The sequence below is a fragment of the Homo sapiens genome, chromosome 3, assembly GCF_000001405.40.
Source record: "Homo sapiens chromosome 3, GRCh38.p14 Primary Assembly".
In the NCBI taxonomy this organism is placed as follows: domain Eukaryota; kingdom Metazoa; phylum Chordata; class Mammalia; order Primates; family Hominidae; genus Homo; species Homo sapiens.
In genome coordinates, this window is record NC_000003.12 from 29144132 (window position 1) to 29216220 (window position 72089).

Here is a 72089-nt window from a genome sequence, read left to right on the forward strand (position 1 = left end):
TCTGGTTTTCCCCACTTCTTGAGTGACTCCCAGCTAATCTTTGTTGTTCTGTCATAACTAGGTCTTGGTTCCTCACTGGCTGTTGGTCCCTGACTTGGGTCCGGTGCTTATGACATTCCGCTGCCTTGTTCCAGGCTTGCCCTACGTGGCAGCCACCATATCCACTTCTTCTTCTGAACCCTGCTGACTTAGGGGCTTCTGGTGCACTCTCAACACCTAAGGACTGCTTCTGCCTTGCAACCCGGTCTCTTTTAACCTTTTGTGACATTTGAGTCAGTCTTTAGGAACTGCACAAGCAAAGCTGCTGAGAGTCTCTTGCTAAATGTTGTTCTTATCATCTTCTTTGTGCTTTGCAGTAAGTTATGAGCACATTCCCTCTTATCAAGCATTAAGTGAGGTGTTGTGGTAGAAACACTATTACTTCCTTCCTAAGTCGGTGTACTGCATATGTGGAGAAGTTGGCCAAATGCCCCATGCTTGGGCTTTTGGCTAAGCCCTAGCACATGCAACTTATACAAAAGAAGCTGCTAGCTCAGCACCTGACTGGCATCCCTGAAGCCCGTGGGGAAAGTATGTAAATTTGATTCAAAAAGGAACTCTGGATTGCCTACACTAATGCTATAATTCTGACTGTTAATCCTGACAAACAGCGGCCTGTAATTCTTGTTAACTCTCTAGTATCTAACCTGACATATACCATACCATTTCAAAAGATCAATTCCCAGTAAATACAGGATGTTTTCAGTTGACTGTCCACAGTATTTAGCAAAGATGTTTTACACCAGTGCCCAAAAGACAGGTCTTTAATAGCCACCACTTCTGTTTCAAGCTGCAGACAGTAGGGGTAGATAGAAGTACACATCTGAAAGACAGCTGAGTGTTTCTTCCCGACACCAGACGCTTCTCTCCTGGAATAGGGCCAGATCGGAGCTGTCTGGATTCTTTGTGAGCCTGTTCCAAACTAACGTATTTATTATCAAGGAGGAAAGCTTGCCTGATGTTAGATCACTGATGTTTGCTTTGCAGTGTTTTCTTGCAGAAAATTGCAAGAAAGAGCTTGAAACAATTTTGGTGAGGAAACTACAGAGAAATCCACTTTTCTCAAGGGTGAAGTCCTGACAATACCCCTGCAGATTGGGAAAACTGGCTATCACCTTTTTCCTCTTTTTATAAGAAAAGTGATGCTTCCCAAATGATAAATAGTGACAATATATGAGGGTCTAATGGTATTTTGTTAAAGGCTGGAGCATTCTTACTGAATGTTTTAAATATTCTTGGTTATGAGAATAGGGATTTATTTTTAAATGATTATTTGGCCCAGACAATGCTTATAAAATATGTACATTCTGTTGGTACAACATACAAATCTTTTGTGGTGGTTTTGAGAAAACCCCAGACTTCTCAAGTCTGGGAACAGATGGAGCTCTAAACTCAACCGCATCTTACAAAAAGGACATGTGTTACTATCTGCCTGTCTTTTCACTTTATGTGAGATGTTCCACTTTCTAGTGAGCAGTTATCAGACTTCTGTGAGTATACAAACTTTTGAAGTGGATGTGTTACACAGTTGTAAAATTAGAGAATTTTGGACTCAGCTATGTCTTTTAACAGGTATTGGTAATTAAGACCTTTGGAAAGTGATAACCATTTAAATGTGTTTCACAAGATGGGATCTGTAGCATTTTGGTCACAGGTATCGACATGTATACATCTGTAAGAACTTGAACTCAAATGCTTTGAAAACATCAAGATAAAATAGTTCATTTAAATTATAAAATTTCTCATTCCCTCATTCCTGTGTAGCTGACTAAAATCCACTGGATAAGACCTAACTGGTGGTGTATGCAGGGCACTGGAGATGTTGTACATTATTCATAACTTTAGCTGGTATTTATGAACTTCCTACTATTCAATTAGGAAGTTATTTATGCTAAATCTTGACAGAGCAATCTCAAAGTATAGAGTTTAGAATCACCTCCCATTTAAAGAAAAGAATAAATTTCCTTCCTTCCTTCCTTCCATCATTCCTTCCTTTCTTTTCTTTCTTTTTTTTGAGACAGAGTCTTGCTCTGTAGCCCAGGGTGGAGTGCAATGGTGCTATCTCGGTTCACTGCAGCCTCCACCTTCCAAGTTCCAGTGATTCTCCTGACCAGCCTCCTGGGTAGCTGAGATTACAGGCACATGCCACCGCGCCTGGCTAATTTTTGTATTTTTAGTAAAGACAGGGTTTCACCATGTTGGCCAGGCTGGTCGTGAATTCCTGACCTCAGGTGATCCACCTGCCTTGGCCTCCCAAAGTGCTAGGATTACAGGCATGAGCCACCATGCCCAGCCCTTTCTTTTCTTTTGTTATTCAAATTATTTTCACAATAAAGGGCCAAGTTTTATGAAAAGCAGAATTGCCTTCTGTAAAGAACATAAAGTTGTTGTGTTTCAGTTTCTCATATGCCAAGCTGTTACATCAAAGCTAAAGCTTGTCAATGTTGAATAGAAAGTTAAATTATTTAACTTAAAAACACTAATCAATACTAATCAAAAGATTCATTGTAAGCTACTTTAACAAAGATTCATACTACACGTATAATAATTCAACTTATATGTATACTATAAAACTATAAAAACTAAAAAAACATGGATACTATAAAAACTAAAAAAAACTAATCAATACTAATCAAAAGATTCATTGTAAGCTACTTTAACAAAGATTCATACTACACGTATAATAATTCAACTTATATGTATACAATTGACTTAAAATATATTTTCTATAAAAGTATGCTTCTTAGCTAGTCATAAAATATTGACTGGATAAAGGAATCAGTCTTAGAGATGGTACTTTCTACATGGTACTTCTACAAGCAATTAAATACAATATTGTAGGCCGGGCATGGTGGCTCACTCTTGTAATCCTAGGACTTTGGGAGGCTGAGGCGGGTGGATCACCTGAGGTCAGAAGTTTGAGAACAGCCTGGCCAACATGGTAAAACCCTGTTTCTACTAATAATACAAAAAAAAATTAGCTGGGTGTGGTGGCACGTGCCTGTAATCCCAGCTACCTGGGAGGCTGAGGCAGGAGAATCGCTTGCACCTGGGAGGCAAAGGTTGCAGTGAGCCGAGATAGCATCACTGCACTCCAGCCTGGGTGACAGAGTGAGACTCCATCTCAAAAACAAAATAAAAAAAAAACAAAAAAATATTGTAAATCATCATTAACAGAATAAACAAGAATATTTGTTATTGGGCATATTGTAACACTGGGGAAAATAGCGTTTGAAATAGGCAATGTTGACATGCATATTTCGGTATGTTCAAGGCCTTAATGATTACTTTGCATTTCACTTTCTCAAGATGGAAGTCTCTAAGGTCAGGCTTCTTAGTTGTTTGTGTCATTACATCTCTTCATTCCTTTACATTGCCTGTGGAAGGCTCTGAAATGTGAAATGCCACTTAGAATCTGAAATAGCTTTATTTGTTTATTTTTTTAACGTTGAATTTGGGGTACTAGGAGGTAGGTAGGGAAGATCTGGTGGACTCGTATCTTCTAGAACTATCCAAAGAAATATTTCTTTTTTTGTCATGTGGCTTTTCAGAACTTGAACAAATTGTCTGTTTTTGTGTTTTTTTTTTTAATAGAATGGGCCATGACTAAACTCAATTGCCTAGTCAGTAACTAATTTGATATAAGTCTTATGGGAGGTGCCAATTAAGCATAATGTAAAAATTTTCATGTTCAGCAGTGGCAGACTACGAGTTAAAGTGTTGGGTCTTTGGCGCTTTCCCTCTGTGTTATGGAAAAAGGAAAAAGAGATGACTTTAGACTAGTGGTTCTCACAGTATGGTCCCTGGACCAGCAGTAGGGACATCATCTGAGAACTTACCTAGAAATGTAAATTTTAGGGCCCTTCCCTGATTGATTCTAATGATTGACAGACAGGATCTTTAAAATGTCTTCATGCAGGTGGGCCTTTGGGTAACCCTTAAGTCATAGAGCACAGGCAACCATGAGGTTGTTTAGGATTAGAAGAAATCTTGTCAAGTTGTATCTCTGTCTCCCACCTTGTAGGAAAGGACTATACTCCCATGCAGCCAGCCTAGTTGAAAATATGTATTTTAAACTGTTTTTAAAAGATTCCACAGCTTCAAAAATTGATTTGCCCCAAATTTAACAGCCCTTTTCATCTGGAAATTTATTATATGGCTTAATTAAGGCAAACCACTCTATTGTTCTATTTTAAAACAAATTTAATGGAAAACTGCTTAATATCCCCTCCCTTTCCTTTGAACACTTGAAAAACATTTTTATTTTATTTTTTTGATACAGAGTCTTGCTGTGTCACCCAGGCTGGAGTGCAGTGGTAGTGCAATCTTGACTCACTGCAACCTTCGCCTCCCAGGTTCAAGTGATTCTCATACCTCAGCCTCCCTTTTAGCTGGGATTTCAGGTGTGTGTCATTGTGCCTGGCTAATTTTTATGTTTTTAGTAGAGACAAGGTTTTACCATGTTGGTCAAGCTGGTCTGGAACTCCTGGGCTCAAGTGATTTGCCTGCCTTAGCTTCCCAAAGTGCTGGGGTCACAGGCCTGAGCCACCGCGCCTGGCCAGGAAAACTTTTATTTTAAATAGGCTACTTGCCTTTTATACTGCATGCTTATTCATGTAATCCTTTGTTTCTAAGTTTATCTTTTCAAGATTTATTTCCCAGCAAATGTAACTCTATAGAAATTAACCTAGTCTCCAATTGGAAACGTGTTGAAGCAAAGTCCCCCTTTTGCATGAGGTTAGAAAATGACAGTACTTCGGGTATAAAATTAGTTCCTTAATCCTCCCCCAAGGTGTACCATTTTGTGCTTCAACTTGTATGGCCTATAAACCTTGAGGAATTTTATTGTCTTTGAACATTATCCAGCAAATCTCCTCTAATTAATTTAATCCCTACAGACATATACTTGTTGATCAGTACAAATCAAGGCCAAAAATATCAGTCCTGCTTGGAAAGCTGCTTTTGGCAAGAAGACTCTTGATTCTGAGTTGTTTTGAGCTCATGCAGCAAAGGTACTCAGGAAGGCTTTTACCTCACCCTACTCCCATTTCATTAGTGACAACTGGCAGACACGAGAATCTTCATGTATGTGCTCATCCCTCTGGCTTCCTTCTCCCACCTGCTAATGGAAATTGTTAACATTACTTTATTTGCAGAAATAGTCTTAGAATAATTAGAGGGCCAACCATCCTGAGAATCACTTAATACAGCCTATTGGCTTAAATCAATTTTCCTCTAAAGGGTAGTGTGGATGAATGCCTTTTGTTTGTTCGTTTGCTTGTAAGGACTTCCAGCCTTGAAAAACCATTGTCTTTACAGATAACACAGTTCCATGATTAATAACACACTTTGTCAAGAAAGTTTCCCTAATGGGTAAACTCAGTACCTTCCACTGTATCTCAAGATCATTGCCTCTGCCTTGCCTTCTTCATGCCTAAAAGTCCAGCAGTAAGTCATCCTTTAGCTTTTTTGTCCTTTGATGCAATTATCCTGATTTTCTTTCATCATTTTCCATCTATCTGTTTCTGGCTTTCTACATTTCTCTTAATTCTTTCTAAACTCTTCATATAAAACAGATTTATTATTTTGTAGGATCAAGACAGTGCTAACCTGAGTGGGTAGATGGATTACCTAATGATTCTTGGATATATTTTTATTCTTATATCCCAGAGTCACACTACAAAAATCATAGATTACTGTGATTCCTTTATCCATTCTTCAGATACTTACGTGTGGATTTAGATATTTTATCTTTTTCCAGCCTGTTTTATATGTTGGTAGACAAATAGAAAACGTTCTTATTGATTGCTTTTAAAAGTACAGAATTTGAAGCTATAGTGTGTACACACAATGCTTTACTCAGACCAATTATACAATTATATCAGAGGTTGGTAAGCTTTTTCTTTAAAGGAGCAGATAGTAAATAATTTAGGTTTGTAGATCATAAAGTCTTGTTACAATTACTTGACTCTGCTTTTATAGCATGAAAGTAGCCCCAGACAATATATAAGTGAATGACAATGACTGTGTCCCAATAAAACTTTATTTGTAGGTATTATATGCAATTTGAATTCATAAAATTTTTATGTCACAAAATATTATTATTTTGATCTTTTTCTTACTATTTAAAAATGTAAAAACCATTCTTAGCTTGCAGACAGTACAATAACAGGCAGTGGACTGGATTTGGCCCTTGGGCTGTAGTTTGCTGACACCTGAATTATATGAAATGGGGGGTTTTAAACACTGAAAATATTTATTAAGCCTCAGCATATCTTGTCATCCTGAAGTGCTTAGTTTGGTCTCCCCCTCATTCATATTTTCTGCTGTCGTCTTTTACAGATCAGACCCATTTCCACTGTCCTCTAATATCCTTTCTAGTGATATTTTAGTGCCACTACACTACACTTCTAGTAGAATGAATGACGGTATTCAAACAATGTTGACTGAATGAATGCATGAATGGGAAAAGAGGATGTGGAGAAAAGAAGGAAGAAAGACAGCACCTAAAATGGAGACAATTTCATAATTGGTGAAATGGAAAAATAAATACGAATAAGTTATTTGAAAGAAGAGATCATCTATGTGTTCCAATTTCAGTAGTTTTGTATTGTGTCCAAACAGAAAAAATTTTGAATTGGATATAATTCCATTGCTCCTCCTACTTGTCCTTTGGTGTTGCCTCATATTTTTAGTGTGTTTTATTTTTCTGTGTCCAAATCAGAATAAAAAACAATTTTGCCATTTTTTAAAAGATGCCATACAGTACAAAGAAATTACATCCCTATATGTGGATGGTTCATTCAACCAATAATAATCTTGAGGTTATTGGTTCAAATCTACTGTACACCAATTCTTCACAGCAACAGACCTAACTTCAAAATGTGAACAGCAGCCCAGTAAATGCTTACTCTTGATAAGAAGATCTAGGGAAGAGAATATTGGTGAATCAAAATATAACCTTCCCTGTAACTGAAAATGTGCCTGACAGCATATATCCTTTGTACAGTGGATAAATGGTATTATATAAGTGAAGGATAACATATTCAGAAAAATATTTATGATTAATTCAGGGATACAGAATCCATCCTAGTTAATGACAATCTCTTCTGAACACTGAAAATATCATTATTGCACTCATATTTATACTTGTCTGTGCATGGGGGTTTTTACATAAACTTCCCTGGTCTTTTGGCGTTGGGAAAACAATGCTGTTTTGAAAGCTAGAACATGTATCCTTGTGTTTTCTGTGGCATCAGTGCTTTAAGTATATATTAAGCAATACACTGGAAATGTTTTTTTAATAAGAAAGGAAATAGAAAATCCACCACTTCACAGGTATCTACAGTGCTTTATATTCTATAGAATGTGAGTACTTAGCTCTGGAAGGGTTTAGGCTCTTAAAGAATGAGAACAATCCAAATCCATTAGAACAAGTTGATGAACTGCATTTCCATGGGCTTGCCTTGGGTCCAGTTAAATGAGAGACAAGCTAGCTAATAGATCCATCAGGTAAGCTGGCTACGGCCATTGCTTTTATTCCGCATGGAGGCAGAGTTCATTGGGAAGAGGCCAGGTTTACCATTCCAGTGCTTTCCAAATATGCCCTGTGGAACTCCAATTTTATAAAATGCAACCAAATAAAGGGCTCTGTAGTGAAATTAGTTCAGAAGACCCTATGGGGTATGGTCTGCCACTGGAGATACATAGGACACATTAATATATTAAGGGCTCTGAGCAGTCCTGCAATAGATAGCTGACATTGGGAATATATTTCCTGGCCCATTGCTGTCCTCTTGACTTTACAGAGCTAAAATTAAGTAGCACTTAGTAAACCTAATATGTTATTTCAACTCCTGACTTGAACATGGGAAATTTCACAAGAATATAAGATCAAAAGTCAAAGACTGTTTTTCCTCTATAAAATGTTCTTTCTCTATTTAAAGGTGAAAAACTATATATGATTATTTTATATATATATATACAGCGATTATGACCTTATATTCTAAACTTTCAGTTTGTTTTTTTCTAAAGACTTCTGTGGAGTTGGCAGATGAATGAGAAATAAAATACTATCCTTCTAAATTCTTTAAGATATGCCGAAGTATGTCTATTTAACTGGGTTAGCTCTGAGTTAAGATCATTAATCCACAGTCCTGGTGTACAACAGCCAATGGTGGTCTGGTGATGTTAAGGGGTGTTGCTGAAATACTAAAAAGAAAATAAATTTTTGTTTATTTCCATTTATAAGATGAATACATGCCATAGAGCATGTTTAGAAGTGTGTTTTGAAATCAGAGTGTAGCAACTTGCAAAGATTATGGATCATGAGGCTAGCACAAGGTTTCTCAACCTCAGCATAATTGACATTTTAAGAGAGAGGATTCTTTGTTGCAGGGCGCTGTCCTGAGTAAAGCAGGATCCCTGGTTTCCACTAGATGCCAGTAGCATCCCCCCTCGAGTTGTGACAATCACAAATGTCTCCAGACATTGCCAAATGTGCCCTGGAGGTCAAAATCATCCCCAGTTGAGAATCACTGGACCAACAGCTCTGCTGTGGGGCTCCTTTGTTGCCTGGATGCTTCTTCATTCCTTCAAAATTTATGAATTGAGCTTTAACCACTTACCTAGTACCTGATTCATTCATCGGGAAATGACCTGCAAAATATGGCTTTTTCATTATGAGCTTTCTGCTCATATTATTACCATACTATTTTGAAACAAATTCACATTTCGTAGCAGTCTAATTCATTATTATAAAATCCAAATCGTGCCGAAGTTCCCAGTTTCTACTCTTCCTAGAGCAGAGCTTGTAGCAAGAGTTTAGGTCATAACTTCTAATATAGTTATTAAATTACAGAAGAATATATTCTAGAATATTCTATGTATAGACCAATGGAATGAAATTTGAAAAACATTTTTGGAAGGTGTCTGAATAGTTTGTTTACATATGTGATTTTCAAAAGCAAGTATTTACCTAGGTGAGAAAAATATAAATATGATTCACTCTTAATAAAGTTAATTATTTGTCAGGTTAAAGAAAATCACCCCGTAAGCATGCTAAGAGCAGTGACAAATAAGATATTTTCCATATTGAACTTTTCACCCCAGGTTCTTGGGTCCACATTTTTATTTTCTATTGAAGAAGATTCAGATGATTTTTAAAAACTGTAGAAGTGACTAGCAGGAACAAGTTATAAAATTAATGCTGTGCATCCATAAACTTGGAGAGATCATTTTGTGTGCCTGAACTGCTTGAAAGGCACTGTGTTAGCATCATGTTTAAAACTTGACAAATTCATGTCATATTGATAACACTCTATGTAATTTTTAAATTAGCTTTGCTCATATTTTTACATTTCACTTTTTTCCTCTCCTGATTATCTTCACCTTTCCATTTTAGTTCTTATTGTGTAGACCCAAAGACTAAAAGAATGAAACTGTCTGCTCAGAAATAAATCCACTGGGAGAACATTGATTTTTTTTCAAGCCCACATGTGTGTGTGCACACACAATAAGATAAAGAAAAAAGGGAGGGCAGGAAGGGAAGGAAAGGGAAAAGAAGGGAGAGAAAAATGTTAGGGAGTTGCTAAAAATATTTACAACTGGAAATGTGCCTTACAGCACAATCCCTTGTCCCTGTTTTATTAAAATAAAACTAAAAAGGAAAAGACAACACTAAACTTTAATGAGAGAAGTTGTAACAAAAATCCAGGGCATTTGTTTGGGTTAGACACTGGAATAACCTGTGGTGAGGAGCTATTGGTTCTTTGCAGGCTTAGGTAACCGCAGCGTGGAAACCACTTCTTCCTCTTGCAGGGGAAGTTGAGCAAAACCAAGCATAGATGCTCTATGAGTATGAGCTGTCAGAAGTGCTGGCATGTGGAAACCATCACTTGAAATTTGATTAGTCTCCCAAACCATCGAGGTTGGCCCTGAAGATGATATAATGAAAAGCTGAAAGTCTTGAGAAATGGACCAGTGTTTTGTCCTTCTTTCACTGTGGAACCTTGAGTGTCTCCTTTTCCTCACTTAATGTGCTGCAAGGGTGTTATAGGAATTACAAGGATGCTCAACACACATTCCTTATCTTTTAGGAGCTTTTAATACATTAGGCCTTCTAGGAAGAATAGTCAAGAGAGAGTCATCTTTTCTTGAAAACTGTTCATGAGGCACCAGTGAATTTTTATTTTTGGTCTTGTTAATATTCAGGCTGAAAACAAAAAATGGTTAAAAGCATTATTTTAATGTATATCTTTAACTCATTTATTTTGTATTACCTGCTTAGCAAAATTATTAAGACAGGATTATGGTTTATATACCTTTTCTTAGCTCTTACTATATTATTTTGAAATAACCTGAGAAATATATGTGTGTGTATGTATGTATTTAATATATTGAGCTATTGAATATATATTACATATTTTGTAATATCTTCCTTTTCTACTAAAAGATGAACTTATCAAGAGCAGGCTCCATGCTTTATTCATCTTTGGAACCACAGAGCCTAGCATACAGTAGAGCTCAATAAATGCCACACTGAACCAAGCTTGGAAATGTGATATGTGATCTGTTTGTAATTAAAGAAAAGTAAGTTTAGGTTAAATAAGTTTACTTTTTATAAAAAGTTACATTCCCACTGCCTAAGAGATGACTGAGCTAGCTCTTGTCAGATTATCTAAAAAGTTGGCTCTGCAGAGGTGCAAAGGCACACATATTTCTTTGAGCACTTCTTCCTTTCCTAGGGAGAATGTGGTTGGCTTCCCTATTCAGTCCTGTTCCCTTTCATTCTGCCATGCCAGGAAAGATCCATATGTACAGTGAACCCCAGTGTTTCTATTTATTGATTTCCACCTCATCTTATTCCCAAAGGGATCTGAGTTGGAAAACTCCAGTACGAATTGTGTACCTAGTGACCATGTTGGCCTGATTCTTCTGCTCCCTTTGCTTGGTCTTTCCTTAAGAAATTGTGCTCTGACTGGTTTCCAACTCTAGTTGCTAACAACATGTCAGGTAAATAATAAATGAAGCAACATATGTATTTCTTATGTGCCATGGAAGATTTACTCTGAATAAATAATAAAGCATTGAGAGGATAGCGAGACAGGTTCCGAAGGATTGTTTCCATCAAGCTCTCCAATCCATCTGGTATATAACAAACAGATTTAACCTAAGCAATTTCTTTTGTACCCATGAATTATTTTACCCCACCCCCTTTGGGTAGAAGGAATCATGAGAGTAAAATGTGGTTTCTACCAGTAAGTTGTGAAAATGCTGACAAGTGGTAGGATATTCAAGGAGACAGGATAGAAAACACTGTTACTCAGTAACGGTTACGTTGTAATGATGAAAAACCTTGTTCCATTTGTGCCCTTTCCGACAAAGCAGGTTGCAAGAAACTTCACTGAATTTTGAATTCTCTTGAATGGTTTAGTCATCAATTTTACCTTCCTAATATATGTGTGTAGATGTTTTCATTAATACATTTAAGTACAGTGAAGCCACATGTGTCTTAGTGCAAGCAAAGATTTGAACTTTGTATATATCATTGATATCTTTTAAAGCAAGCATCAGCGACTTCTCTTGGAAGTGTCAAATTGTAAATATTTTTGGTTGTGTGGGCCATGCCATCTCTGTTGAAACTACTCAATAATACAAAATGAATGGATATGCTGTGTTTCAATAAACCTTTATTTACAATAACAGGTGGCAGTCTGAACATGGCCCACGGGCCTGTAGTTTAATGATCTTTAACAAAATGCGAAATGGGTAATATGGGAAAGAAGCACCTGTCTATATAACATCCGATCATCTTGTGTAACCACATTTATAATCAAGTTCGACCTAAATATTTAAATTTCTTGCATATTAGATCTTTTTTTCCCCTAGACTGCATATGAATCAGTTGCCATTACCAAATAAGAAAATAATGCGTTTGTCACCATGAAACATTGCCCTCCCCCTTAACATAATTCCTCTTAGTATATCCCTCTCTTTTACTTAACTGCTGGTGATAAACCTCACTTGTGAGAACGGCCAGGGATTTGCTGCCAGAATGACTTAGCATCTTCAAGCCCCTGCCTGCAGCTCTTGAAAAAGCTCCGAAGCTCAGCTGGCTGCCTGGGCTGGCACTCTGTTTCTGTGGGTTAGAGTGGGTATCACATTTCTAATGGATTAGCTGACTATTGGGAATGCAGAAGGGTTTTTAAAGTCTCTTAACTTCTAAATGCAGCACATAAATGGAGTTCTATGAATATTTAATTCGAGTGCAAGACCCGAAGTTCTTTGCAATTAGTTTAACTGTTGCTTTCAGGAGAGAGAGTATTTCCTTTGAGTGTTGTAGGGTTTACAGTACACTCTTTGTTTTCCTCACTTCAGAGCTTTCCATGAGCTGGATCATGATCACTTTTTTACAATGTTCAAAATCCATTCCTTTTTTGGTACATCTAGCACATATCTTCTCCTACTCATTAGTAAAGAGATGGAGTTTTCAGGTACAATATCTCTTACATTTTCATTTAGCAATCTTCCCTCTTATATCTTCCGTTAGGATCTCAGTGGAACTTAAATACTTAGATTTGCCTAATGGCTAGCAGCCTCTGCTACAAAATTTATTTGCTTACCCTTCCAATGAAATAAACATTATAATGGCTATGCCATGGACAGGCTCTCTTTCTCTTTTTATGTGTCTTTCCTCCTTTCTCTCTTCTCTCCTTTCTTCTTTATTTTCTTCTCCCCTTTCCTTACCTTAAAGTGAATATGGTAGCAGTGTCATTCAAATTATTTTATTCACCAAATGTTTTTTAAGCACTTGACATATGCATGAAATCAAGCTGTCATCATTGCTTGCACAGATTATTGCAACAGCTTTTTAAATTGTCTCCATGTCTCCAGTTAGTCCTTCTTCAGTTCCTCTTCTCCAGCCATGCTGGAGTAACATGCAAGTCTAAACTTTTCAAAATGTAAGTCTCACCATGTCAGTGCAATTACATCCTAACATCTGAGGACACAGGACAACACTTTGATTTGCATTTTCAGCCTTTTCTGAGTTTGGCTCTAGCAACATGCAGAACTCATCATGCCTCCTTCTCGCTTGTGCATCAGACAAACCTGATTTATCTCAGTTCCCTAAACATGGCTAATTGTTCCCCATACCACCATATTTGTCCTATATCACCTCTTTACTTATTTATTCCTTTGAAAATGTTATTTTTTCCCAAATTGGGCCACTTTCTCTACCTTACTTGTTTTTAGTAAAATTCTTTTCACTGTACTCTAATATTACTTGATTGTAACAACTAGATGTAATTTCATAAGAAGAAGGTATGTGCCTTTTCATTTTGGAGTTCCAAGCACCCAGCACAATCTTTGGCACATAGAGATGTACAGCAAATGTTGAATAAACATCTAGTCCTCAGTGCTGAGGTACAAAGCTAGAGAAAGAACTTATATTCTGTCCTGTATAAATTAAAGTTTCCTGTGTTTTCACGAAGTTATTGTTAGACTTTGCTGATTTATCATATTGTTTTTCTATCTCATTTGAATCTCATTTTTAAACATATCTTTTTCTCTTGTCTATCTGCTAATGTCTTTCTAGCTCCATTATTAATCTTGTGAATAAATGTTCTAATGTATTCAACATGTAATGTCTTAACAGTTTTCTGTAATTTGTGGCATCACCATCTGCTATCTTGTGGTGGAATCAGGAAAATACTGTGTGTTGTGCTTTGTGGAGAGTGTATATGAATTAAGGCAACACTGTACTTCTCTTTCACAATGTACTTACCACAACAACAGGACAACATAAGACCTTCTGTGACAACATCTGTGGAGAAATAAATCCTTCTGTGTATGAAAGCATCTGTTTCCCTTATACCTCTATATGGTTAGGAGATGTATTTGTCCATGCCTTTGTTTATTTAGCATAAATAAATTTATTTTCCACAGGATAGTTGGAAATGTATAAATATTCCATGTATATAGATATAGATATATATACACACACGCAATACCCTCCACACATTTTATATTTTTAATATTTTATTTTTAAAATTTATTTGTTTCTTAAGATGGAGTCTTGCTCTGTCACTCAGGCTGGAGTGCAGTAGCATGATCATGGCTCACTGCAGCCTCAAACTCTTGAGCTCAAGAGATCCTCCTGCCTCAGCCTCCCAAGTTGCTCAGAAAACAGGCACACACTATCATGACTGACAATTTTAAAAATTTTGTTGTAGAGATAGGGTCTTGCTTTGCTGCCTAGGCTGCTCTCAGGCTCCTGGCTTCCAAGCAGTTCTCCAGTTTGGGCCTCCCAAAGTGCTGTGATTATAGGCATAAACCACCATGCCTGGCTCCCTCCACACATTTAAAATATGAATAGATCCTGAAAATACTTTGCAATGATGACTTATTCAGAGTTTCTGACCATTTCATGCAGTTTGGTAAGACTTTGAAGTCAACAAAATGCATATTTCAACTCTTCACTGTTTTTATTTGAAATTATTTTATTTCACTTAACTTTTGATTTATCTACCTTTAGTCATACAAGAAATTATAATTACATTGAATATATCCCCATCTGCACCTTCATCTCCAATTTGTTCCATCTCTTTAGACACAGTTGTTATCAAATATCAGTTTGGTGTATAAACTTTCAGACATTTTTCTAAGCATTTATATAAATATCGATATATAGAGATATATACATCCTCATAAATGTTTTCATAACATGTACATTTATATATATGTAATTTTATACCTTTAGCATAAATATATATACAATTAGCAAAATATCAGAAAATACAGATTATCTGATTCCCTTTGACAACCACATTATACTCCACAGAATGTATAATGGAGTCATCTATCTGAAAGCAGCCAAACGTCCTCTACCTATGGCTCAAACAATATAGACATTTGTTATATCACTAACACAATAACTGAAGATAATACGTTCAGGGCTGGGTCAGTGGCTTGGCAATGTTATTCAGGGAGCAATATTCTTTTTATCTTTCCTAACCATCCTCACATGTTGGCACTTTCCTTCAGGCTTTTTGACTACTTCGGCTCTAGGCTCTGTTCATACTGCATTTACAAGCAAGAGCAAGGAGGCCAGGGCAAAATAGCTTTTATTTTATTAGAAAGTTCAGTACCTTTCCACAAACTTCCCATTGCATCTTACTCACCAAAATTGGGTCAATTCCACACTAGTTGCAAGGGAGGGTGAGGACATGAACATCCAGCAAAGGGGAAACAAATAGTTTTAATTGGATTAGACCCATAATGACTTATCATTGAGACTTCACATACTGCTGAAACAAAACTGTTCAGCTTATAAGGAAGAAGAAAGGGATGACAAATTGATTGCTAACATATTCTGCCATAGAAGGCAGTTATTTAATTTTCCAAACTCATTGACATTTAGATTATGTATACTCTGTGCTATTAAAAATAATACTTCAGGCCAGGCGCTGTGGCTCACGCCTGTAATCCCAGCACTTTGGGAGGCTGAGGCAGGCGGATCATGAGGTCAAGAGATCGAGACCATTCTGGCCAACATGGTGAACCCCCATCTCTCTCTAAGAGTACAAAATTTAGCTGGGCATGGTGGTGCATGCCTGTAGTTCCAGCTACTCAGGAGGCTGAGGCAGGAGAATCGCTTGAACCCAGGAGACAGGGGTTGCAGTGAGCCCAGATCGCACCACTGCACTCTAGACTGGCAATAGAGGGAGACTCCGTCTCAAAGAAAACAAAAACAAAAAAAAACTTCAATAAAAATTATTGTATGTACTTCCTGGTTCACGTGTGGTATATTTCTCTTATGGAAATACAATGACAAGGAATTGACGTACTGTGGAATACATATGTATGTATGCATGAGTATATGTATGTATCTGTGAGGTAGATATTATGTTCATTAAAGCTTTAATGAAAGCCAACCCTGAGTCTATTTGGATTTAGTGATACTTTTAAAGGTAAAGCTTGACTTCCTTTTCATTTTCCTTTATGAGTCAATGATGGTAAGAATATTTTTTCCAAGTAATATTGTCTAATATACTAGCTTAACGTTAAACATTATTTTCCTTTTTTCTTTCTTGCCTTCTTTTTATTTTCCTTTAAATCATCCCTTTTATCTATAGTTATTTCCCCCTAAAGTTGGCTTCTTGGTGCCTTTTTTCTTTTTTCCTAAAGTTGATTTCTTTCAGCCTTCTTTTTTCTTTCAAAGACTGTAATTTCAAATATTTTTTTCTCTATTTTAGTGGACTTTTAAGAAAACTAACTTTCAACTTCATTAAATTGTACTTTTTTCAAGTATGTGTTCCATAATTTTGTTTTCATTAATTCCTTCTTTATATTTTATTTAGTTGAAAATCAGATTTTTTAGGGGAAGGGAAGAGATCTTCTATGTATTTCCATATTCTTTCCATTGTGACCCCTGAGAATGACTTGTAGGAATTCTTCCTGTTGGTAACCTAAGACATATTTTTAGTCAATAAGTTATTTCCTAAGAGAGAATGTGTATCCTATATTTAGGGAACAAAGTATTATAGATTATGTATATCTGTGTCTTGTTTCTTCTTATATTCAAATCCTCTATAGCAGCACATTTTGGGGGACTGTGTAATCTGTGAGTTTCTTAGAGATAAAATAAAATTTTATAGTTATATAGGTATGCATCTCTCTACTCTAACATTGTTCTTCTTTTTGATTTTAAAAATTCATTTCAATTATATTGTGTGCTTGAGGTTTCTAAGGTTTCATCTTTTGAGTAGATAATTCCCTAATCTGTATGAGATATCCATTTGCCAATTGTAATGGTTTTATCTTTGAATTTCCTATCAGTATATTGGTTCTCTGAGTATGTTTTTTGTTTGTTTGTTTTTGGTTTTGGTTTTGGTTGTAAGTGTCATTCTTGCTACTGGTTTAAAAAAAAATTTAACAATTTATGGTTGGGTTAATTTTTTCCAATTTTTTATTGTGGTAAAATACATATAAAATGTATCATTTTAACCAACTTGAAACAAACAGTTTGGTAGTATAAAATACATTTATATTGTGCAACCATCACCACCATCCATGTCCAGAACTCTTCTCTTGCAAACCTGAAACTCTATACCCATTAAACAATAATCTCCCATTCCTCTCCCCTGTGTTCCTGGTAACTATTATTCTACTTTTTTTCTCTATGTTTTTGACTACTCTGAGTACCTCATATAAGTGGAATCAGATAGTGTTTGTCCTTTCATGATTGGCTTTTTTCTCATCATATGATATCCTCTAGCTTCATCTATATTGTAGCGTATATCTGAACTTTCTTCTTCTTTAAGGCTGAAATGTATTTCATTTATGAATAATGGAATATTATTTTACTTCTCCATTCACCCATTGATAGACCGTTAGGTTGCTTCCACATTTTAGCTATTGTGAATAATGCTGCTATAAACGTGGGTGTGCAAATATCTCTTTAAGACTCTACTTTTGATTATTTTGGATTTAAATCTACAAGTGAGATTGCAAAATCAAATAATTCTATTTTTAATATTTGTGAGGAACTGCCATACTGTTTTACATTATGACCATACAATATTTTTACCAACAGTGTGCAAGTGTTCCAACGTCTCCACATCCTCACCAACACTTGTGGGTTTTTTGTTTTTATTTTTTTAACAGTTGCCATCCCAAAGCTTGTGAAGTGGCATCTCATTGTAGCTTTTACTTACATTGTGGTTAGGGGTTCAATTTTGTTCATGAGATCTCCTATGAGCCCTTCAGTAGATGCCATATTTGTTTCCCAACACCTGCTCTAGAGATATAGGTGAGTCTTATTTCTGGGAAAGATATGTTTCAACTTAATATCTATGGACAGCAAGAGAAGAGAGCAGGGACGCTGAAACGTGTAACAAGACAATAGCCAATCTTCTGGGAAGGGGCCCTCCCATTTTTACTGAGTGTCACTAAGCGCTAGGGATTCTGCCTCCTTTTTTTTTTTTTTTTTTTTGAAGAAAGCATCCACTGTCCCCAAGTGCAAAGTTTCCTTCATTTATTTACTAAATACTCAGTAAGAGCCTATTATGTTGTAGACTCTGTTTTAGGAGGTAAGAATACCAGAGTGAACAAAACTAATATAGACTATGCCTTCATGGAGCATGCATTTCAGTAAGGGGAGACAGATAATAAATAAAGAAGCAGGTCGAAGATATGCCTAGTAGAGATAAGTGCTTTGGAAAAAAAAAAGGTTTTATTTATTTTCTATTTTGGTGTAATAAATTGTCACCTATCTAGAAATTGCCACTTAGAAGCTCAAAAATAACACAAATTTTCTATCTCAGAGTTTCTTGTGGTCAGGAATCCTACCTGGTATAGCTGGATTCTCTATTTAGGATCTCACATGGCCAAAATCAGGGTGTCATTCAAGACTGCTATCTCATCAGAGGCTTGAGGACCTCCTCCAAGCTTATTGAGCTTATTGGCTGAATTCAGTTTCTCATGTTTGTAGGAATAAGATCCCTGTTTCTTTACTGACTATCTACCAGGGGGCTGTTGTCAGCTCTTAGAATCTGCCCCCCATTTTCTGCCATGTGGTCCTCTCCACAACATGGCAATTGCTTCTCTAAGACCAGCAGAAAAATCTCCCTGCTGCTTTGAAGTTCTGACTTCGCCTATCTCTGACCTATAAATGGAGAGTCAAAGGATTCAAATGATTAGTTCACAGGAAATCTCCCTTTCTTAAACTCAACTATGCCTTTTAGCATAATCTAATCAGGGAAGTAAAATCCATCATATTCACATTCCTGTGAGTTATGCAGGACATGGACACAAAGGGGTGGGGATCACAGACGCCATGTTAGAATTCTGTCTTCCCCATAGGATGAGGGGATAGATAGTAAAGAAGTGAGATAAGCCTGTTGCCCTTTATGTGGGGTGATATGGGGCAGCTCTCTGGCATGTGACCTTTAAATACAGCTGTGAGATTTTTGGAGGGAGAGTTTTTTCCAGGATTAAAGAATAGTAAGTGCCATGTCTGAAGCAAGAGCGGGATGAATATGTGTTTGAGACACCAAGCGGTACTGTGTGGCTGAGGTAGAGTGATTAACAGGGAGAACAGAGGGAGATTCATGCAAGAGACTCAGATAAGGTTGGACCTTGAAAGCCATCATAACAACTTTGGTTTTTACTCATATCTGTTGCTTTTTTGTGTATATAATCACAATTTTAAATGCTGACTTTAAAAAATCCATATTCTAAAAAAAAAAAAAGCTTTATAAAGTTGAGTTGGGATGCATTTACAAAAACATACATGGACACAAAACCTATAGTTCTTTCTAAAAATTTTAGAACAGTTGTAGGCTTATAGAAGACTTGAGCAAGTAGAACTGAGAGTTGCCATTTAACTCGCTCCTTCTTCCAGTGCTTTCCCCTGTTATTAACATCTTGTGTTAGTGCGGTATATTTGTTATAGTTGATGAGACAATATCAATGCATTATTAACTAAAGTTCATAGCTTACATTAGGGTTCATACTTCGTGCTATACAATTCTATGGGTCTTGAGAAATGCACAATGTTATGTATCCACCCTTAAAGTATCATACAGAATAGTTTCACTGCGCTAAAAATCTGTTGAGTTTAACTATTCATCTGTCTTCTCTTCCTCTCCCCTGAGCTCAAGGCAACCATTTATCCTTTACTGTCTCTATAGTTGTGCCTTTTCCAGAATGTTATATAGGTTGATATAGAACACAGCCTTTTCAAATTGGCTTCATTCACTTACCAATGTGCATTTAATGTTTCTTCATGTCTTTCCATGACTTGTTGGCTCATTTATCTTTTTTATACATTTTTTAAAAATTAAATCTTTATTTTAGATTTAGACAGTACATGTGCAGGATTGTTACAACAATGTTTTGCATGGTGCTGAGGTTTGGGGTATGATTGAACCCCTCACCCAGGTAGCGAGCATTATACCCAACAGGTAGTTTTTCAACCCTTGCCCTTGCACCTCCCTTTTTTCTCTTGTGGTCCCAGTGTCTGTCGTTCCCATCTTTATGTCCATGTGTACCCAATGTTTAGTTCTCGTTTATGAGAATGTGCAGCATTTAAAAAACCGATAGTTCTTGCTGATACCTTACAATGGCTGGGATTCCCAGTTGATGGTGGAAATAGTCATGATATGGGGATGGGGAATTAGGAAGTTTACCAGCTCAATGCTTTAATGTAATTTACCCAAATTGTATCTCTTCCTACTGTGAAGCTTCTGGAGGAAATAAAGATGTCAAGACATGCATACACATACACACACATAATATTTATCTTAGTTAAGTTTTCTGTCAGACTAAATATATACCACTTTTTAATTTAAAGGCTAAATTTCAACTTACACAAATAAACTTGTATTCCCTGCCTAATCTGAACCATGAGTTACTGAGGATTCTTTGATTTTTTTTTTTAAATTTTGTGGGTTATATCCTACAAAGTTGGGACTTCTGATTTGACAGGAAATGTGAGATTAGCTTCTTTAATTGGGCCACATACATTTTCTCTTATGACTGTGAAATCCATTTTGTGGTATCTACTTAGGCATCCCAAAAGAGAAAAAATAAAAATCTTTAGAATCAATTTAACAAATCAAAGCTTCTTCCTGAAAGGGTAACTGATGTGTAGGCCGCAAAACATCTTGCAAAATTGGCAGTTTTCTGACTATGGAGATAGAGATAATCCCTATCCACTTTTTGTACTCACACAGTAACTTTAAAAGTAATGTGCTGAATGTCTAGGCATTTCTCAGCCACTTTACTTGGATGGCTCAATGCTGCTCCAAGAACCGACAATTCCTCTTTCTCTTAGTTTCTTTTCTGCCAAGTTCCCTCCTTGCTGACGGAGACACCATCTGCTGCATGTGCAGTGACTGAGGCATCACTGAAATTCTGCTGTCAGTTTTATTCCAACATTCAAACAATTGCTAGTTTATTTTTGAAGCAGATTTCCACTCTAAAGCTCCTCATTTAAGCTTCAGTCATCCCATAACAGTTATCAGTCATGTTGCTATTTGCAACCTCAAGGCAGATGTTCTAGAAGCAGCCTTTCATTGACTTGCCTTCCATCAGCCATTAGTGTGTTTGTGGAAGGTGGATGCCCTTCATGCCGGATACTTTCCTCATTATGTCAGTAGAAACTATAGAGGTTGGGAGTGAGTCTGGATTGGTGGTGTGGGGGTCAAGAATTAGAAAACTGTGGCTATTCAACCAGTTAGCACAGAACGCCACCAGAAAAGCCACTGCAAAGGGCTTCTCAGAATGTCACTGTACAATCACAGATAATGTCTTGTTCCCCCATATGATAAATCCCCAAGTGGAAGCAGGGCTCTTGAGGGCCCTTTCCCATAACTAAAAAAACCTCATCTTTCTCACTGTCTCATTTGTTCCAAGTGTCTTTCTGGACTCTTCTAACTACTTCTGCTTCTGACATTTATCCACTGAGTAGAAGGCAATTTGGCAAAGGGGCTGAAGAGCATGTGCACTGAGGTTAGAGATACTTACTTTTGAAACTGAGTTTCCCTATTTGCTGGTCCAAGCCCCAGAGTCCTTAATATAGACTTTATGCACATTGTTGTGAAAATGAATTATATAATGTTTGCAAAGTGCTGAGGGATGATAAGCGCTCTGTTTCTCTCTCACACATTTTCACTCTTGCTCTTTCTCTTGTTCACTCTGTATGTTTCCATATATGTATGTATATGTATATGTGTCATACAATGATCTATCATACACACACAAACACACACATACACACACACACACAAAGAGATAGCTAGAGAGAGTCATACATCCCTGAACAACAAGGATACATTTTTAGAAATGGGTTGCTAGGCTATTTCGTCCATGAACATCGTAGAGGGCACTTACACAAACCTAGATGGTATAGTCTACTACATGCCTAGGATGTATGGAATAGCCTATTGCTTTTAGGTTGTAAACCTGTACAGTATGTTACTGTATTGAACATTGTCAGTTGTAACACAATGGTGCAATGGTATTTGTGTATCTAAACATATTTAAATATAGGCAAAGTGCGGTAAAAATATGATATAAAAGGCAAAAAAATGGCACATCTGTACAGGGCATGTACCATGAATGCAGCTTGCAAGACTGGCAGTTGTTCTTAGTGAGTCAGCGAGTGAGTGATTAGTGAATATCAAGGCCTGGGACATTACTGTATACTACTGTATACTTTATAAACACTGGACACTTAGGCTTCACTAAATTTATTTAAAAATATTTTTATTCAATAATACAGTACCTTTAGCTTGGATATTTTTACTTTATAAACTTTTAATTTTTTTAACTTTTTTGTAATAACGCTTAAAAACATTGTATAGCTGTAGAAAAAATATTTTCTTTCTTTATATCCTTATTCTACATACTTTTTTCAAATTTAATTTTTTTTTTTTTTTTTTTTGAGACAGAGTCTCACTCTGTCCTCCAGGCTAGAGTGCAGTAGCACAATCTCAGCTCACTGCAACCTCTGTCTCCCGGGTTCAAGAGATTCTCCTGCCTCAGCCACCCCCAAGTAGCTAGGACTACAGGTGCAGGCCACCATGCCCAGTTAATTTTTGTATTTTTAGTAGAGATATGGTTTCACCATGTTGGTTAGGCTAGTCTCGAACTCCTGACATCAAGTGATTGACCCGCCTCGGCCTCTGAAAGTGCTGGGATTACAGGCATGAGCCACCGCACCCTGCCTATTTTTAAAATTTTTTTATTATTTTTTTTTACTTAAAAGCTTTTCGTTAGAAACAAAGGCACAAACGCACGAATTAGCCTAGGCTAACACAGGGTCAGGATGATCAACGTGGAGGTCTTCCACCTCCACATCTCCCGACTGGAAGGTCTTCAGGGGCAATAATGTGCATGGAGCTGTTATCTCCTATAGCAACTATGATTTCTTTTGGAATACATCCTGAAAGACCTGCTTCAAGCTGTTTTACGGCTATTTTTATAAGTAGAAGAAGTACACTCTTAAGTAATGACAAAAAGTCATTACTTTTTGTTGCATAGTAAATACATAAATCAGTAACATAGTTGCTTACTATCATTACCAAGTATTATGTACTATACACAATTGCATGTGAAATATTTTTATACAACTGGCAGTGCAGTAGGTTTGCTTATACCAGCATCACCACAAACACATGAGTAATGCATTGCTCTATGAAGTTATGATGGCTACAACATTCTGTGGGACCACTGTATATATATGATCTGTGGTTAACTGAAACTATATTATGTGGCTCATGACTGTGTAACGCAATACAACTGTGAGATATATACAATGAATTTTGTATCTGTATTGTCAAAAATAAACTTCTTCAACCTATAGTTCTCTAACTTTATACCTATTCCTCTTTGTTTCTGTAAGATATTTCTTTTTTTTTTTTTTTTTTTGTTTTGAGATGGAGTCTCGCTCTGTGGCCCAGGCTGGAGTGCAGTGGCACGATTTCGGCTCACTGCAAGCTCCACCTCCCGGGTTCACGCCATTCTCCTGCCTCAGCCTCCCGAGCAGCTGGGACTACAGGTGCCCGCCACCACGCCTGGCTAATTTTTTGTATTTTTAGTAAAGACGGGGTTTCACCATGTTAGCCAGGATGGTCTCGATCTCCTGACCTCATGATCCACCCACCTTGGCTTCCCAAAGTGCTGGGATTACAGGCGTGAGCCACCGCGCTTGGCCTCTGTAAGATATTTCTAACTGGGATATTCTGTAGTTACATGGAGCAAACTACTGGTAGATATAGAAGGAAGAAAGCAATTTCCCTTTTCCCCATTACTCTCATCAGTATCACTATTCATACTGTTTTAAACACCTTCTATTTTCATGATCCTTTCCTGTAAATTTCAACTTCAATTACCTTCTGCAGTAGGCATAAAGAAATTTATGAATTGATTCAAAGCGTTTTCTTTCCCCAACTTCTCTTTCCATAACATTATGCTTGTTGGTGGAGAAAGTACAATGATAAATTTAAAAAGTTGACAGTTTAGAACGGAATTTGGCAAACTCCAGCAAGTCAAATCCATCCAGCCCACTGCCTGCTTTTGTAAATAAAGTTTTATTGGCACCCAGCCACTCCCCTTTTTTTTTTTTTCAGATTGTCTATGGCTGCTTTTATGCTACAATGGCAGAGTTGAATAGTTGCTACTGAGATTGTGTAGCTCATATAACCTAAAATATTTACCATCTGACCCTTTGTAGTAAAACAAATTGCCAAGCCCCAGTCTAAAAGATTCTGAATTGTCTGTGTATGTAAGAGATAGGGTAAGATACAAGTGCATGCATAAACACATTTTAATGCTTTTGAACTTAGATATATCTGCCACAAAAAAACCCACAAAAATATGTAAATTCCAAATTATGTGATGATAAAGACAAAGGAACAATAAAATCTGCTGAAGGACTACAAATTGGGTAATAGTTCACAGACTAGCTCACATGTCAGTAGAACATCTGAAATTAGTAAAATTTGGTAACAACAGGTGAGCACAGCAAGTTCTTTCAATAAATATTTAGTGAGTGTCTATTGACATATTCCAATAGATGGAGAATTTACTTAGAGTGAGTATCCCTCACCTTCTTGTGCCTTCTGCAAGATCTAGTGCAGTACTGCTCACATGGTAAGTTGACAATAAATGCCTGTTATTCAATTGCTGATGAAGTAGTTTGTAACAAAGGCATGATAACATTCCACAGCATAAATCATACAATGCTGAAGACACATAACTTCTGGCAAGATTCCTTAGAGAGGATGCAGGAGGGGGTTATTGCAACTAAAGTTTTGTGATGGATAGGATAGTTCTTGGGTGATGATTATCATTTGTTACTACGATTTAGTGGTTACTCTATCCTTAGTTCTCTGATACTCAAAACAGTTTTTTAGTCTGTAATGATTTTCATGACTGGTAGAGAGTATATTCTGTGCTTGAGAATGAAAACTCCCAATAATCTGTGCCCTTTGAAGTAGAGATTCAATAAGTGGTACTAATATTAGAATGAACTTGCCAAGGGCAAACTACTCATGGTACTTTGCCATACTTTGCAGCATGGAAACAGTAATTTTATAGAATTTTCCACTAATAAGCCACTCCTTATGTCTTTGGCCGATGGGAATTAATTTTTTGGATACGGGGCCTAATTGAATTAGCTCATCACCTTAAGCTTATACTAATAAATTTGGTGATAGCCTTAAGCTCCCTGCCTTCTCAACTCAGTCCATTTGCATGGTCTTAGTCACTGATGACTTCTAAATCTCCAGGACAGAGCTTTCTACTGAACTCAAGATCCACAGAAATATCAAATATATCACTATTTTTCTGTTTATTAAAATGTCTGCCTTTCTTGCTAATTATTAATATCTATAAAAGCAGAGTCTGTGTCTTTCTTTCTCATGGTTGTACTCCCAGCTTCTACACAGTATCTGGCCCGCTGCCAGCCCCATTAAATGTTTAATGAATGAATAGGTTTTTTTGTGGACCATCGTGTACCAGACATGGTATTAGGTGCAGAGATAAGATTATTAACTCCTGCCCTAGCATCACTTATGGTCTAGCATTGACATTTCTCTTAAAACAGATAAACTAGCTTACCTCTTGATGTTAAACTATTAAAAGACTTGTAAGAATCGTTTTCAATGTATCGTCATTTTTATAGGCTAATTTCATTTTGGGGAATCAGCCCATTTCAGTCGCAGTTACTCTGGGGCTGTGGGACTGTCCTCCAGGGATGTTCTGTATGACTTTATCTTCCACACACTCACGCAGGAGCACTAGTGTGCTTGGGTTCATTGAATGTGCACTGAGCCAGAAATGAGCTGTAGAGTAACTTTTAGGAGGGAAAAGGAAAATGAGTATTAGAATCAATTACTCAAATGTAAAGAAATTAGCCTATGCTACTTTTTTTTTCATTTAGAAAGAGAGGAAGGAAGGAACAAAGAAAGAAATGGAGGATGGAAGAGAGTGATGGAAGGAAGGAGGGAGGGAGGAAAATTGAGAGAGAGGAAGGGGGGGAAGGGAAGGAAGTAGAAAAGGAGAGGAGACAAGGCTTTCACAAATTTCTGTCCGTAAACAAGGTTATATGTTTATATTGTTTTAAGAATAAAAAATAATAGTAGCTTTTAAATTCAATAATAGTTATTAACATCATGTAATGAGTACAAGAAACTCTATTATATGCTTTATTAACTTATTTAATCCCAATGACAATCTTAGAAGGTGGGTTCTATTATTAGTCCAATTCTACAGATAAAGAAAGGGAGGCACAGGAAGGGTACAGGAGTTTATCAAAATTAGAGAGCTGGGGGTAAGCAGCATTATGCTGATCACAGCAGTCAGCCCCCAGAACCTGCGCTCTGAACAACTTTTCTCTACTGTTCTCTTTTTCAACATGCTTTTATGGAATATTATCTATGTACCAGATACTTTCACATACCTCATTTTATTTTAACTTCCACAGTAACCCAATGAGCCAGGGATTTTCAGATGAGGGGAGGGTGCAGAGTTTTGGAGTGACTTACTCAGGATCATTAAGTAGAAATGGGCATGGTTAAAATTCGTGTCTAGGCTTTAAGTCTAACACCTACCTATCCTTTCCCAGCTAAAGCAACTGGCAGAATTTGAAATTGCCTCTCCATTCACATTCATGCCAGAAACCCTTGTTCTAATCTCTGAAGAACTCTGAGTCGTTGTAATAATTAGTATTTAATAGTAGACAGAGCTTCTTCTTATTGTGTCCTAATAGAGGTTTCCTAGTCACTGAGTGGCAATTCCCAATTTTTAGGAGACAGTATATGAGGAGTCAAAGCAGATCAGGAGATTCCCTGGTCCTAGCAGATGTAAGTAGGAGGGGTCACCTGGTATAACCTTGCTGGTCTAGGGACAGTCTTCAGTGGGAGCTCTGGAAGCACAGCATGGCTGGCAAGAGCCCTAAAACATGTCTTCTAGAGCACAAAAAATGTTCTATCACATTCCACCCTTTGAAGTTTTGAAGCTTGACAATAACAATAAAATTAAGTGCCAGAAAGCACCATGTTTTATGATTATTTGATAAAAAGGGCCTCTGATAAGCAAAGCTCACTCAGATACTTTATGTTTACAAGTCATAAAACAAGTGATGTTGGAAAAATAAAGACAATCCCCATGTCAAGGGAGTAACAATAACAATAACAAAAAAGCCTGACTTTCCTCAGAGAAGCAAATCTACGGAGACCAAGCTAGAGACTCATCTTTGAGGAATGTTACAAAAGATAATGTCAAAGAAGAGAAGATATATTTTCTCTTCCTCCGGGGTGACAGGGTATGAGAAGAACTTAAAAGTTTCTACCCATTTCCTTGTGCAGCCTCCTTCCTTTTGAATGCCATGATTTAGATCCCTTTATAAGGATTTATTTGAAAGAAGCTTCTTATACCATAAGGGCAGTTTGTCTCTCTCTTTTTTAGGCCTTTGTAAATGAACAAAGTAACCACTTGTCCCACACAGGGTGCAAAGAGAGGTTTGGTATGGGTTTTACTGTCCATTCAGGCTCTGTATTCAGCAAGTTGTAAGTGAAATCTTTAGAAACCACATAGTGGGAATCCTTTGCTTGGGGCACGGGGTGGGGAGGTAACTTTGAAAAACCTATTGAAACTCTGAGAGCTGTTGGGTAGAAACTGTTCTTTTTAGACTTCCTCACAGGCAGTACGGGAAATAAACACACACAGGAAGTCGTTTAGCCTCTCCGTGAACTTTATGTTGACATTTGCTTACCAAAAAGTCCATTGTGGGTACTTAAAAAAAAATGCATGCACATGTGTGTGTATCAGTACACACACACACACAACACACAACACACACATATACACACACGTATGTAAACATTTTTTAATTCTCCCAAATCATGATGTTCATAATGAATACTGCTAAAATAAAACCAACAATGGGGAAAAAAAAACACAAAAAATATAGGTGTAGAAACCTATAACACTATGTTTTTGGAGTAGAAGCTACATATACATGATATATTTCTAAACAAATATTTAAGAATCTGCTGCATGGCCTTTCTCACATATTCTTTGCAGTGTTTTATAATAACTTCTTGACTTACAATGTCATTATTTATGTATAATGTTTGGTTCAGGCTTTTTATCTTTACTTATGTGATTATGGCTTTAGAACTGAAACGACGTTAAAATCTTCAATGGAGGGTCACTGAATCCTTAATGTGAAGTGGAAATGCTGATTTGAAAGCCAAAGATGAAGGACAATAAATGCATTTTACAGTGGAAAATGAAAAGACATAAACAAAAGGGAAGATTACCAGTGTCTAAAAAGTAACCACTGGCGGGGCGCGGTGCACTTTGGGAGGCCGAGGTGGGCGGATCACCAGGTCAGGAGATCGAGACCATCCTGGTTAACACGGTGAAACCCTGTCTCTACTAAAAGTACAAAAAATTAGCCGGGCGTGGTGGCAGGCACCTGTAGTCCCAGCTACTTGGGAGGCTGAGGCAGGAGAATGGCATGAACCTGGGAGGCAGAGCTTGCATTGAGTCGAGATAGCGCCGCTGGACTCCAGCCTGGGCAGCAGAGCAAGACTCCATCTCAAAAAAAAAAAAAAAAAAAGTAACCATTTGGTTGTTAGGAATATAAATTATTCAAGCTAGCGAAGACAAAGCGGGAGTCACTGGAATGATACACAGGATTCCTATGAAACATGTGACACATCTTATCAGAACCAGAAAGTCCTTGGTTTCTCTCTCTGAGCCACATGGTCCTTCAGCTCTGCTTCTTTCTGTGCATCTGCTCCTTCCATTTTGCCTAGTCAGTGGTCATTTAATTGCAATTTCTACTCAAGATCTTCTAGGCAGAAAAGAATAACTTAATATTTGGATAAAGGAATGCCTTATGGAGCTCAGAATCAGTAGTGGATCCAGGTATTGCAAGAAACTGGAGCCAAAAACTAAGAAGCCATCCAGAACTGAAACATTTCTTTCACTACCTTTGAATAAAATCTTCTCTTATCTCTATTATGGTCTATACTTTTTCTTTCTCCCTCTCCCCGTCTCAGACCCCTGCCTCTCTCACTCCTGCTCTCTGTTATCCCTTCCCAGACAGACTTTTTTTGTCTGTGGCTTCATTCACACAACTAAATCCCAGTTTTTCCTTGACATCACTTCTTAATTCGAATTCCCTATAGAGATTTATAATTCATCACATGATATTTCTGTATTTCCAGAAAAGACATCTGATTGGTTCAGTCTTGTTCAGGCCACTACCTGGTTCACTCAGACTCAAGTTGGGGAAGTCACCTGGAATAACCATGTTTGTATTAAAATGTGCTTCAGCGGGAGCTGTAAGAGGACTAGCTGGACTGCAAAGGCTGCAGAAACATGTCTGCTACAATAATTATTATAGGATACTCTGGTCTACTAGTATATGTAGTATACTCCAAATATTTTAATAGTACTTACCAGAAAGGGCATAAATTCTCCTTAAGACTAAAGCAATATTTTTAATTAGAATATACATAAAGTGGTTTCAGTGTAAATTTATTGGCTAGTTCTAGAATTATCTTGCAATTTCTTCTTGCTGAGGACCTTCACCAATAGTGACTTAGTGACTTTTTTTTTTTTTTTCTTGAGATGATGTTTCACTCTTGTCACCCAGGCTGGAGTGCAGTGGCCCGATCTCAGCTCACTGCAACCTCTAACTCCCAGGTTCAAGCGGTTCTCATGCCTCAGCCTCCTGAGTACCTGGGATTACAGGCATGTGTCCCCAAGCCTGGCTAATTTTTTGTATTTTTACTAGAGACAGGGTTTCACCATGTTGGCCAGGCTGGTCTCAAACTCCTGACCTCAGGTGATCTGCCCTCCTCGGCCTCCCAAAGTATTGGAATTACAGGTGTGAGCCACCATACCCGGCCCTGAGTAACTTTTAAAGGAGACAAATATGGCATCATCACTGATAGCTGAACCTGAGGTAACTTTAGTACATTATCACATGATATTCATATTAGCAACAGGAAAAGATGGTATTATTCTATAACAGCAAGCAGTTCCCATTCCTGCATCTTATAACAATCTTCTGCTCTTTTGGATCATTGACTTTCTCTACATATTTATATTACCATATACCTATAATGGTTTCTCTTTTAATCTCCCTTTCACAGTGGGATATGTGGTGCAGAAATACAGAAATGTTAAGGACATTTCTGAGCTTTATTCTTTCGACACAACAGATTGTTAATAAGATAATTAACCATAATTCTGTTTCCTTTGAACCTTTAATCCTTAGCTCTGTATCCTTACTAGTTGGTGTGTCCTTAAGCAAGTTGCCCGAACTCTGTACATTCCAATTTCTTCATCAGTAAAATGTGAATAATAACACCTACAACATTAGATTGTTCTGATGATTCAGAGAGACAATGCATGAAAGATCTGTAGAAGCAGGTGTTCAATTAATATTGATATTATGATTATAACCATTGCACTTATTATTCTTAGAGTAAGTATTCTTAGTATACTTATTCTAAGTAAGTATTATTCTTACTTAGTTGATAGTAGTAACTGATTCACATTGCCCCATCCTCATCCCTGGCTCATCTCTGGTTTCAGCTGCAACTATGATGGACAGTTCTACCTCACCTAGCACTTGACAGCATCCTGCCCGATTTTACTTGTGTACCTTTCCACTTTCTGCCCATGGGCTTTCTCTGATGCCAAGGGAGCTTGTTTTCTCATGCCCAGACACAGCTTGGAAGTACTGGCAGGATGATTCCCTTGAGGGCAACCCTTACCCAGTGGCAAAATCTCTAGCTCTCATCTTTCAGTAGACAATTCTAGGTGACATTTTGAACACTTCTCAGAGGCCTCAGCAGGATCCAGGGCCTTTACCTTTGTAAACCGAAAAGTATCTGAGACAGGCTTCAATTCAGAAGTGTATTTTTCCAAGGTTAAGGACATGCTCATGACACAGCCTCAGAAAGTCCTAATATGTACCCAAGATGGTCACACTACTGCTTGGTTTTATATATTTTAGGGACATATAAGACATCAATCAATACATATAAGATGTACATTGCTTCAGTCAGGAAAGGTGGAACAACTCGAAGTGGGTGGGTGGGGCTTCCAGGCCATAGGTGGATTCAAAGATTTTCTGATTGCCAATTGGTTGAGTTTACCTAAAAGCATAGAATCAATAGAAGGGAGTGTCTGGGTTTAAGATTAAACGTTATGGAGACCAAGGTTCTTATTATTCAGATGAAGCCCCAGGTAGCAAGCTTCTGAGAGAATAGATTGTAAATGATTTTATCAAACTTAAAAAGTTGCTACACTCTTAGTTAACTTATCTCCTGGATAAGAAAAGACCTCGAAAGGGAAGGGGATTCTCCACAGAATATAGATTTTTCCCACAAGAAATGGATTTGCAGGCCCATTTCAAAATATATCAAAGAAATATTAGGCATAATATGTTGGTGCAAAAGTAATTGGTTACTAATATTTGTTACAACCCAATATTAAATATACTTGGGGGTAAAATACTCAATTCCTTTCAGGGCCTGATATCTGTCATGTTAATATCTTATTGCTACAAAGGGTCTGCTTTGTCAGCCTTAAGGTCTCTGTTTCAATGTTAATGCTGGTCAGTTGTACCTGAATTCCAAAGGGAGGAGGGTACGATGAGGTACGTCTGACCCCATGTTCCCATCATGGCCTGAACTAGTGTTTCAGGTTAGTTTTGGAATGCCCTTGGCTGAGAGGAGGGGGTCCATTTAGTTGGTTGGAAGGTTTAGAATCATATTTTTGGATTATACCTTATAACATAGATCTCAATAACACACATTTATATTGATTCTTCATTTTCTCTCTGTTTCTTCCTTCCTGTTTGCTTTTTGGGATTACCTCCCCCCACCCCCAAAACAAACAAACAAACAAACCCAACCCAGTCTTTGTCTTAAAATCTGCTTTGGAAGAACCCAAGCTAAGCAGCATTATAGCAGAATATTTGAGAGCATGAATTCCAATCCAAGAAAGAAGTCTCTGCCTGGATTTGAATCCCAATTCAACAGTTTAGTAGTTATATGACCTTATCTTTTAAAGTTATTTTATTTCTTTCTTCCTCAGTTTCCTCACCTACAAAATGCAGATTATAATAATAACTACTTCTTAACATTGTTATGAGGACTAATTGAGTCACTACAGTATAAATATACTGAAATAGTATTTGATAGATAGTAGGTTGCATGTAAGTGTTAGCTGTTATTATTTCCCCCTAGCACTTATTAAATTGTGCCTATGAATCTTATAGTATTGGTTATTTTCTGCTTCCTCATTGCATTTTTTTTCCTTAGAGCACCTTCCTTCTGCCCCTCCCTTTCTTTCTTTTGTTTGCTAGTGCTGACTGAGTAGATAGAACAGCAGGTGTTCCCTGGAGCTCTGTAATTTCTGGAAGCATGTAAGAGGCCTCTTCTTTTGTGCTGTGCTCCATTTTTTCTTGCTCCAGCAGCCCTGACCCCTGATCTGTTGGCAGACACCGGATAATGCTGCCAGCTCTTGGTTATTCAGAGGCTCTTTATCCAGACTCTTTGCTCTTCTTTCTGGCTGCCTGCCTTTTGGCTGTTAGATGCTCCCTGGCATTGCTCTCAGAGGTCGTGCCAAGGAGGGGAAAGATAGTGGAACTCAGATTTTATGGAGTCTAGACAATTAGAATTTGGGGATCACTGGGCTTCAGTTTCAGAGCCATCTCTAACCTTTCTTATCATGGAAAATTCAGTGTCTTTTGCAATAGCAGTATATACTTTTTAATTGAAATATAAATAAGACATAATAAAATGCAAAGATCTCAAGTGTTCAATTTGATGAGGTCTGGTAAGTATATGCATTCCTAATGTGAGTACATAAAAAATAAGATAGCAAACATTTCTATCACTCTAGAATATTATCTTGTTCTCCTTGCTTGACTCCTCAACTGCCCAGCAACCACTTTCTGATTTCTATGACTGTGTATTTTCTCCTCATCTTGGACTTCATATAAATAAATAACACACATCTATTCTTCTGTTCCTGTCTTCTTTTATTTGGCATGATTTTAAGATTTATCCATGTCTGTGTATGTATCAAAAGTTTATTTTTGATATCTGAAGATTATTTTATTTTATAAATGTACTCCATTTTTAAAAATCCATTCTCTTGTTGATAGACAGTGGGCCATTTCCAGTTTGGGGCTGCTGTGAATAAAGCTGCTATTCATATTCTTATAAAATATTTTTGTGTATATATTTTTTTCTTTTGGGTAAATAACTAGGGGTATAATTGTTGGGTCATAGGTAGAAGCATGTTTAATTTTATTTTTATCTTTTTCTTTTTTAAATATTTTATTTTATTTTATTTTATTTGAGACCAAGTCTCGCTCTGTTGTCTAGGCTGGAGTGCAGTGGCGTGATCTTGGCTCACTGCAACCTCCGCCTCCCAGGTTCAAGTGATTCTCCTACCTCAGCCTCCTGAGTAGCTGGGATTACAGGCCTGCGCCACCACACCCGGCTAATTTTTTATTTTTAGTAGAGGTAGGGTTTCACCATGTTGGTGAGGCTGGTCTCGAACTCCTGACCTTGTGATCCACCTGCCTTGGCCTCCCAAAGTTCTGGGATTACAGGCATGAGCCACCACACCCGGCCTATTTATTTGTTTTAAGACGGAGTTTCTCTCTGTTGCCCAGGCTGGAGTGCAGTGGCACGATCTTGGCTACTGCAACCTCTGCCTCCCAGGTTCAAGCGATTCTCCTGCCTCAGCCTCCCGGATAGCTGGTATTATAGGTGCCCACCACTATGCCTGGCTAATTTTTTTGCATTTTTAGTAGAGACGGGGTTTCACCATGTTGGCCAGGCTGGTTTCAAACTCCTGACTTCAAGTGATCCACCCACCTTGGCCTCCTAATATGCTAGTATTACAGGTGTGAGCCACCATGCTCTGCCTGTTTAATTTTATAAAATGCTACCCAGGCCGGGCCCAGTGGCTCACGCCTATAATCCCAGCACTCTGGGAGGCTGAAGTGGGCGGATCACCTGAGGTCGGGAGTTCGAGACCAGCCTGACCAACATGGAGAAACCCTGTCTCTACTAAAAATAAAAATTAGCCGGGTGTGGTGGCACATGCCTGTAATCCCAGCTACTTTGGAGGCTGAGGGGGAGAATAACTTGAACCCAGGAGGTGGAGGTTGTGGTGAGCTGAGATCGCGCCATTGCACTCCAGCCTGGGCAACAAGAGCGACACTCCATCTCAAAACAAAACAAAAGAAAATGTAAGCCAACAGTTCTTCAAAGTAGCTGTATCATTTTACCCATCCATGAACAGTATTTGGGAAGTTTAGGTCTATAATAACTAACCAACATTTAGTGTTATCAGTCTTTCTGGTTTCAGCCATCCTTGTGGGTATGAACTGGTATATTATTGTAGCTCTATTTTGCATTTCCTGGATGACTAATGATTTTGAACATTGTTTACTGTATTTACTGGCCAATCCGTTATCTTCCTCTGTGTATTGCTTTTGCAAGTCTGTAATGGCAGTGTGGTCAGGCCAGTTTGACCATTGTTTTTGAGCCCTTGCTCTCAGTCACCCAGAATAAAAATGTGAGTGTCTGGAGTTCTATGATAGATGCAAAAAAGTTCATGGAATCATCTATTTAGTAGCAGATACTACCAATACTCTGCTTGTACCTTCTTGGCACTTACTTTTCTAGAGCATGTCAACAGTGTCCTGGGACACTCTACTTGAGAACTTCCTTTTGGCCTGTAGTGGAACAGACCAGAAGTGCCAAGAAATCAATGTTTCAAGGAACAGCCCTTAGCCAATACAAATAAGAACTGGAGGTTAGATAGTTTAGCTTCCTGACATGTTGAGTGGAATAACTCCACGGCATGTTCTACACTGTGTCCCAGAGTCCTCAGTGGAACTGAGCCTCAGTTCTCCACAGGAATAACTTATTCAGTGATGCAAACTTACTGGCTCACTCTTTATCCCTACTGATTTATTCTACTGATTTTCTCTGGGATCAATTCCAAAATGAACTACTTGTACACAAGTTCTTGCGTTGTGATATGCTTCTTAAGAAAGACAAATAGGCACCTATTCTAAAAGATGTGTGTTGGGACTTAAGAGTTGTAGTATGAAAGGCTAATTAAGGAATTTGGTGAGTTATGCTATGACATTATGATGTTAATTTCCTGGGTAGCCACAGAGAGGAAAAGATCAGATGAACCTGGCAGAAAATCAGTAACATCAGTGCTTTGTAGAAACAAAATTCCCGGTGGGCTGGTGGCCGAGGCTGTTGGAATAGGTTTTATAGAAGGTTGAGCCTGGCAGGTTCATTGAAGTGTGAACTGAGAGGAGGTGAAGACATTTTAGAAAGTGATGACTGTGACAGTGGCATGAACATGTAAGTCATGTTTGGAGTAACAAACTATCTGGAGCAACACTCTATCTGGATGTTGAAATTATATGGAAAGGAACAAAAAATAAACCTTGCAATGACAGTTGGAATGACATTAGACTCTCAAATGAGAGACTAAGAAGTTTTAACTTTGTCTAGTAGATGGTAGAGAGGCATTGAATATTTTTCAGCAAGGAGAAGTCATATAGTAAAAGCATGCTTTTAGAAAGACAAATCTAGTGTCATTGTGGAGAGTCAATCGAGGCTTAAAGTAGAAGCTTCTTGATTTAGTTTTAGTGGCTCTGACATAAATTAACTAAATCCTAAAAAATGGTTCGTGATAATGGGAATGAAAAAGACAACATGAATTCAAGTACTCTTAGATAAATACAATAGAATCTGGTGACACTGATAATGGGAGTTGAAAGAGATAAATGGGTCAAAGTTGTTCTGTCTTTGAGGAAACTGATTTTAAAGGTGATCATAACATTAACAAAAGTAAATGAAAATGAACTGTGGGGGAGGTGAAATCTTAGAGTAAAACAATTAATTCATTTAATTTAAAAGAAAACTTTTTTTTTGAGGTAGAATCTCGCTCTGTTGCCCAGGCTGGAGTACAGTGGCACCGTCCCGGCTCACTGCAACCTCCACCTCCCAGGTTCACGCCATTCTCCTACCTCAGCCTCTTGAATAGCAGGGACTATAGGCGCCCACCACCACGCCCGGCTAATTTTTTATATTTTTAGTAGAGGCAGGGTTTCACTGTGTTAGTCAGGATGGTCTTGATCTCCTGACCTTGTGATCTGCCCGCCTTGGCTTCCCAGAGTGCTGGGATTACAGGCGTGAGCCACCACGCCCAGCCCATTTAATTTCATGCATGGTAATTTAAACTTTGATTCTTCTTGTGATGATTAATAGTTACACATCCATATTCAGCAGATATTTTAAGATTTGGCACTGGAACTCAGGAGACGGTTTGGACTGTTAATTTATACCTGGGAGTCATCTTCTTAGAGGTAATACGTAAAGCTTTGACCGTGAATAAGTTCACAAAGGAGAAAAGTTAGAAGAGTTAAGAACACAGAACCAAGAAGTAAGGCCTGAAAAATAACCTAATTTAGGGAGAATACAGAAAAAAGGATGCAGGAAGTGAGACAAGAGACAAGGTACAATCAGAAGGGACAAGGAATCTAAGGGAAAGATGATTGTAATGAGGAGGGGGTAAACACCATTAGAGGCTTCAAAAGCCAAGGAGGAAGAAACTCCTTAGAGCCATAGAAGAGACAATATATTATCTAGAATTAAGTGGGCTCTCTGAAGCCTGGTTGGGACGCTGAGTTTTATACACACAGGGAATAATCTACAACAACATAATCATATGCTGAAGTATTTGAGCAACACTATATAGGCTCTGTGAGAGCAGGAAGGTGAAGGACATAATCTGGAGGTCTTAGAAGTAGGGACAAGTATAAGGTATAACTTCAGCATGAGCTTTACAAAAGAGGGGAAGGAAAGTTTGCAAGGGACCACCATGATTAAAATCATTGAGGAAAGACTAATGCCCCTTGGGAACGTAAGTAAACTAAGAGGTGAGGGTATTTACAAACTTGTTTATGCATAAATTTAAATCCTCTCTCCTAATCTAACTGTGAAAACAGATAAGAGACAACCATGTAACTACAAGGGCTAGTCCTGAAATAACTACTTACAGAAACAACCAAAGTGAAAGTGTTTGATTTTAGTGACCGTAGTTGCAGAGCAGAAACCGAGACACTTTCAAGGCCAAAGGTAAGTTTTGTGGTGGGCTCATTTATTCTTTGAAGTGACTGTGTATGGCATACAAATAACAGGATTTTTTACATAAATACAGGGCTTACGTACTTCGAACCAAGCACAAATGTCTATTTTTACAAAAGTCCACTGTTACTTCTCCAACACAGGTTTGTCCTGGGGAGGTATGCAGTATGCATACCTTTGTAATGCTGTATCTGCAGATCTCATTGAACTATTGAACTATTGAATCATGTGGACAGCGTACATGGTAGGGTGGTGATGGAGAATGTTAATGGGGAAAGATAGACCACCAAATAAGTTTGGCTACCTTAAGAAGGCTGTATTCTCCAGTTTTTGGTTTACATATTTTAAATCGTTAACTACCATTAAATCACAGATTTAAATTTTCTTTTCACTTTCCTAATATTTTTAAGGTCATTGTGAGAGAAATGGCCCACTTAGAGCGTTTAAATCACTGAGGTTTTTGCTTTCTTTTGGTTATCCCAAGATGCTCAAACCTGGGATATTTTCTTCAGAAAATTCTTCTTTTAAGTATTTAATGGTATCAGAATCTACCCCAATGGGAAACACAATCATAGATAAAAGTTTCTTCCCCACTGGGTTTCCTGAATATAATGGCAATGCGATTAGCACATTTTCCCAGTGATTGAGTTGGCATGTGCCCATAGATTTATAAATAGAATTTATTGTGAAAGTCACTGTGCTACTGGGGTAAGTGGCTATTGCAATTTGAGGATAGAAAGTGTTCTCTGAAAAGAAACTATTATATGCCTTATATGCCATGGCCATCTGAGGACAAAGAAGGACAGAAGATACAAGTGAGTTTTGTTTTCAGTGAATTCTACCCTATGCACAGTTATGAACAACCAGATATATTTAACATTTAAAAAATGCATATTTTCCTACCCCTCTATTTTCAGTTATGTAGGTAGAGCAGGTTAGGGGTGAATGATGATTTCGAATCCTTCACCATTTTGCTCTTTAGAAAGTAGAATGGTGACCTGTATAAATGTATCCAGATTCCTGCTGATGTCTCCCAGGACAGCAATAGACTTACGGAGTTTAAAGACTAGTTAGAGTTGAGAAGCAGCCTGTGCCTTAATCCAATCCTTGTAAACTAAGATTTTTGTTTACTGCCTTCAGATGAGACTAATGGTAAATTTCTAAGGTGAACACTATGATAAAAGGACATTTATATAATTGAAAATATCACTGTTGCTGTCACCACTAAAATATATCTTATTTCTAAAGGCTGGAGTTGCATCTTGCAACTAGAAAAAAAACTGTTTTCAATAAGATCAATTTCAAAGAGCCTTTGTGCTTTGTGATCCGGTCAAAATTCGAATAGTGAGAAAATACTTTTATCCCATTCAGAACGGTATTTGATGCAGTATTTGAACAGTATTTGATGCATCCTCTTAAGCCATCAGCCATTTCTCTTAATCAGCTGAGTCCTGTGCCTTGGTCATACATGAGAATACATGCTGCGATATATTGCTGGCTCAGGTTTAATAAAGAGCTGTCTTCACATTGCATTTCTTTCTTTTTGATAGTCTAGCTCCACAGTGAGAGCCTATCAAACTAGTAAGTCACGAGTGACCATGAGCCCTGGCTTCAGCTCCCAGTGGAACAGCAGCCAACCAGCCTGGAATACATACTCCTTTCCAAGAGCCAGCCTGCACTACCAGTCCCATGCCAGCTATACCTACTGTACTGGACACCCTGCTGTAAGTACCTTATTTTTCTGTATTTTGAAAATTGGATGATTTATGCAGTTACATTTTCAATCTAGCGTGGGTATCTATTAATTGGGCTTTTTTTCTAATGATATAATGCTTCTAAGGTAAGAATTTGCTGCTCTTGAGTAAAAGAGATAAGAATTTAAAAAGTCTTTTAAGTGTTTAAGTAACATGTTTGGATGATTTTTGCTGAAAACTGATATTGCACTAAAAGTTATTTCTAAGTGATGTAGTGTTGGTGTGGAGACTGGATGCACATGTATCTCTGGTTTTATTCTTCTGGTTTCCTTTTGACTGTTGCTTATGAATTTAGTTGGTTGCTTTTGTGCTGAGACAGGATGTCTTTCAAAATGACATAAGAAGCCAGTGGCGGGGGGGGATCATGGATGCCCCCACTTTCATCAGTGGCCTCGTTGACATATTTATACAGACATAAATATGTAGAAATCGATTCATCAGTAGGGTGTTTTTCAGTTACTATTACACAGATATCTGAGGTTGTTGGCATAGATGACTCAAAGGGCAAGGGAAATAAACCTCTAATAAGGGAAAAATGAACTCATGGAATTTGAAGACCTTTTAGAGTAGGGTACGTATTTCACCAATATGTTTTTCTGTTTTGATTCAATTCTTATGGAGTAAAATTTTTCTTTGATTGCAAATTACCTTTTGTATACTTGAAAAACGTCATGATTAATGTTGATTAGTAAGATCTCTCTTTACTGCTAAGAACCCACGCACAGGATTCCTAGAAAATGAAAGACCTTTGAAAGTGAATCACATATGCCTCTCGTAGCAAATCGTCTAATTGGTGAGTCACAGTAGACATGGATTCTGCAGCCATTTCATTCAGAAGACCTATTGTAGACTTCTGTACTTCAGCTATCCTGCTGGCATTTTAAGGTTATGGAACTATAAAGTACACAGTGCTTCTAAGTTGAGAGAATGTGTCTCAAATATCATGTCATAATTTCACTTAAAAGAAGACTCGAGGAATTCACTTAAAATGTAAATTAGTATGACTTTTTTCATAGGCAATTTGGAAATAACTATCAAAATTGCACATACTTTTGACTCAATAATTAAACTTTTGGCATTTAATCGGACATGTACAGGATATATGCACAAGGATAGTGTTGACAACAGTTTTGAAATTACTTGGACCTCAATAACCATATTTTCTTTTCATTTATCTTTTAACAAATACTTATTAAGCATTATTAACCATTTAATATGTTCGGTATTTTTCTAGGTGAAAGAAATCCAAGAGTGAACAAGACCAAGTCTTGCTCTTATGGAACTTCTATTCTAGGGAATGGGGAAGTTGGTTATTATATAAAAAAAATATAAATACAAAGAAGCAAACAAGAGAGAAAATTATACCACAGTGTTATATGCTAAGCAAAATAAATTCTACACAGAGACTTAAAATAAATAGAAGTAACAGAGAATAACTGGGTGGCTACTTGTGATTGTGTGGTCCACCAAGTCCTCATTCAGGAGGCCGGGTTTTATCTGAGATCTGAATGAAAAAGAGATGTAACTAGTCAGAGTTTGGGAGGATGAGCATTATAAGCAGAGGAAACAGCTAGTGTGAAGGATCTGAGGCAGCAGTGAGCCTGGTTCCCTACACAGGGAGAAAGTCATTGGAACTTAGGAGAGAATAGAGAGATAAAGTCAGAGAGAGAGAGACAGGGACCACTTTATTCAGATTGAAAAGTAGCACTTTGTCATACCAAGTAAGGAGTTTATATTTTATTTAACTGCGATGGAAAACTATCAGAGTGTTTTAAGCAAGGAAATAACATGACATAATTTTTTTAGGACTCAGTCTGACTGCTAAGTGGAAAATTTCTGGTGGAGTAATAGGAAGTAAAGCACAGAGTCAAATTAGGAGAGTATTACACACACATATGTGTGACTGCAAAAAAATACATTTTCTTGTAATATCCTTTGACCTATTTGGTGTTCAAAATATATGGAACCTGTATTTATAATGAAAAACCAAGTTGCATTTATTTTGCATAAATTTTTCTTTAGTAACCAGTTTCATATCTAGTATGTCTCATTAGTTTCTTCTTGAGTAGTTATTTGTCAAGCCAGAAGATGACAAATTGTAATTTAATAAAGTATTTCAATTCATATTCTTATTGGCTTCAAGGTCATCTAAAAGTAGCTGACATTAATTGAGCACTTAATGTTTTCCAAGCTCTGTACTAAGTACTTTTACATGAATTTCACACACACACACACACACACACACACACACACACACTTTTTTCAGAACAGTCCTAGGAGGTAGGTACTATTATTATCATTTTAAGGGTTAGTGAAATGAAGTTCAGAAAAATTAAGTATCTTTTCTTAAGTTACACGACCAGAAGTGGGGCCTGAGATTCAAACATTGGCTGTCTAGCCTCCCACTAGTATTCTTATCCATTGTATTATATTGCCCCTTGACATTGAATCACTGTGTCTTTATTTACATGCCAAGGACAGTTACATGATTATATCTCAGAAAGAACCCTTGCTAATAATTTAGTTTAGATGTTCATGTTACTCTTTAGAGAAATATTTGCATTTATAGGATACTTGATTTTAGGTCTGGGGGTAGGAGGAAACAATAGGTGCTATCATGTCTTAGAAACCACTAGGAAAATTACAGGTTATCTAGCTACTTTTTGTGCTTTAAGGCCCAGCAGCTGATACTTTCTTTTGTCTCGCTGCTGTGAGTCAAGTGAGTCAAGTAAGAAAAGTAGAAGTAAAAGATTAGAAAATCCTTAAGAAATAGTCATGGGCTTCACACTTCTGATTTCAAGGACACTCTGAGGATCAACTTTAAAGCCTACTTGGAATTCTTTCATTATCCCAACATTATAACTTTCTTTCAAATTTTCTTTCCATGCCTGAACAGATGGCATTAAACTCTTGACTCACAGATCAGTGCTCATTTAACTCTGCTACTGCTTTGTGAAAGGAATTATATAATCTAAAAATACATCAGAGGTTCAATATAGGGAGACTTTGAGGGCTGGGTTTGGAAGACAACATGCAAAAATGTTGACTATTTCATAGTTTTTACTTGAGTCCATTTTTCAAGAGAAATATTTGGGGCTTCAAAATGTGAGAGTGGATTCCATAGTTGCTATGCAGTCTAAGATCCACAGTGGTTTCGTGGTTAAAACCACAGAAATGGAATTCTTGTCTGAATAGATTCCCAGTGATTTTCTTGAGTCACATAATTTAGTAGCCTTTAATGGAGCTATAAATCCTCTGCCTGCCTTGTGAAACTCATGTCCTTTTCTCCAAGTCACTAGTTTGATTGAAGATTTCCAGTTTTTTAACTGGATATCCTGGAGTTACAAGGGTGTCAGCCAATGTGGTATTTGTGTAGTAAGTATATGTGACTCAAAGGCTTCCCCTTTGCCTCTATTCCCCTGCTTCTGAGGAATCCTGATATCCCATGAATGTGTGGTTAGTTAACTTGAAATTGGTAACCTTGAGATTTTATTCTAGGATTTAATCTAGATTTTATCTCAGAATGCAGTTAGGCCTCTCCCTGACCAAGTAAGGATTTTCTCAGAGCTCTTTTGTACATCACTGTATTAGTTTCCTATGACTGCTGTAACAAATTACCGCTGACATTGAGCTAAAAACAACATGTCTATCTTTTATAGTTCTGGAGGTTGGAAGGCTGAAATGAGTTTCACTGAGCTGAAATCAAGGTGTTGGTAAGGCTGTGCTCCCTCACGAGGCTCCAGAGGAGAATCTATTTCTTGGCCTTTTCCAGCTTCCAGAGCTATATTTATTGCATATCTTGGCTCATAGGCCCTTCTTCATCTTCAAGGCCAGCAGCATAGCATCTTCACATCTATCTCTGCTCCATCTTCAGATCACCTTCCCTATCTATAGTCAAATCTCTCTCTGCTTCCCTTTTACAAGCTCACTTGTTATTTCATTTAAGGGGCCACCTGGCTAATCCAGGATAATCTCCCTGTCTAAATATTTTTAAGTTAGTCACATCTGCAAATTTTATTTTGCCATATAAAGTCATACTCACAGGTTCTGGGGATTAGGTCATAGACATCCTGGTGAACCATTATTCACCTTACACTGATCATAATATTCCGTGACTCAATGACTAATTTCTGAGTCATTAGGTAAGTATTTGGGGCTTCTTGAAATTAATGAGGCTTATCTTACTGAGGGAGATAATATGAGAGGGATTCTTTGAGTGATAGAGGATGAAATCCCTGTGGCAATTCAAAATTATTGAAACTCACAAATATAAGTTTGATTTTCCAGAAATCCACTGTATTTCCACTTCTAAAATGACGTCAGTGTTAACTATCCCCTTGGTAACTACTCCAATACATATCTTAAAAGAAAATAAAAAGACAGGATTACTAAAGCTCTACTAATGTTTTATTCACTGCACTAGAATTTCCAGGCATCTAGAATGCCCTCACCAGCTTGGATAATATTCAAGAAGTGGCAAAAAGTAATATTCAAAATATTCAAGTAATGAAATATTACAACTTTTTAGCCACATATTAAATACGGAAATACCTTTTATTATCCAAGGAAACTACTAATATATAAGTGAATTTATATAGTGATATTATTTGTAGTACATTTTATTCCAAAAATCATTCCACAAGTTTCCAAATAGTATATGGACTAGTGTGTTGGTGTGATCTGTCATTTGACACTTCTGTTACTAGCTAAATGATAACTCTATCTGCTTCATGACTTAACATCACTTAACATGGAATAACATCGAATTTCCAACAACTTTCTATTAATTGAGAACCATTATATGAGGATAATGTTAATTAAAAGGAAGAGGATTCATTTTCTGCCTTCATACTAGCTCTCTGGTCTCCCTGCATCTACTCCTCTCTTGCTCCTTTCTTTTCTCACATTTGAAATTTATAATTTAAATGATCCTAGGGACGTGGAGAAAAAGAAGGGAATTAGAAAGAGATGGAAAGTAGATAGTAACGATCTGATCCTAGGTGCTGAGGCCAGGAGCCTGTGTACCTTCTTTTTTTTTTTTTTTTTTCCTTTTCCAGTGAGGAAGTACAATATGACTTTTCACCCCACTGAGGCTAATGAGGAGACAGTGCCCAAGTGTAGCCCACTTAATAAGGGAGACAAAGCAGAAAGAGGTAAAGAAAATAGAAAGAGGTAAAGAAAACCTCTGAGCAGGTGCTCAGAGGTTCATGCTGCCTGCAGGTAGTAGAGGCTTCTTCTAAGCCTTTGTCTATCCCTTCAGAAAATAGCAGGCACAAAGGAGAGGAAAAGTGGGAGGGCTGTACTAATTTTCTCTTTCAAAAAAAAAAAAAAAAAAAAGATCTGAAAGGGGAAGGGTGCAGACCTAGTACTGTCTTGCTGAAAGAGTCTCTCCTTTAGTCATTAAATAGGTTTCCAGGAGATTCCCTCCCTAGAAACTTGTTTACAAGCCTCAGAGACAACTGCCTTTCACCAAGAATTAGGTTGTCAAATGAAACAAGGGTTCCCAAACCTACCAGAAGGGACATTAGCCCACAGTAAAGGCATTTTCTGTGTATGTCTATGGCAACTGCCTATATCCCTGGCACCTAATAGCCTGAATAGCTGCTTCCTCAGCCCAGACCATGCTTTTCCCCATGGATAGGGACATGCGTTTTTTGTTTTTGATTTTTTGTTTTTGAAGTGTATAGAAAAGATAGGAAGAGGTTGAAGTCTCCTTTCTTCTATATGAGGACCTTTATGCATCAAAGACCTACCAACTTTGCAAATAAATAGCAAATCCTCTGTCACAGGTCCTCTATCTCTGCGCTCCAATGCCTGAGCCAGAAAGATATCTTGGAATCACAGCTTACTTGTTCATAGTTTCTGAAATGATACACAAATGCTGGGATTTAGATTATTAATTTTCATTGGTTATTCCAATTACTTTTATTCTATTTACTAATGTGTGGAAGTGTGTCAACACTTTAACAATTAGTATTTCTCTATACTAGCTTAATAATAGGTCTACCTAGACTCTTGGAGCTATGGAAAACTTTTCAAAAAGTACTGACAATAGACAGTTTTCAAAAGATAATGAACAGATCTCCAGATACTGTGAATTCTCTTTTGTAAACTGATTTGCCTGAAAACTCACCAGTATTACAATAGCTAAGGTCAACATATTCCCCAGTTTTCCTAGTTTATGCTTATTTCCTAGTATAGTTATTAATGATATCCCCTTTAACTCTAAAAAGTGTTTAGGTTTAGAAGTTATATTATATGGTCTCCCTACCACACTCCTTTACAAAAAAAAGGCATATTCCTTGCACATAAATCTTACTGTGCTTCACTGCTTCAGGGTTTAAAATCTCTCCAGGGAGCACCAACAAAGGAGATGCCTCATGTAATGATTAATCAGGTACCATAAACCAATGGGGCTTCTAGTCTTTTCCAGCCATGTATGTATCTCTGTACTAAGGGAGAAGGAAAGTCTTTAACTTACATCTTTTGCAATTATTTAAACTTTTAATGAGATTTTTAGATAACTGAGAAATGGGATACAGGGCATGTAATTTTTCAAAATTCTTCTAGGCATATGTGAACAGTTTGAAGACCTTGGCTCAATGGTAGTTTTCCTAAGCTTCCTTTTTTACATCATGGAGGCCACTTTTAGTGAAAGGAGCTGCTCAGAATTCACAACTCTTGCTGCCCCCAACTCTGCTCAATTTTCCCAAAGGCCAAGAGAATAAATACTCTGCACACCTGTATCTCTTTCATTGTATAGCACATCTAAGCCTATAATTTTTTCCCCTAACATAAATCTCCAAGACTAAATAGACAAGGCAGATAATAACATGGTTGACTTCATTTAAGGTGGGTTAACAAACTTTATCAATTAAAATTATTTTGCTACTCATAACAGAACATCCAACTGACAGTGGCTTCTAATGGTAAGGTTTATATTAACTGCCTTAATAAAAAGCCTGGATGTAGGGGTGCACATTTATATTTGTCAAAGATGGCTGCAATAACACCACGCATTCCACATTTCTGTCTGCAATACGATATTGCCATTTCCCAACCAAGAAATGGGGTCTCATAGCCCTGTTCTTGAAACTGGCTGGCCTTTGTATCTCACTTCTAATTGATAGAATGTGGTAGAAGTGATGCAGTGTGATTTTAGCTTTGAAAAAGCTATGCAGCTTCTATGTGGTTTTCTTGAAAAGCTTAGCTTCTGAATGCATTCTCTCTGGACACTGTCACCACACTCTTCCAATCACCATGCAATGAGGAAGCCCCAAGCCACATGGAGAGACCACATGTAGGTTCTCTGGGCAATAGTTTCTTGGGCCTACTTCTTGAGGTACCAGACATGAGTATGAATGACTCTCCAGATGATTACATTATCTAACTGTCTGAGCCACTTTCAGGTATCGGTGTCTTCCCATCTAAAGTCCTAGGAATGAGAGAGCAGAGATAAATCCTTCCCATTGTGTCCTACCTAAGTTTCTCTCCCACAGAAACAGTGATCATAACAAAATGGCGGTAGTTTTAAGCTGCTAAACCTGGGATAGTTTATTTTTCAGCAATAGTAACTGGAACAATAACTATGTCTACATTTGGTGCAGCAGTTGATCAACATCATCTAAGAGACAGGCTCGTTCTGCCTTTCCTCTTTGCCATCCTCTGTGTGTTGGTGATGTCACGTCTCTTTGAAACGAGATGAAACCTACAACTCTAAACCTTTCATTTATATAGTACAGTGCTCCAAGAAGGTAGGAAGAAAGCAGGGGATTTTACCTTGTGCTACAATTTTTAGAAACATTTTAAATAAAATTTTTAATTTCCAAATAAAAATTATATACATTTATGGTGTATATCGTCATGTTTTAAAATATGTATAAGTTGTGAAATGGCTAAATCAAGCTAATTAATAAATGTATTACCTCATATACTTATTTTTTATGGTGAAAACACTTAAAATCTACTCCCTCAGCAATTTTTAAGAGTATAATACACTGTTATTAACTGTAGCCCCAATGTTGTACAATAGATCTCTGGAACTTATTCTTACCATATGACTGAAATTTTCTATCCTCTGATCACCATCTCCCCAATTCCTCTAACCCACTCCAGCCTTTGGTAACCACCATTCTATTCTATGTCTATGAGTTCAATGTTTTTAGGTTCTACAAAATAAGTGAGATCATGTATTTGTCTGGTGCCTGGCTAATTACACTTAGGATAATGTATTCCAGGTTCATCCATGTTGTCATAAAGGCTAGAATTTCCTTCTTTTTAAAGGCTGAATAGTATTCCATTTTGTGTATGTGTATATGTATGTATACAAATGTGTGTACATACATGCGGTTTTTTGTAATGACTGTACACCAACAGTGGACAACGGTTCCCCTTTCTCTACATTCTCTTTAACACTTGTTATCACTGATCTTCTTGATAATAGCCATTCTTGTAGCTATGAGACAATATCTCATTGTGGTTTTAATTTGTATGTCTCTCGTGATTAGTGATTTTGAGCATTTTTCTTTTAGTATGCTGTGAAATTTGGTTTGGTAGTATTTTGTTGAGGATATTTGCATCCATGTTCATCAGGGATATTGGCCTGTAATTCTCTTTTCTTATAGTGTCCTTGTCTGGTTTGGTATCAGGATAAGCTAGCTGGCCTTGTACAAAGGAGTAGGAAAGCATTCCCTTTTCTTCAATTTTTTGAAAGAGTTTGAGAAGGATTGGAAATAGATCTTTTAAAGTTTGATAGAATTTAGCAGTGAAACCATTAGGTCTTGGCTTCTCTTTGATGGAAGACTTTTCATTAGTTCCGTCTCCTTACTCATTATTAGTCTGTTCAGATAGTCCATTTCTTTGTGATTCAGTCTTGGTAGGTTGCATGTGTCTGGAAATGTATCAATTTCTTCCAGACTATCCAATTTATTGGCATATAATTTTTCCTAGTAGTCTCATGATCTTTTATATTTCTATGGTATAAGTTATAATGTCTCCTCTTTTCCTTTCTGATTTTATTTGAGTCATATCTCTTTTTTTTTTTTAGTCTAGCTAAAGATTTGTTGATTTTGCTTATCTTTTTCAAAAATCAACTCTTAATTTTGTTTATCTTTTCTACTGTTTTTCTAGTCTTACTTCATTTATTTCTGCTCTGGTCTTTATTATTTTCTGCTTTTTGCTAACTTTGGGATTAGTTTGTTCCTGTTTTTCTAGTTCCATGAAGTGTAGTGCTAGGTTGTTTATTTGGGATCGTTCTCCTTTGTTGATGTATGTAAGTGTTTATTGCTATAAACTTTACTCTTAGAACTGCTTTTGTGGCATCCCACCAGTTTGGGTATGTTTCGTTTCCATTTTCATCTCAAGATGTTTTTAAATACCGCTTTTAATTTCTTCCCTTTTAATTCTTTGATTAGATAATTTAATCCATTTAAATTCAAGGTAATTATTAATATGTAATGACTTACGACTGCCATTTTGTTCATTGTTTTCTGGTTGTTCCATTTTCTTTCTCTCTTGCTGTCTTCCTTTATGATTAAGAGATTTTCTCTATTGGTATGCTTTCTTTTAAGGTGGGGCATTAAATTTCTTCACTGACTTACTGGTTTTCAAAAGCATGTTGTTTACTTCATATGTATTTGTGAATTTTCTGGAATTCCTCCTGTTATTTCTGGTTTCCATATATAAATATATATATATATATATATATATATATATATATATATTCCATATATTGTGGTAGGAAAAGATACTTGTTATAATTTCAGTCTTCTTAAATTTGTTAAGGCATGTTTTGTGACTGTCTATCTGAATCTATCCTGAAGAATGTTTCATGTGCCCTTGAGAAGACTATATTCTGTTGTGGGTTGGAATGTTCTGTATGTTTGTTAGGTCGACTAGGTCTAAAGGGTAGTTTGTCTCGTATTTCCTTACTAATTTTCTGTCAGAATTATCTCTCAGTAGCTGAAAATAGGGTATTTAAGTTCATTACTATCATTTTAATTACAGTCTCTCTCTCCCTTTAGATCTATTAACATTTGCTTTATATATTTATGTGGTCTAATGTGAAGTACATATAAATTAATATTTTTGTTATAGTCTCTTGATGGACTGACCATTTTATCATACAATGAAATTCTTTGCTTCTTTTTACAGTTTTTGACTTAGAGTTTACTTTATCTGATATTAGTATAATTACTATTCCTGATGTCTTTTGGTTTCCATTTGCACGGAATATGTTTTTGCATCCCTTCACTTTCAGTCTGTGTGTTCTTACAGCTAAAGTGAGTATCTTCTAAGTAGCATACAGTTGGGTCTCTTTTCTTATAATCTACATTCAAGGTAATTATTGATATGTAATGACTCCCTGTTGCCATTTGTTAATTGTTTTCTGGTTATCGCATAGGTTCTTTATTCCTTTCTTCCTCTCTTGCTGTCTTCCTTTATGATTACGTGATTTTTCTCTACTGGTATGCTTTGATTTTTTACTATGTATCTTTTGTGTATTTACTATAGATTTTTGCTTACCAGGAGGTTTACAAAGAGTATCATATAGTTATGACAGGCTATTTTGAGCTGATAATAACTTTTATTACATTAAAAAACTATGATTTTACTTCACTCTCTCATTTAAAATTTTGTTGTTTTTGTGGAGATAAGGTCTTACTCTGTTGCCCAGGCTGGTCTTGAACTCCTGAGCTCAAGTGATTCTTCCACCTTGGCTGCCCAAAGTGTAGAGATTATAGGTGTGAGCTACTGTGACTGGTCCCATTTTAAATATTTGCTGTCACAATTTATATCTTTTTACATTATGTATCCCTTAAAATTTATAGTAATGGTTATTACTTTAACCTTCATATTAAAGATATAAATGATTTACACACCATTCTTACAGTATTGAGTGTTCTTGATTTGACTGTGTAATTACCAGTGAGCTTCATAATTTCATATGTTTTTTGTTACTAATTAGCTTCATTTTCTTTCAGCTTGAAGAACTCCCTTAAACATTTATTATAAGGCAGGTCTTGTGGCCGTGAAATCCTTCAGCTTTTATTCATCTGGAAAAGTCTTTATGTGTCCTTTATTTCTAAAGGACAGTTTTGCCAGGTACTTCAGCACTTTAAATGTATCATCTCACCCTCTCCTGCCCTGTAAATTCTCTGCTGAGAAATCCACTGCTAGCCTTATGGGAACTCCCTTATATGTTATTTGTTTCTCTTCATTTGCTTCTTTTAAGATCTCTCTTTGTCCTTGCTTTTTTACAGTTTGATTGTAATATATTTTGGTGTAGTCTTATTTGGATTGAATCTGAATGGAGACATTTCTTCTACTTTAATATTCATATCTTTCTCCTCATTTTAAAAGTTTTCTGCTATTATTTCTTTAAATAAGCTTTCTACCATTTTGTCTTCTTCTTGAACTCTTATAATTTTCTCTTTAGATGCTATCCCATAAATTCTATAAGCTTTAATTGTTTTTTATTCTTTTTTGTTCTTCTCTGACTATATATTTTCAAATCATCTGTCTTTCACTTCACAGATTATTTTTTTCTGCTTGATTAATTTTGCTGTTGATGCTCTCTACCACAGTTTACATTTCACTCATTGTATTATTAAGGTCTAGAATTTCTCTTTAAAAATGTCTTTAATCTCTCTGTTAAATTTCTTGTTCTGGTCGTTTGTGGTTTTTCTGATTTTTTTTGGATTATTTCTCTTTATTTTCTTGAAGTTTGCTTAGCTTTCTTAAAAAAATAACTATTTTGAATTCTTTGTTATGCAATTTGTATATTGCTATTTCTTTGGGGTCTGCTTCTAGCAGATTGTGTTCTTTGGTGGTGTTACGTCTTCTTATTTTTGTGTGTTTCTTGTTGCCTTACATTTATGTCTATGCATTAAAGAATTAGGGACTTGTTCCAGTTTTTACAGACTCACTTTTTCTGGGTAAGCTCTTTAGTAGTAGTCAGCTTATTTAGAGATTCTAGGCATGTCTCTGGTATAGTCTGAGAGTGAGTTTCCTCCTTGAGTCCTTAGGTAGTAAGTCTACCCCAGTGGCTCCAGGCTTGGATTTCCTGTAGTAACCCAGCTTGGTGCCTGAATCAGCAGGTATGTTGGCTTGATGCCTGGTTACATGCAGTTGAGCCTGAATCCTGGAGCCACTGGGGTAGACTTACTGATCTGGTCCGCAGGTATATTAGTCAGAGTTCTCCAGAGGGACAGAGCCAAAAGGATATAGGTATATATAAAGGAGAGTTTATTAAGGAGAATTGGCTCACCCGATGAAAAGACTAAGTCCCACGATAGGCCATCTGCAAGCTGGGGAAGAGAGAAGCCAATAGTGTGCCAGTCCAAGTCTGAAAGCCTCAAAATTAGGGAAGCCAACAGTGTAGCCTTCAGTCATGGCCAAAGGCCTGAGAGCTCCCAGGAAGCTACTGGTGCAAGTCCCAGAGTCCAAAGGCCAAATAACCTACAGTCTGATATCCAAGGGTAGGAGGAGTGGAAGCAAGTGTCCAGCATGGGAAGAAGAAAAAAGAAGACTCAACAAGCAAAGTTATCCACCTTCTTCCCTCTGCTTTGTTCTAGCTGCTTTGGCAGCCAATTGGATGATGCCCAACCACATTGAAGGTGGGTCTTTCTTTCCCAGGCAACTGACTCAAATACCAATCTCTTCTGGCAGCTCCCTCACAGACACCCCAGAAGTAATACTTTACTAGCCATCCAGACATCCTTCAATTCAGTCAAGTTGACACCTAATATTAACCATCCCAGCAGGGATAGGAATAGAGCCTAAGTCCACTAGCATGTGCCTTCAGTCTGAGTCTTTAAGGGCTTGCCTGGCACTGGGGTGAGCCTGGCACCTGGGCTGAATAGGATAGGCCTGGAACCTGAGTTCTTGAGGGAGTGGCCTGGACCCAGGGTCTGCTGAAGGAAGCCTGAACCCTGAGTTTTCTGGAACCTGGGACTGCATGGACTGGACAGGGGCCTGGGGCTGGCCTGATGCTGGAACTGGCATGAAGCCTGGGTCTGAGGGGATTAGTCTGGAGCCTAGGATTCCCAGTGCTTGCCTAGTACCTGGAGCCACTGTGGCTTACCTGAGACTGAGGCTGGGACTATGGGGCCTAGCCTGGAGCCTTTGCCACTGATAACCTGCCTGGATGTTGGGTTTATACGGTGCTGGCCTAGAGGCTAGGTCTCTGAAGGATGGCCTGGGTCCTAAGGTATTGGGAGGCTGGCCTGGGACCTGGGTATACAGAGATAGTCCTAAATCCAGGGTCTGTGGGCCTACTCCAATACTAAGGTCTATTGGGACAGATGTAGATTCTGGATATGCTGGAGCTGGTCTGGACCCTGGGTCTACAGTAGTGTGTGAGGTGCTGCAGGGTTCAGCCTTAGTACATTGTTAACTAAATAGGTTCAGGATTCCATAAGTGCTGAGAAGGGGGAATGACTATTGGAAAATAACCAACAGTGTTTGCTATAGGTGCCCAAACCTATGCTATTTTGCCTCCCCCAACATGCCCTGCGGTATTTCCTACAAGATACAGTTTTCTTGAAACAAAATTTTTAAAATTATAGACTAAAAGTCAACTCCTATTTATATAATATTTTAAAAGAATTTGTATTCTTTTCTGTGATTATAATATTAAAATATTCTTAATATTTTAAAAGAATCTGTGATTCTTGGTCATATGTATGGTTTGTCAGTGCTCATTTGCACATGGCTCTGGGAGAACACACAGGTTTTCCTGTCGTAAACTTTGTCCCTTCTTTTATATAATTCTTCAGAGGCCAGGACTTGATTCATGAAAATGTATTTGCATCCTGATGATACTTTTTCAGTTGTCTAGATTCATATATTTTTGGAGAAGCTGAGTCCTAGCAATGACCCCTTCAATGCTCTTGAACTTTGAATGAGGTCATGTCATCAATGCAGCAAACATTACTTGAGTTCATGCTATCTGTTGGGCATTGTGTTGGGTGGGCACAACAACAGGGGGTAGAGTAGAAGATGAAGGGAATGATGAATGTTATAAAGTGTCCATATATTCAAGTTGCTTAAAATCTAGTGGAGAAGAGAACTGAGGAAACAGACAGATATTAGATGATGGTAGCAAGGTTCTAAACCAATGATGCCCAAATATTAAATGTGGGCCCTTTAAACACTATAATTTGAGGAAATTGCAGGCATGTTATAGTTAAACATTGGGACCCTGGAACCAGTCTGAGTTGGCTGCATATCCAAACTATCAATGCTCTAGCTGTTTGACCTGGAGCAAAGTTATCGAATGTCTCAGAATCAACTTCCTTCTTTATGTAATAAGACAATTATACATTGGTTTTTAATGTCATTGTGAGAATTTAATGAGATAATATGTGTAAAGCTGTTGAACACAGAATTACTATTTATAAATCACTTAATAAATACAAATTATATTAAAATAGGAAAGAAATCAATTTCAATTTGGGTCTTCAAAGAAGGCTTACAGACTCCCAGTTTATACTCTTAGGGTGGCATCTGTTTTTAAGACCCTGAGACTCAGGCTTTAAACTGTTGAGAACCCCTCAGGTACAAAAAGACTTATTTGTGTCTGCCTGGAAATTTCTACCTTTCTCCTTTATCTGCTGTTTAACATTCATGCTTTAGTAGACCAAGACAAGGAAAGCATTAAAACTGTGCCAAGATTTAGTCAATTATAGTAAGGTCTAAGATTTAAACGCTATTTTTTTCATATGCTTTTTTCCAAGTAGCAGTGTTTTCCAGATAAAATTGAGATTCCTGTTCTGCTTCTCTCCCTTATGACTTTTATTTTTCACACATGGTATGAAAGACTAAGATTTCATCTGGTATACTTCGTTCCCTTCATTTAGTTCCTAGCCATGATGGAGTATCCCTTCCCATGACCTTTCCTCTCTCCTAATAGTCCCTTACACCATTTCCATAATGCATGGCTTGATACTACTTAATTCTGAGTGTTCCAAACAGATGTTCTGGGGAAAGGATTCAGCCATCCATCTGGGCTGGGTCTATACCTCCCATGGCAGATGGTTAAATTTCATAAGACATTGTTGGAAATCCAGGCTGTGGTATTTTATGCTGTTCTACCCAGTTTCGTATGTTTGATTTTTAAAAAAATCTCCTGCCGTGATAATTATTAAAAATTAACATTGAAGTTGATTAAATGCAATAAATGTCACATTAAATAGTAAATTTTAAAATTATCAATAAAATATTAACTTATAGAAATAAGCTAGATTCAAATATTTTAGTTGCTAGCATGGTGTCTTATACAGTTTGGTTATGATCACTGGGGCAAGATTAAACTCTCTTTATAATAGGGAATCTGACACATGAGAAGAATTTCAAGATTTTTTTTTTCCAAACATGGCACCATTCTTACAAAAGGCACATGAGATGGAAAGGTTTTATGACCAGTGGTGCTCTAAATGCTGTGGCTGACATACATTACTAGTTTTATCTGTTATTTTTTTATCTATGAGTGAGGCCTCCTAAACACAATCTTATAAAGCTGAGTCTTTGATAGAAACAATGACAAAATGTATTTACATTATAAGGAGTCCCTTTTGAAAAGTAAAATAATTTTAAGCTTAAAAACAAAAGTGCTTCTGATTAGCTCCCTTCACCCTTTCAGGGAAGGCAAATTCTATCAATCACGTTGATGAAGAGGCTTTCAATGCAATCTGTTAAGACCAAGCTTTGTGGTAGTCACAGGCAATGAACTTAAATTACATCAACTTATCAGCTGAGTTCATTGGAGCATCTCTGTAATCACTCGTGTATGAAGACCCAATAAGGCTGAATCGACCTTTTTTTTTTTCTTTCAATTACAAAAATTGGTACAGATTCTTTTGGGACAAACACTCAAACTTTTAAAATATATTTTAAAGTTAAAGTGAAAATTCAAACTTCCTCCTAAATACCTTTTAGTTGTCGATGGTTATTCTTCAGTAGCTCTTTAAACTGACGTGTATTTAGATACTACTAATAAAAACAAAAATGTAGTAAACTGTACACCTCTAAACCCAACAGCCAGCTGCAGAGGCAGAATATTGTCAACACTTTTGAAGCTCTCTTATTCCCCTTTAAAGCATCCCCTTTCCATCTCCCAGGGGTAACCCTAATCCAGAATTTTCTACTAAGCATTTCCTTGCCTTTATTCATAGTTTTGCCACTTACAGATACCTAAATATATTGTTGACTCATTTTGAACTTTGTATCAATGCAAAAGGTACTACAGGTATTTTCATAATCTTTTTGGTTTTGGTCAACATTATGCTTTTTGAGATCCATTCATTATGATGTGATTAGCTATAGTTCATTTGATTGTATATAATTCATTTTCTGAATACATTGTGATTGATTTATCCATTTTAATGTTGAAGGGAATGCAGGCTGTTTCTTGTTTTTACTATATAATGAGCAGTGCTGCTGAATCCCTGTTTTCTTATCCACATGTTGTCTATACCAAGCATTGGTATTGCTGGGTTGTAGGGTGTAGCATAATCAAATTGTCTAGGCAGATTGTGGCTATATTATAACTTGTGGTTGAACATGAGCCTTTTTTCCTCTTCTGTGAAATGCTGTGCTACCTTCTCTTCATTTTTATATTGCAATATTTGTCTTTTTCCTTATGATTTGTAGGGTTTCTCTATAGAGCTGGATAATAATCTTTTGTCAGCTCTGTATGTAGCAAATATCTCCTATCAATTTCTTCATTATATTTCATTTTTATGGTGCCTTTTGATAAACAGCGTTCTTAATCTGAATGCAGTAAAATTCTCTTTAAAATGAGTAATACATTTTCTGTGTTGTTTGAGAAATTATTTTTTTACCACAAGGCAGATGGTGATTGTCTCTTCTTTCGTCTGTCTCCCTTACAGGATAATCAAAGCAAAGAAGCCATTTTTCACCTCTTTTCCATTATAAATTCTCCCTTGGTAATCCTTTTGTGATTTTTGTATTGGAAATTGAGGGTTGGCTAATTGAAGTCAGATGTTCAGTGCAGAGTGTTGCAGCGTATCCCAATTTGTTGCCTTGTTTCTCTGTTCTCTCTTTGTATGATCTATGGAGACTCCAAAAAGTTATCTGGGGAAGAACAATGGCACATTTAACTCAGATTCTATTCCAGACAAGCTTATCAAACAATTTCTGTGGAACAAGTACAGTGTTATTCCTGATAGAATTCTGTCGAGATAGATAGGACACATAGGACTTATCAAAGAGGGAAGCCCGTCACCTTTATTAGTCTGGAACTTCCTTTTCTTCAATCAACAACATATGTGAACCTTCTTTTCTTGCTAGAAATATAGAATATATCTTCCTTTTGATTTTTGCATAAAGTATAATAATATAGCTTTACAGTAAAGTATTTAAATCTTCCCTTATTAGGAACCAAAAGGTGTTTTCCAGTTGTTCTTTAATTTCATAATGATATAATGAATGCAGGTGTATGTAACATAGTGTATATATGTGTATGTGTATATGTACATGTCAGTATGTATATATCTCCATATGTTTGTGATATGGCTTCCTTATAATTGTATTAGAGAAGTAGAATTGCTATGACTAATGGTATTTTCACTTAAAATTTTTTTGGAAATGCTAAATTGCCTTATCACCAAAGTTGACAAGGGTATGCTTCATCACACTCTAGCTCACATTAGATACTGTCGCTTAAGTAGACTTTTGTCAGTTTTAGGGGAAATAGTATTCTTTTGTTCTAATTTGTATTTCTTTTCTCACTGCATTAGCCAACCTCATTTTTGAATGTTTCTCAGCTATTTATAACTTTTTAACATTTGAGTTCCTTCCATGAATAAACGTAGAGTGATAATGTAAAGCAGTGTAACTGAAGAGATGCTTGCCATTTCACTGCAGTTGTATTTTCATCATAAGAGCAATAGAATTAAATTTGTATCACCTGCAAAATGGCATTTTTGTGGCTATTTGTACTTCATCTACAAAATCACAAACCTAACCATGCTAAAAACAAACAAATTTGGGTTTGCTGCCTGAAACCTTTAGTTGGGTGTTTTAAAATAAAATAAAATAGCAAATATTCAAAACACTTTCACCAGTGTTATCTCATCTGATCCATTACATCCTTCTAACAAATCGTTAAATCAACAGATGTCAAATTAAACAAAATGAAGCACAACAAAATGCTTATCTATTTATTGCTGCAAAAGTACTTAAACAGGTGTCATATATTCAAGATTCTAATCGCTGTTCCAGAGAGCAAGCTTTTAGTGAAAATATTTGTAAGTGTTATGACCAAATGTAACAAAGGCATAAATAAAATCCAGGAAAATTATAAAATTCAAATTAAGAGGAAACACTAAGGAAAGTATAAAGGTATCTTAACTTTCCTGGTAATGTTCTGTTTCTGAAGCTGGATGATATCAACACAAGTATTTACATATATGCTTTATAATTTCTCATATTTGTAAAATACTTTTTAAAAATTAAAACCTCAGTGCTTTTTTTTTTTTTTTCATTTCTACAGTGGCACATAAAAAAGGATTACCACTCTAAAGCTTAATGATCACATCCAAGGGGTTCAAATGCCAATGCATTTGGCAGCAATTCAGTGCAGGGTTTGCTGAGCCAATTCTCCAGTTCTGAGTAGCCTCAATGCCTCAACCTAATCTGGCAGAGGGAACACTCCGATGATAGCAATTACTTCAATTCTCAGTTTGTTGAGTTCATATGGCCCCACAAGTAATAAAAGTTCTTAAAAGAGTTTGCTGAAAAGAATGAAAATAGACATGGTACATGACTCAACAAATCTATGCCAAACCACCTGTGTGAAAATATATACACATATTTAATTTAGCCAACTGTTCTCCTTGATTGATAGTTTGCATATATTATACTATAGACCTGATGCTCCTAACCTTCCACAGCTTCCTAAATTGAGAGTGTAAATTTCTTAATTTTCCCAAGATGTGTATGTTATTGAAACCTAAGGATAAGTGTCATGGACTTCTTGTGGTCATCTAGATCACACTGAAAGGGTACTTGTCACTTTGGGATTTAATAATTAAAACACATAGGAATATTTAGTGAATCTGACTCTTCAGGGTGGGAGGTCTGTCTTGTTTAAACAAATGAAACTTATGTTGGCAAATATTTTTATTGATGGACTTGAATAAAGATGTAGCCTCATTTTGTGAGGGAAGAGGTAGTGCATATTTAACAGATACACATTTGGACCCGATGTTGGCTTTGCATTCACTCTCAGGTACCACAGCAGAAATTTACCCTGTAGCAGCATTGCTTTGGTATGATGTTCAACATTGCTATCAGTGGTCGTTAACATTTATGGCACAATTCATTTAGGTTTTTACGAGTCCTTCATATTCCCTTTATGATCCCAAACAGGAAATGTCCATGTGGGAAATGAGTAACACTATACACCAAAATCTCTTTGATTTTCATTTTTATGTTAATAGTCACTACATTTCTAAACCCAGGATGTGTAGTTTTCTGAATCTTAAGTATTATATATATATCTTGGAGGTCTCTAAGAGTCATCTGAATGGAATTTCTCACTGCACACTGATATTGTCGTCTTTGACCCACTTTGAAAGAATATAGTTTAGGGCTAAATATTTGATATAATATGACACATAATACCATTAATTTAATTATTTTGCTTATTTAACTAATATCTGTTGCACATTTATTGAGGACCTACTATGTGCCAGGCAGTTTTCTAGGTCCTATAGTGTATTTGTTCTGCTATTCACATGGCCGATTGCTGTTATAAATTAAAAAATCTCAGAGGCTAAACAAAAATAGAAATCTATTTATTATTCATGTGAAGTCCATTTGGGGGTCAGAAGTTTTCCACTCAGGAATTAGGGTACTAGTTTCATTATATATCCCAAACTTGCAACCCCCTTGGGCCTCGGGGCAATCCCCAGGAACCTCTTCATTTCAATTAGCAAAGAATGGATGAGAGAATAGAGAATTGCAATTAAGAGGTCTTTGTGAATCTGGCCTTGAAGGGGCACACATCACTGCCTCCACATTCTGTATTCTAGGACTCAGCTATATGGTCATGCTGATTTCAAAGAAAGTGGGAAATGTGGCATAGCCATATTTCTTGGAAGAGAGGAAACAAACTTGGTGAGTATTAAGCTAATCTCTGCCAAATGTGCTATTATATTTGGTAAGACAGATGAGGTTCCTACTTGTATGGAGCAACCATTCTGGTATAGTGAGATAGACAATAAACATGAAAACAAATATATAAGTAAGAATTGCAGGTAGTGATGAGTGCTGGGAAGTAAACAACAAAGGGTGGTGGGATTTAGGAAGAACAGCAGATGGAAAGGAGCTCTTCTACCTAGCATGATGAGAGGGCAAATGTCTGTTGCGATGGAATCCCATCTGAGGCTTGAATGAAGGGAAGGAGTTGGCCATGCAAAGACTTAGAGAAAAGCTTTCCAGACAGGACAAAGGGCAGAATCTGAACAGGCTTAGTATGTTTAGATGACAGAAAGAAGGTAAGTCTGGCAAAACTTACTGAGGTTGGGATTGGGTTGGATGAGCAGAGGAGAAGCAGGGAGCACGTTATGCAGTTCTTGGAGGTCTTTACTGTAATTTCATATACAGGGATTTTTGCTAAGTTTGTGGAATGCTTTATCTCATTTAATCTTTTCAACAAATCTGGATATTATTACCCCTTCTTTTGCAGACAAGTAAATGGAGGTTTAGGGAGTTTAAATAACTTCTGCAAGATCATACAGCTGATGAAGCAGAGTCAGATTTACCCAAGTCTGTCTGACTCCAAAACTCATGCTTCTGACCGTGATACAACCATGGTTTTAACCAAGTTTTTAGTCAACACTGAAAACCTGTTTTCTCTTCCATTCATGAAACAATGCAAAAGAATGTACTCTGTCATCTTAAACTTTCTGACAACTTGAAACCACTAAGACTGTTCCAAAGCCAATGTATATTTAGCAAAGACATTTTAAATATTTTCACTTTAAAATTTCTCTATAATAAACATGCTTTGCTCTTATACAAACAATTCTAGTCACAATTATCATTGTCAAGTATGAATTCTTATCTAATGGAACTTGTTACCTCAATTCAGTCAATTCATACAAGAATACTACTCTTATGTACTTTCCTCCCCAAAAATGTATAGCAACCTCATTCCAAATTTAACTAAGGAATATCTAATGCACCTTTTGGTAACCTATTCCATTTTTACTACCATCTAGTCATTATTTTCAGAGTTTATATTTGTTCAAAGTGCCCTTACCATCATTCCTATTTCCACTTTCCTGGCATCTAACTTTCCTTAAATTTAGCTGTTTGATTTGGAACTTAAGCACAGGTTAATAAGTTAAATCATGATTAGTTTATATTTCTTTCAAAATCTAGAAAATCTGGAAATCTTCAACCAGTTAAGGATGAAAGATTGCATGGAGTCCTATTTTAACCCTATTATTTGTTTTTTCTTGCAATGCCATTTCTTTTTTTCTTTTCTTGTATAAATTACTCCTGGCATCTTTTATCAGTCTAAGGAGGACAGGTACAAGATCACTCTTGAAACTTGGGATACAAAAGTAATTCAATATGAGATGTTTATGTGGAAGAGTAGTTGGTTGCCTCATCTTTAATAAATGATATGGAATTACCAGAGAACAAGAAACTCTGCAAAGTGTTGCTATACATGGAAAATACCTAATTGGGAGCCTAGTTGGTAAAACCTTAAAATTGTTATATGATATGTACACTTCAGAATAAAAAGTCTCCCTTTTGTTCTTCCTTATTCTATTAATGCACAAAAGACTCAAGGGATTTAATTTTTTTTTTCTTTAAAGACAGAGAGGACTCTGTGGTTGTTTTTTGGAGGAAAATAAACAGATATAAACACTCTAAAATAGCTGAAAGCAAAATTTGACTAGTATTTTGTAGACGAAAAGCAAAGAGATTTAAACCAGATAATCTGTACTGATATACTACCTATCTCCTCTTTACTATTCTCCTCTTCTATGGTATTTTGTATGGTTGACATGTGCAATGAGCAGAAAATGTAGTATCAGAAGATCTAAATGTGGGTCCTGACTCTGTCATTTATTTGTTTGATGACTCTGGGCAAACCATTAGTAAATCTTGACTTGCTTTTGTTCTCTGCAAAGTATGGTAGGTAACATAAGTGAAAACACTTAATAAATATTTAGTGTTATATTAATGAGAACATGTTAGCGTCATTAGAATCAAACTTTTCTGATTGAATCTAGCATCTTGACTGTTCAGTTCCTCCTATTCTTTGCACAATCTCTGTCTATTCTGAGCTCTCCATCAGGCCTGGACCATTCTAACTTGTAAGGTGTGTTTTATTTTGCTTGATTAAAATTCCTGAATTATTTTTTCTTTCATGCATCCCTGAATCAATAACAACTGTCATCTTTCCCTCCTTCTCCACTATCCTTACTTCTCCTGGTCCCATTTGTCCCACCATTTTCTTCTTCAAGGCAAATGCATTTTTATTATTTCCAAGGACTTGATATACTTCCCAACTCTTTGAATCAAATGGTGTTCTCCTTGTAAGAATGAAGGAAGTTCTTTAAAATCCCATAATTTTGAACTTAGTGGAGGTACCACTTCTTGCAGCAAGTCCTTCCTGACTCCACCCTCTTCTGTATTGAAACATTGCCACAGGCTTATAGATCCATGTTACGTGATTGCATAGCCCTCTGTAAATTTGTTTCTGGGGTAAGTGTAGTTTAAATTTACAAAGTACTTAGCAATATTTTTTAAAACATAGGTTATTTCTAAATTGAGAATGGCTTTGTATTCATGCCTCCATTTATTCATCCTTTTGAAAAATATTTATTGAGCCTCTGCTACATGCCACATGTAGTTCCAGATACATGGTATGCAGAAATGAATAAGATGTAATCACTCAAGGAGACTGTAGCTTAAGGGAGTAGGAGACACCTACAGATTATGAGAATTGCAAGACAGGGGGAAATCGAAGTCTATAGATAGTGTCATAGAAGTACCAAATATGAGATGATAACCTTTGCTTGCTTTCTTTCTTTCTTTCTTTTTTTTTCTTTGAGACGGGAGTCTCGCTCTCTCGCCCAGGCTGGAGTGCAGTGGCGCGATCTCGGCTCACTGCAAGCTCCGCCTCCCAGGTTCATGCCATTCTTCTGCCTCAGCCTCCGGAGTAGCTGGGACTACAGGCGCCCACCACCACGCCTGGCTAATTTTTTGTATTTTTAGTAGAGATGGGGTTTCACCATGTCAGCCAGGATGGTCTCGATCTCCTGACCTGGTGATCCGCCCGCCTCAGCCTCCCAAAGTGCTGGGATTACAGGCGTGAGCCACCACGCCCAGCTGACAACCTTTGCTTTCTAACCAGGGGTGACTGTAGGAAGAAAGGATACATCAGTGGAATCTCGGAAAGTCAAGAGTTAGCCATGTGTTGGTGAAGCCGTTAAAAACAGACACCACAGCAAGGGAAAGACCTATTTCCACATATATCACTAGTCACCCAGGTCCCAAATTCCTCTGTAACATGAGAGAGTTGAATTGGATAAGTTCATGTCTCTCTCTAAGTTCGGTTCTCCTAGGATTTGTACAGTTTTGAATACCCACTACGGGTAAAACATGTACTGACTTCAGTGGTGAAAATGTTAGTGCTGCCCTTGAATAACTTATCCTCCAGTAAGATATGGTAAAAGACGGTTCATTTCTTCAACTGGTTAATTAATAGCAGTACTTGAAGTGCTGCCTTGAGAAGGATGATAAGATCATATCTCTGTTCATCATAACAAAAGCTGTTATCAATTACTGATGTTTGTTCTGATGGGGAGAAAGAAGTGGAAGTATGTGCATCACCTATTTACCACCTCTGTTCTAGTTTTAGATGTTAAATTTAGTAAGTTACTCAAAATCATATTAAAATAGAAATTTGAAGAAATGAATTAAAAAATAAGACTCTTACCCCCAAAACCAGAGTATTATTTTATGGGTATTCCTATCTGTAAACAAAAAATCCTCAACTCAATGGCTTGTTCTTTTAGCACGTAGCCCAATATCCTGAGCCAATAAAGCTGATTATGTATTTTAGGGATGCAAAGAATAAAGGCAGTTTAAACTGCCTTGGACAAATTAAATTTCATATTCTGTTCAAAGAGCCTATCTTCCGTTACAACAGCCCTTAGATGTGTCTCCTTCACTGAAGTATGTTCTACTGGAGGGCGGGAACCACCAGATCAGTATATTGACTCCTGTATCCCTGGCATCTAGCAAAGGACCATTACATGGGAGGTATTCAGTAGGTACCTGCTTCCTGAATGTTGGGTGAAAAAATGAAAGTTCTCTGAGATAGTTTGTGTAACTTTTTGGCTCATCAAGGTCCTGCAGAAAGTTCACATCTGTAGATCATAAACAAGACGTGAGGGAATGTCAGATATTCAACTGAAGTCAACAATGCATAAGGAAGGAGAGTTTAGAAGTGATGTTATTTCAGAAATAAAACTTTATGAATCTTGCATATAACCAAATAACAAGCTGGCTTTTCATTTACACAATGGAAATGAATGTTAAAGTATTCATAAAGACTAGTGGAGAAATAAAAAGTTATTCTGGTGGAGTGAAGTTTTAAATGCAAAGAATGAATATATTTTATAGATTTATCTCAGCATGTAACAAATGTTGATGAACACAGTGCAGACCATGGGTATAAAATTCATTTATGCAGATTCTTAGGGCATAGCCCATTAGAATTCTAGAAATACCTTTAGTCCATGTTTAATAAAAACTCCAAAACATTTATAATTTTTTTTTGTGCCTCTGTCTTTCAATTTTTCCCTTAACTTAGTTATACAGGCTACTCTTACTGTTGGGTGTAACTTTCAGAGACATTTTGTTATTCATTAAATTGTTGAGAGAAATTCTTCAATTCTAGGAAGTGCTTTCCTTCCAGTTAAACTTCATAATCTTGGAAAGTTAGAGAACCATTTCTTCCCTCACCAAGGCAGCAAAACTCCTATTTAGGCTAACATTATAAATTAAAATTTTGATTAGAAAAATTTCTATGAATGTGAAAACTTCAACTTAAATGCTTATTAATTATTAAGTCGGCCTCTTCATCTTCAAACATTAGCAAATTATTTTGAATTTTATTGCAATGGCTTTTCAGTAAGTTTTTCCTTATTCTACTTTTCTACAAATTTAGTATTTCACAGAGAGACAGTTTGTGACTTTGTAAGAAAGCTATCCTTGAACCTTTTACCATAGGATAGAGTTATAACAAGGGCCCTTTATTACTTCAGGCATAAACACCTTTGAATGGGCCAAAGATGGACCAGCTTTATTCTGAGCTCCAATATAGAAATGTCTTGTTATTTGAGTATATCTCAGATATCCAAACCTATCTATTAGGAACTATTTATAAGTAACCTAATTAAAAGCAATGATGCCTTCTAGAGCACTTTCTTACTGCAGTGTTTTTTGCATTCTTTCTTAGTTAATCTGGGTTAGGCCTTTGGGAGTTTATAAGCAGAATCAGTTAATGTGCAAAAAGGATGATGTGAAAGATTGCTAGAGAGAAGGAATTAACTTGAAAAGATGTGAATAACACATTCTCTAACATCCCCCTGCAGAATTTAAATTCAGAACATTATGGATAGAGATAAGGAGGTTCCTGAACTTAGCTCTATTTGAGGGGTTTAACTGACATTGGATTGACTATATTTCTTTAAGATGAAAACTTTAAGCATTTTTTAAAAACATAAAAATAGTCTAGAATCTACTTGCCTATGAAATTCACATGATTAAATATAACGAGGATTTTTCCTCCACAGAGTAAATAACCTCCTTCCCATGTGTATATTGATATAAACTTCAGTGCATTTGTTTTATGATTTAGCACAGATGGTTTCTCCCTTGTTTGAGGCTGAAAAATGGATTTTCTTTTTGCTCCCCTGGAGTTCTTTTTCTTTGATGGTTAGAGAATAGGTATTAGTGTTTCTTGAAAATCACACTTAACGGAAAACCATTTGTATGCCTTTAAAATGTTTTTTATTTGTGTATATTTCAAAAAGAATTGTATTATCTTAGTATCCGTTGTTAGCACGTATTAGAATTTATGTTCTCATGATAAGAACAATTCCCAAAGCCTCAGAAGAAAGCCAGATGATTTTAAGAAAAATCACATGAAAATTTATTATATTTAAATAGACATTTGGCATTTATTATACTGTTTATTTCACATATTTTGTTAGTGTCAGCATAAGATTCAAAGGCATGCTATTTTATCTGTTTATCATGTTTAGATAGAGATAAAACTAATCAAAATAAATAAGCTATAACCTGAAAATCTTTAGCAGTATGGTGAAGAAGATTTAAATAATTTCTCTATCTTATCTAAGCTATGCATAATTGCTAAATATGTTTCTAGGTCAATATCATTTAGTCTGGCATAAGTACTTGATATTTTCTAAACCATTTAAAGTCATTATTTCATATTTATCAAAGGAATTCTTTGAAGCACACAGTGTTATGTTTTCTAATGTGAATAGATATAAAGAAACAGGGGCTTAAGTGCCTTACCTTAGATAACCCAGGACTTGGGGGAAGGGAATTAAGTAAATATTAGTTCATAGTTTTTTTTGTGGGAACAATTCTATCTTCGAAGGTGCAGCATTTAAACAGATCTCCTCATTCTTATACAATGTATTCCCAAATGGGAACATTCCTTAAACATATTGTGCCTGAGATGAGCCTTATGATAACAGTAGCAGGAACAGCTAACATTTATTGAGTGCTAATTATGTTTGGCAATGAATAAAAATTTTAAACTGTTATTTCATTTAATTCTATTAGTTACCTATGAGATAGAGGCTGCTGTTGTCACCATTTTAGAGACAAGGAAATGTAGATTTAAAGACTGGAAATTGACCCAGTGTCATAAAATGATAGATACTATATTCTAAAACCAGTTATTAAGCTTGTTACCAATATACTGTGCCCTGAGAAAAATTTGGCTGAAGAGGAAAACCAGAACAAACCCTATCATTAATAAGGATATTGTAAAAGCCCTGTTATAATTCTTTAAATTACTGTTGCACAAATATAATTAAACTTTCAAAGTAACTCATCAGATTAAGATCCTACATTATAATTTAATCCTTTTGGGTTTGGGTATTACCACAAGCACAGAGCTGTTAAATCAAACTGTGGGGCTTCACAAATCAAATGATTAGCAGTTCTAATTTGTTAATGGTACATTCACTAAAGTAAGTTAAGCAAACAAAGAATCTGCCTTTAGTATATGGATATTGGCCAAACTCATTTGTTTCTGCTGCAATTGGGTTTTCAGATGTCCTCCTACTGTGGCCGGGTCTAGCTTTCCTCCATATTTTCACACTTGTTTCCTTTTAGTCCTGTTCTTCCAATCCTTCATGCCTCACTTGTCACCACTTCAGCTCCTTTTCATGCTTTTTTACATCTGCTTGCTGTCCCTGAGAGACCTTGCAAATCTTTAAAGTTTCTAAATGCAAATGATATGTGATTGAGGCAGGGTCTATGGAGTCAATAAGAATTTTAGAGCCAACTTTAGAAGTACTGTGATTCAGTAGCAGTGGAGGGTGAGGTATTATAAATGATAAGCTGTGCTGCAGATGGAAACTAAATCAATAAATGCTAAATGATTGGATGTCTATATCCTTCATGTGGCTTTGTCAACTTTCTTTGTCCTTTGGGTTTGCCTAAATCATCCACGCATTTGCTGTGCATAAATCTAAGTCCCTTTCTCTCCCACCTTAAAATTTTGAATTTGTAGTACCTTTGCTCATTTTAGTAAGGAGCAGAACAGCTTTGCAAAGAAACATCATCCATCAATAGAAAGTAATGAGATTTTTCTGTGCATAATACACTAGGGCTTTCTTTTTCTATCATAAGTTGCTCTTAAGCCACACATACTGTCCTTTACAAGTTGGGTTGAATATTATTTGCATTTACTCTGCTACAGATGAACTCTGTCAGATTTTAAGGTTGAAATCCCCAAATGGACTCCCTGTATAAAAGTGTATTAAACCTAAAAAATAAAATGCAATACTCCAAAATGAGAGTAATAAAAAGTCACGTTTAATGCATTTGATAATTATTGAATTAACAATCTCTATTGTTTCCATTTGGTGTTAACAGGGACAGGGGCACAGCAAATCATAAATCCATCTTCCTTCCCAGGAGAGCTCACAGCCCAAGAATTTTGTTTTGTACTTCCCATTACTTTCTTTCTTGTGAGCATTACCAGCACCCACATGTAAACTAAAGAATTGATCTGCACATAATTACACATATGAAAGCATTAACCAGTCTCTCTAATCTCTCCAAATGCCCTGAGTCCTTGAAGGGTACAGTGTCAGTAGTGCCGAGGGATAGTTGTTCTCATCATCTACACATCATTTAAATGTTTCCCATGAATGTCTCACTCTCCTTGGTCCCAAATGACTAACATATGTTTTCTGTATTTTTTTTAAGCAAGATTTCCACTGATCCTAAAAAACTGAATAAGTCAAGAGATCCTGAAAAGCTTATGGAAGTAGAAGAAAGGTGATGATCTATGTAGCAGACAATCTAGTGTGGGAATTAAAGATTTCCTCCCAATTGGGATTCTAAGATATTTCATCTGCTTCTACTGAGCAGTGCAACAAAAGATACTACTAAAAGTATTTAAACAGGTATTTTGAATAAATGTAATGCTCTTACTAAACTAAGCCTACCTTTGAAAAAATGATTAGGCATTGGGAGTTTTGACTGACAAAATATAACATGTTAGACAAGTTATTGTGATCATCACAACTGGCACATAATGGAACAGCTGTAGTTCTTCTGTCTCTCACTGTCTTTGCTTATCATCATAGATGGCTGTGCCAACTACCCTCTTCTCTTTGTTTGTGAATATGAGTGGAAAAGTAGAAACCTGGGCATTATTTGATATAATTCTTTCAACAAGCAGTTGCATTCTCTGCAAGAAGTTGGAGTACAGAGAGAAATAAAACATAATCCCTACCACTAGGATCCACATTCTAATAGGAGAAAAGGTATTTAAGAAACAAAAAGCAACACAGTACAACATAATAGCTGAGAGAAAAGAGGTATGTACATAGTACAAGGGAAACACCAGGTAAAATGTGGTCAATTTCCCTGGAATGGCGATGGGGAGATGGGAAGGGCATCTGCAAGCGGATGTCTACCTGAACTTAACTTGATTGCCCAGGTCCAAGCACTGAGGTGACCTGAACATCTACCCAGGCATGATTGGTTTGAAATGTGCAGACATGAGGTTTGGGAAGGGCCAGGGGTGGAATGATATGGTTTGGCTCTGTGTCTCCAGCCAAATCTCACCTTGTAGCTCCCATAATTCCCACTTGTTGTGGGAGGGACCAGTGGGAGATAATTGAATCATGGGGATGGGTCTTTCCCATGCTCTTCTTGTGATAGTGAATACGTCTCACAAGATCTTATGGTTTTAAAAATTGGAGTTTCCCTGCACAAGCTCTCTTTTTTTGCCTGCCACCATCCATTTAAGATGTGACTTTTTCCTCCTTGCCTTCCATCATGATTGTGAGACCTCCCCAGCCATATGGAACTGTAACCCCATTAAACCTCTTTCTTTTGTAAATTGCCCAGTCTGGGGTATGTCTTTTTCAGCAGCATGAAAACAGACTAATACACCATACTAGGCTTGAGTAAATTCACTGAGTAGTTCATTGCCCCAGAGAGGGGATGACAGATGTCACACAGCCTGCTACCATTTCCTTGACTTGTCACTTCCTTCTTTACACACCCCTGGGTTAAAGGAAATATCTCTTCTGGCTCTCTTCAGAGTTATCAAACCACATTTTTAAAATTTTGGCAGCAGTTTCCACTCATGCCCCAACATACTCACCTACCTTAATTGGGCTATAAGAAAGTTTTCTCAGAAAAGGCAGTTCTCCCTCAAGCAGGGATTGTCAGACAAGCTGCTAAGGGAATGAAACTTTTATGACACAAAGAAAGCTTCATTGTGATGATGCAAACTTGGCTGAATAAATGACTTGCCTTGGGTCATTTCTAAATAAATAATATTAGATAATGCTTATTGAGTGCTTACTAAGTGCCACGTTCTATTGTAAGCATGTAAAGGATTGTAGCTCATTGCATTTAGCGGCAAACTTGTGTGGTAACACTACTAATTTTCTGACTTTGCTGAAAGCACAGAGATGTAAAATCACATCACCAAGGTTTCACAGCTAATAAATGGTGAACCAAGATTCAAACCCAAAGATTGGCTTAAATCTGTGCTCTTACAAACTATACTTTATTTCACAAGAAGTGGGCTTTGAATGACACATTGAGTCTGTCAAAGTACTCTAAATGTATTGGGTATCAGTCTGGAAGTTGTAAGAGACATCCAAAATAATAACCATTTAAGCAAGTTATGAAGAGATTCCCTCACATTTAAAAGTGTAAGAAGAACCCATCACCTTTCACATCCATTGGCTGTAAAGTTGACACATGACATCTCATGTCCATTGGCTAGAATATAGTCACATGGTGATATTTAATCACAAAGAGGAAATGATAAATCGTGTTTTTCTCTTGATGATCATGTGCCAACTAAAATTGTAACCCTATGTAAAAAGTGAGCAGATATTGGGGCAACCAGTAACCTGTCATGAAGTGTTCATGCTTCATATTTTTCCTCAAATTCTTTCAAGAGCCATTTCTTCTCTAAATAGTTTTACACCAGGTTTGAGTTACAAAAGAACCCTGAGAGTAATCAGATACAACAGATGCATCCTCATTTTGTCTTTCTGTATTTTCATACCTCCATCTCTGCAGAACATGGACATGTGGAATCATTTGGGTGGAATATTTAATGATGTATGGGTTTTTTTTTTCCAGCTTAAAACAACATCACAAGAGAACAGATGTTCCCATAATGCCTACAAGCACAACCTACTTCTGTGACAATGAGTTAGCCTGTGATTTTGCTCAAGTCAGGAACAGAAGCATAGGCAGGCATATGTTTTCTTAGGGAGGTAAAAACAGAGACCAGAGGCTTGACAAGCTGATAATATTTAGAGGAAACCTTTGGCCTTTCACTCTTAATGGGACACTAATTTTTCACTTCTTTTCATTGGATCCTGATGCAAGAGTTGGTAAGTAAGTAAATACTCTGAAAAAGGCAAACAAGTAGTCAAGCGTCAAATTTGGCACCGAGGAAGCGGCATTGCCTTTATAGAGTTGTGTGTCACTTATTAAATGACGAATCCAGTGCTGTGTTTGCTACTGTGCTCATTTGACAAGGTTAAATTTGTTGAGGAGCATAACATATGACATCAGTGAATCCCTTGATTACCTCAACAGTAAATAGAGGGTAGATGGGTGGTGCAAGGTAAAAAGATATCCTGATTCTGGTACTGTATCCCAGACATTATATTATGTAATGAACAAAAATAGCATCCTTGTCTTCGTGGATTTTATATTTTGGATAGAGGAGGAGAAAAAATCTAATAATAAATATTATTAAATATTAAAATATTTTCAAAAATAATGGATACGTAATAAGGATTTAATCTGTAATATGGTGGTATGCTAAGAAGAAAAGTAGAGTAGGGTAAAGGTTAGAGAGAAATGACAAGGGGTGCTTTAGAGAGAGTGGTCAGGAAAGGGCCTCTTATAAGGGGCATTTATGTAGAGACCCCATTGAAATGGGGAATAGGTCAAGCAGAGGTCACAGCAAGTGCAATGGCCCTGAGTTGGGATAGTGCTTGGGTATTCGAGGAATACTAAGGAGATTAGTGTGACTGGAGCAGAGGGTATATAAAGGGGACTGGTAAGAGTTGAGGCCTGAAATTTTTCTGGGAAGCAGATCTTTTAGTCACCTTCTAGCCCAGTTATGTGCTTTGCATCTAATTCAGAACAAGATAGGAATCTATTGGAGGGTTTTTAGTGTGTTTTTTGCTTTTCTTTATGTAACCGTGACCCTCTCTGATCTCCCATACAGGGAAGAGACAAACTCAACAGTCAGTATTTCTATCTCTTGTTTATTCTTCTTCTAATTCATTTACATCCCACCTGAATATTCTGTAACTTAAAGGTCCTTATATGATAAAAGAAACGAGGAGGGTGATACAATTAATATATTATTAATGAACAGACAATAAGGAGAAAATAATATATAAATTTCTATTACAGTCCCCATTTGCATAACTGAACATGAGGATGTTGTTGATATTTATAACTCCCTCCTTCCGTTACCCATCACATATTCCTCATTCCATCAGCCAGTCCTTCATCTGAACAGTTTTTAAATTGGTGGGTTAAATGAAACCTTCAGTTCAGAAAGGTCTGAAAGGCTTAAATTGTCAGTGTCGATGATTTTGTTTTCTGGTAGCTTTCCAGTAAGTTATACTATTGGACATAAAAATATGAATAGGTATCTTGAACAATCTCCTGGGTGCCAGACATATTACTCCTTGCCACCATTGGATGACATCAACCTGATTCCCTCTTGGTAAATTACATTGAGTACCCAAGCAATATTTAATCACCTTTGCCTATTACTTCAGTAGTACAAAGAGCCCCAAACGACCAAGTGGTGGTGTCAGCTTCCAGTCATGTGGAACTCTTGTTGTGTTACCTGGCCAAACCACTCTTCCCTTGGGAACTAAGATAGCTAAATTAGCAGAACCCAAATTTGGAGGAGAAGAAAACAATAATTTTATGAGCGGCAAGTTTGTTGTAATAGTGAGAGAAACTAGTCTTTCTTCTACCACAGTATTCTGGCAAGGGGGGAGAAACAGCATTGCATATTGCTCTCTGTTTCAAATGCTATACTGGAAGCTGTAGGTTAATACTCAAAAGTTTTATGGTGTTGTTTCCAGTGAAGGCCACATCTGAGTCTTCAATAGGCCATTCTGCTGACCTATCAGGTCAGCTCCTCTGGATGATGGTGTATGTAGTAAAGCCAGTAAATTCTTTGTGCATGAGTCCATTTGCTCAGATTTTTGCTATAAAA